Source organism: Rhipicephalus microplus, chromosome X (assembly GCF_043290135.1).
Source record: "Rhipicephalus microplus isolate Deutch F79 chromosome X, USDA_Rmic, whole genome shotgun sequence".
NCBI lineage: Eukaryota > Metazoa > Arthropoda > Arachnida > Ixodida > Ixodidae > Rhipicephalus > Rhipicephalus microplus.
This window is the reverse complement of record NC_134710.1, coordinates 283,842,273-283,903,220: the sequence shown is the minus strand read 5'-3', so window position 1 is coordinate 283,903,220 and position 60,948 is coordinate 283,842,273. Positions and strand designations below refer to the sequence as shown.

At 44.6% G+C, this 60,948-nt stretch overlaps 1 long non-coding RNA gene and 1 other non-coding gene across 2 annotated transcripts; both read right to left on the bottom strand.

Moving 5' to 3' along the window:
* Positions 1-21,571: 21,571 nt before the first annotated feature.
* LOC142777174 (uncharacterized) lies at positions 21,572-26,903 on the bottom strand. The gene is made up of 5 exons (XR_012887959.1): positions 26,796-26,903; positions 26,539-26,732; positions 26,153-26,337; positions 21,898-22,056; positions 21,572-21,826 (listed from the first exon to the last, which is right to left on the bottom strand). It is a non-coding gene; the product is annotated as an uncharacterized LOC142777174 (long non-coding RNA).
* Positions 26,904-51,432: 24,529 nt separating this feature from the next.
* On the bottom strand, positions 51,433-51,505 carry TRNAT-UGU (transfer RNA threonine (anticodon UGU)). Its single transcript has one exon. It is a non-coding gene; the product is annotated as a tRNA-Thr (tRNA).
* Positions 51,506-60,948: the final 9,443 nt, after the last annotated feature.

Here is a 60,948-nt window from a genome sequence, read left to right as displayed (position 1 = left end):
CGGGCCCCTGTCCTTCACCGTGCAATTAGAAACTCTACGTCCCTCTGGAGTGAAGTGGTTTGTGGTTAGGAAAGACTGCAACCAAAACTCGCAGGAACCTTGCGGCACAAGTGGGCGCTCTACCACTTGCCTATCACCGCGCATTTTGTGTAGGAAAAACAAAGACCTTCAGCCCCTCCCCCCACATGCTTCAAAACTCCCCCGCCCCAACACCACTTCTTTAGCGTGCTATTGCCTCCTTCATACGCTACGGCGTTCATACCTCTAATCAGCATTGCTAGGTTAGCTAATCTGGCAACCTCCACCACTCGCCTCAATGTCGTCGCCCCATCTGCACGGCGCGTGTAAACGGCCCACTCCCTTGCACGTTGCCCATTAATCTCAGCGTACTGTGCGTAGGCACGGCAGGAACCGCCATTTCGACGTATACTGTTTCGAATGTGCCATGCATATTACTTAGGCTAACTTGTGCCTTGAGAGACTGCTAGGATTAACTCAAATATCTGAATGTTCGAAATGGAAGCCAAAGGCTATTTTGGGCTTATGCCGATTATATACGTATAGGCCAATACAAAGCTGGGCGCCCTCGCCGCTGAACATCTACCGAATATTTTTTAGCTGCTAAACCATACAATGATAATTCTGAGCTGTTTTGATCTTCTTTGCTTGCTCACCGTGGTGGCGCAGTGGTTACAGTGATCGGCTGATAACCCCAATGTCGCGGTTTCAATCCTATGCAGCGGCGGTGGTGGCAGTCGCACTTCGATGTACTGTGCGATGTCAGCGCACGCCAGAGAACACCACATGGTGGAGATATCCGAAGCCCTCTACTGCGGGCGCCTCATGAATATATATACTATGATTTTGTCAAGTAAAACACCATGTATTATTGCTTGTTTTATATACGGGGCATTTCTTGGCGAACCAAAGCCTGCTACTGCGCACTTACAAAAGCATGTTAATCCTCTCAAACGCAAAAATTACAGCGTAGGCTGCTTTGCACGAAGAAAATTCCCACAAGAAGCGGGACCTGTCAAACTTTTCACGCGTATATTTGATATATAATTCTATTCAGCTTTTTCCGTTGTCCCGAAGATCCCTTTCGAACGGTCATTTGCGTTTGTCCGGCCGATGGAGCTAGACGTTCATATATAGTAGAAGTTCTCAGGAATATTGTGTATAAAAAAAAAACGAGGTCTTATATTTACATTTCTTCATGTAATAGAAAGAATGTCCTTAACGCACGCAATATTGTAACGGGTGCAAGAGAAGAAACACCAAAAACTAGTTTATTATGGGCGAACTTGTGCCCTGAAAATTATGTGCGAAAATTGGAAAAGTCCGCTAGAGCGTTCCAAAGCAAAAACTGTTCATCCGCCAACGCACCTTCTTCTTCTTCGCAGCTCCAACCTACACTGACTCGTGCCCGTGAACAAGAGGCATGAGTCGTGCGGCCACAAGCAGGAGTGCGCACAATACTGACGACGCTGATTCTTCATAATATCGGATAGTGTAATTAGTCTCTGTGGCATTAGTCCCCCTTCGAAATACGCATCGTCCCGATGCGCGATGGAGGGAGGCAAACAGAAAAAGGGAGCTTTTTCATTCCGTCTCATAATAGGGCTTCATACAAACGACGTGTACGACTTCTGCGCTGTTTTGCCGCTTTGAACGGATGTGTCTATCGGCGATGACTTCGTGGTATAGGTCACTAATTTGTTGGAGAACCTTATAGGGGCCAAAGTATCGACAAAGGAGCTTTTGTGATAGGCCGCGGCGTCGGATTGGTGTCCATATCAACACTCGCTCGCCTGGGTTGTACTGAACTTTTCTGCGGCGCAGGTTGTAGTGGCTTGCGTCCATGTTTTTCTGTTGATGTATTAGGTGTCGTGCCAACTGGCGTGCTTCTTCAGCCCTTTGCAGAAAGTCATCAAGTTCATATGGCTCGTAATTGTCGTTGTCTACTGGCAACATGGCGTCGAGAGTCGTAGTGACAGTGCGACCGTAGACCAGCTGAAATGGTGTGACGCGGATGGTCTCCTGCACGGCCGTATTGTAGGTGAAGGTTGCGTATGGCAAGATTTCGTCCCACAATTTATGCTCAATGTCAACGTACATCGACAGCATGTCAGCGATGGTGCGGTTCAGGCGTTCTGTCAACCCGTTGGTTTGGGAATGGTATGCAGTGGTCTTCCTATGACAGGTGTTAGCGATTGTCGTTAAGGACTGCATCAAATCAGCCGTGAACGCTGCTCCTCGATCGGTAATCACGACGAGTGGGACTCCATGGCGAAGAACAAGATTCTGAACGAAAAACTTCGCGACTTCCGTTGCCGTTCCACGCTCAAGGGAGCTGGTTTTAGCATATCGTGTCAAATAGTCAGTAGCAACTATTATCCACCTTTTTCCTGATGCCGACATTGGAAATGGTCCGAGGAAGTCCATTCCAACCTGTTGAAATGGAGTCACAGGTTGCTCTATAGGCTGAAGTAGGCCGGCTGTCTTGAGGGGTGGTGTTTTGCGCCTTTGATACTCGCGACATGCCTTACGTAATGCTTCAAGGACGCTAGCAACTTGGGTCAGTAATGTTTATGATGAATTTTGGCGAATGTTCGACTCGCGCTAAAGTGACCCGCAGATGGTTCATCATGACAGGCTTCTAAGACTTCATGCCTCATGGCTGATGGTACAACGAGTAAGAACTTCTCCTTGTTGTGTTCGAAATTTCTCTTGTAAAGTGCATTATCTCGGAGGCAGAATGAGGATAACCCTCTCCTAAATACGCGAGGAACTTGTTCGTCGTGCCCTTCGAGATACTTTATTGATGGGAGCAGCTCCATGTCGGCCCGTTGATGTTCGGCGATTTCTGAGGTTTTTATCACACAAAGGAGTGGGAAGTCCTCTTCTTCTGAAAGAGTCGGGTCGACTGGTGAACGTGATAAGCAGTCAGCATCATCATGCTTTCTGCCATACATATATGCGACCGTAATGTCATATTCTTGGAGCCTCAGACTCTATCTCACAAGGCGTCCCGATGGGTCTTTTAAGCTCGCCAACCAACAAAGTGAGTGGCAGTCGCTGACGGCACGGAATGGCCTGCCGTAGAGCTTTGGCCTGAACTTTCTGATCGCCCATATGACTGCCAAGCACTCTTTTTCGGTTGCCGAGTAGTTTCTTTACGCTTTTGAGAGGGTACGGCTAGCATATGCTATCAGTTTCTCTTGTCTATTTTGCCATTGCACCAGGACCGCACCTACGTCAAGATTGATGGCATCTGTATGAACTTCCGTATCTGCGGCTTCGTCGAAGTGGACCAGTATAGGTGGGGCTTGCAAACGTTTCTTTAGTTCGTTGAAAGTACTTTCTTGTTGGGTGCACCAAATAAATGGCACGTCCTCTTTCGTGAGTCTTGTTAGAGGTTCGGCAATTTTCGCAAAATTTTTCACAAACCGCCTGTAGTAAGCACATAAACCCAAAAATCGGCGTACCTCCTTCTTGTCTTTTGGCTTGAGAAACAGCCCCACGGCCGCAGTCTTCTCCGGGTCCGGGCCAACACCTTGAGTGATGATTACATGACCGAGGAAACGAAGCTTCTCGAATCCAAACTGGCATTTTTCCGGTTTAATCGCCAAGCCGGCTGCATGGATAGCCTGAAGTACTGAACGTAGTCGCCCTACATGCTGCTCAAACGTTGCTGATGACACCACAACGTCGTCCAAGTAGACTAAGCACGACTGCCATTGGACGTCTGAAAGGACGCTGTCCATCATGCGCTGGAATGTTGCAGGCGCACAACAGAGGCCGAATGGGATATCTTTAAACTCATATAGACCATCCGGGGTTACGAAAGCAGTCTTTTCACGGTCCCTTTCGTCCACTTCAATTTGCCAATAACAGCTTTTTAAATCCAATGAAGAGAAATACCTTGCATGCCGTAGCCGATCCAACGTATCATCAATACGTGGCAAAGGGTAGACATCCCGCTTGGTCACGCTGTTCAGCTTTCTGTAATCAACGCAGAATCTCAGCGTGTTGTCCTTTTTCCTCACAAGGACTACAGGCGCCGCCCACGGACTATTGGATGGCTGTATGACATCGTCCTACAGCATCTCTTTCACTTGGCTCTTTATGATCTCTCACTCCTTCGGTGATACTCTGTACGGATTGCACATGACCTATAGGATTTCTTTTTTTTTTCAGGGGGTGTGGTGTGCAGCAGAACGCCTAACTTTGGCACTTGGTGGTCGCTGTGAATGCGTGTAAATATTTTAGTATACCCTGTAAAGGTAAATTACGAAAACATTTCGTGGTGTAGGGGGTTCAGATTCTCTTCCCCTCTCCACTTTCCTTGTGGCTTTCTGGTTCTGCGTGCGTGTGACACGGTGTTTTTTAATCTCACAGCTTTCTGAGCACAGCTAGCTTCCAATGAATCAGCCCAGTTATTCTAAATACTGTAGACGCCTAACTGACGAAGAAAGACTTCAGAGAGAAAAATGAGTATAAGACACACTCTTTCTGAATTATTTTCGATCTCTCACAAGGGCTTTTATGGAGCTCAAATTCAGTAGATGGGCGTGTCATACTTCAAGGGCCGAGGCATCATGTGCTAGACATGAATGATGGGCAGGTGCGAAGAAATCTGGATCAAGAAATCGCGACGGAGGAGCCGAAGAGCATAGCAGTTCCTGCACGCGGCGCGCGGCTTTTTCAGTACTATTCGACTGCAGCGTCGCTGCTGCGGGCAACGCGGAAGGGATCTGGCGGCGAGGCGCGGTCACACCACTCAACACTTCTAGTACACTCTAGCTCCGATACAGTGTCTAGAAATATACTGCCTAGTGTGCTGAGCGCACGCATTCCGTACGAGAGAAGGTGGCCGCGCCTGTGATGAATGCACTCAGGTGCCACAAGAAGCGCTGCGTGTCGAGAGGGTGCACGAATCCGCGAAATTCCTCTCGTCCTGTTGCTGCGGGAGCCTCGCCACGTTTAAAATCAGTGCGTGACAGCTGCAATCTGATTTACTGTGAAGTTCGATGGCGCCATATGTACACTGCAAAACCCTGAGATGTTGAAAGCTAAGCGGCAATGCAAAGAAAGTACGTGTATTCTGCCGATGTGTCAAAGAAGTTATAGGCCGAACAAGGAAAAGGTGTCTTGTTCCCCGTATTAACGGATCCAGCATGGTTTCCTTAATGAAAAAGTAGGATCAAGAGGGCAGACAGAAGGCTGAATCCGAAGGCTGTCGTGTCAGAAAAGCATTCTGAGAGTGACTCCACCAAAGTATCTTTTCAGATTAGGGTGAACGGTGTCGGGAATGAAATCGCCGTTTAGGCAAAATTTCGAATTTTAATATTTATCTAAAAAATCGAAAATACCCTGTTAATTTCATTCACACAGTTTTTCTCCCATGTAAACATCGAATTCCCTTTCCAACAACGTTTTGAGTATCATATGCGGTGAGCGTCAGATTATGCATTGGCATGTTATCATTCTTTGTTTTCACTCGAATCCCAATGGAATGCAGGCTAAGAGGAGTGAACGAGGTGGTGTTGGGACTCCGGGTCCTGCCGGTCTTGTTTTCGGTAGCTGGCCCCGTCGCAGGATCCATCGTCCAACAATTCAGCGAGAAAGAAGCGCCCGAACAAACGACAGAGATTTATTTACATGTGGAGAAGTGATCAACTGATCCAAGGAGAGAAGAGCGAGAGATACAAAACGTCTTCGGCATTTTATAGCGCCGCGTTGCCGACACTGGGCGCACTGTCCGCATCGTCAGCCAATACGGTGTCCCCGGCACCTCGGCCACGAGGGAGGGGGAAACACCTCTCACAACACATGGAGTGGCACAACCTAACACGATGTCCATATATGGTCACGGCGCCCTAAAATGTCACCAAACATGGTCACGAACGCACAGCAGATTCCGGAGTTCTCCCGGTGAGAGAAGGAGCCTGATTAGGGAGGTGGGGGTGGACGACCCCGTTGGTCAAGAACCGGTTCTCCCCCAAACTCTTCTTGCTTGGTTCCCTAGGGCCGGTCGTAACAGTCGCCACGCCACATCTCGGCTGATTCTCCGGCGGGTGACAGTAGCGGGTGACAGTAGCGCGTAGCTTCTCACTCAAGCAGCGCTTTGAGCTGCGCTACATCATACGTGTCTACTGGCAAACTACAAAGAGAGGAGAAGTATCAAAACCGTGATTTAATCATACGCTCGTTTTGTCGGCAGTCTCTACAATATTTAGAGCACAGTGTTCTTCATATGAGCCTACAGGCGCTCGATTGTTTCACGAGAAACGCGAGTAACGTTGTCACAACATTAATCGGTGACGACTCGGCTTTATCATGTCAGTTTTGCGGAATATAATAATTATTACTTCCCGAAAGGGTTATTACATATAAAACTTTTTAAAAACAACACACAGATATATTAAGAAGTGCCAATTGTATATATAACCCGTCTGTTAATCAGCGTAAATTCGTTGTAACCAGTTCTCATCTTGCATCGACAGCCTAAATTGTGCTGCTTACCAAATATTATATTGGCGTAACGCCATTGCAAGCGAGCAAATTTATGATGATGTTTTGTGTTACACGCGTAGTTGTATTATTTAGTGTCAAAAGTGAAGGCAGGAAGTGGTGCATCTTGTTTTGAGAAATTTACCTTCCTTGTATATGTACACGGTAAACACACACACACACACACACACACACACACACACACACACACACACACACACACACACACACACACACACACACACACACACACACACACACACACACACACACACACACACACACACACACACACACACACACACACACACACACACACACACACACACACACACACACACATATATATATATATATATATATATATATATATATATATATATATATATATATATATATATATATTTATATATATATATATATATATATATAAGGCAAAGAAGTGTATACTTAAGGGCTCGTTTTTCGTGGTTTGACACAATAATAATGAGATCTAACAGACACTAATGCCAATTCATTGTCTGTTATATATATATATATATATATATATATATATATATATATATATATATATATATATATATATATATATATATATATATATATATATATATATATATATATATATATATATATATATTGTAAGACAGTAGCAGCGTTGGAGTCTCGACGGCGTTTATTAGGTCGAATCGCCTGATCAACCCTTCGAACGAAGACGACGTTTCTCGTGATGATGATTATACCGGGTGTTCAAAATTAAGCTTTATGATTTTTTTAAAATTAGGCGCTCGAAGGCACGTGAGAACCACTTGTGCAAATAAGTTAAGCGGCCAGGGGGACAGAAAGTTAGATGATAATTATCGCTGTCAGCAGCCCAATTAACTAAAATTTAATAATTAACTTTTTACTGGCTGCGGTAAGTTGGCATGTTTATATTGAAAAAATGTAGGCAGTGGTGTTTGTACACAGTTTCAGTTGGAAGATTTTTTCTAGCACGCCTGTGTTCCGAGATATCCGGCTCCAAAGTTTAATTGTCTTTCGCACGATTACGCATGCAAGAGGGTGAGGGTCCGCGCAAAGCTCCTCCCTAAAGTGACGCATCTGTTGCGTGTGGTGTTTAGTGTGTGAAGAGGGTGGAAGCGTAGGCATAGGTGATAGCAATTACCCTTGCCCTCTTCGGCCGGCGAAATCAAAATGTGACAGCGCGGTGCGCCATGAGCCTTACGCATGATCCTGATGAACGCGATAACAGGAGACCATTTTTCGCGACGTTTTTTCGTGACTTTAGATCACACTGAGACATCTTCTTGTGAACGCGTTAGCAGGACCGTCCTGCACTAGGGTGCCTCCGGTTAGAGCACAGCGTCTCTGCATTGAAGGTCTACCAAGGAAATCCACGTGGAGTCCTTTCGAGCTAATATGGCTGCTTCTGGCGTGAGGTATTCTACCAAAGTAAAAGTAGACGTGGTGCTTGCAATGGCTGAAATGAATGGCAACGCTTCGTTAGCAATGGAGCTTTACGCGTCTCGCCACCCACACCGTCCCCTTCCAACAAGGCCCACTTTCACAAACCTGTTTCGACGCTTCTGCACAACAGGCTCTGTCCACCTTCCGAGACGGACCAGGAAGGCAATCGTCGATGAAGACTTTGAAATCGACGTTGTCGCGTGCGTAACCTCGATGCCAGAGCTCAGCATCCGACAGATTGCCGATCAGTGCGGTCGCAGCATCGGAACAGTCACAAATGTTTTAAGAAAGCACAAGTTCCATCCATATCACGTTTACCTTCATCAGGACCTAAATGAGGCGGACTTTGAAAGGCGAGTTGACTTCTGCAATTGGGGCCTCATCAAAACTGATCAAGAAAATGACTTTTTGCACAGAATAATTTGGACTGATGAAGCTCGGTTTTGCCGAAATGGAAGTGTTAATCTTCACAACGCCCATTATTGGGCACAAGAAAACCCACACTGGCTGAGGCAGCACAAGCATCAAGTTCGCTGGAGTGTGAATGTGTGGTGCGGCATACTCGGGGACAGGATCATCGGACCTCACTTTTTTGAGGACAACTTGAACGGAAAGATGTACACAGAAGAAATATTAGGTGTTGTCATTGATGATCTTGTCTGCAGTCTTTCCCTGAATGACCTGCGCCAAGTATGGTTTCAGCACGATGGAGCACCACCACATTTTTCTACCAGGGCGAAGAACTGGTTGGACAGACGTTTTCCACAACAGTGGATTGGGCGCGCAGGAGCGATGTTTTGGCCACCAAGATCACCTGACCTTTCTCCGCTCGACTTTTTCCTTTGGGGCTACGTTAAAGATCGAGTTTACGTAACAGAGCCCAGCGATGTTAATGACATGAAGGACAGGATAACATCTGCCTGTGCGAGTATTCCTGCAGAAGTACTGCGCCGAGTCATCGAGTCGACGCGACAGCGGTTCATGCTTTGCGTTGCTGCCGAAGGCAGGCATTTTGAACACTTTTTGGGGCATTGACGTCTTGAGAGGTGAAGAGTTTCGATGAGATTTGTGCATGACCGAAATATGCTTATGTAGCAGCAGGAAATATGCGTTAGCAAGGATAAAACTGTTTCAGTTATTATTGGTGGAGTTGTTGCTCTTGTTTCAATAAAAGTTACAGTACTCGGACATCAGCAGTCACGCTATTCGCGTAGCCCAGGCAACGACCACGCATGCTTCTCTAGTGATTATTACGCACGCGCACTGGCATCCAGATTCTCCGCTCGCACCATTATCTCGGCATGGTATCTGCCACTATCGTTAGATGCTCTGCAGTTGCGTGTTACGACACTGGTTGCAAGCGTTCTTCGATTTTTGATTTCGACGGCCGAAGAGGGCAAGGGTAATTGCTATCACCTATGCCTACGCTTCCACCCTCTTCACACACTAAACACCACACGCAACAGATGCGTCACTTTAGGGAGGAGCTTTGCGCGGACCCTCACCCTCTTGCATGCGTAATCGTGCGAAAGACAATTAAACTTTGGAGCCGGATATCTCGGAACACAGGCGTGCTAGAAAAAATCTTCCAACTGAAACTGTGTACAAACACCACTGCCTACATTTTTTCAATATAAACATGCCAACTTACCGCAGCCAGTAAAAAGTTAATTATTAAATTTTAGTTAATTGGGCTGCTGACAGCGATAATTATCATCTAACTTTCTGTCCCCCTGGCCGCTTAACTTATTTGCACAAGTGGTTCTCACGTGCCTTCGAGCGCCTAATTTTAAAAAAATCATAAAGCTTAATTTTGAACACCCGGTATACAGATGAAGAAGATGAAGGTCAAACGTTGTCAATATTGTGCTTACACTCGCGCGGAAGCGGCCAATATTGTGCTTCCCCTCGCGCGGAAGCGGCCAATTAGGCCGCTGTTTATGACGGTGGTGTACGGCGCACGAATGGTTTTAAGCGCGACACGTGAACAACCTCCGTACCACGAAAACGGCCGTCGGAAGGCATGACAACAGGGGTTACTCGATAGTTAACAGGAGACGTCTGCTCGACTATAGTGTAGGGGCCGATGAAACGTGAGTGAAACTTATCACACAGGCCGGGAACCCGCGTTGGGGTCCACAACAGTATCTTCGTCTCCAGTATTGAAGTGAACTACGCGGTGGACGCCATCGTAGCGAGTCTCCCCATTTGTTGGCTTGCCTCTGTATTGAGGTGGGCGCGTCGGCGACAATCGGCCAGGCGAGAGATCAAGTGCTTCCTCGATGACGATGACGAGTTCACAGGGACGTCAAAAAAGGAGATGTCGAGCGGAGATGTTGGTTGACGGCCATAGACGAGAAAGAATGGGGAATGGCCTGTGGTGCGCTGCGTAGCGGTATTGTACGCAAAAGTCACGAATGGCAGGGTGGTATCCCAGTTGGTGTGGTCGGCGTTGATATACATAGATATTATGTGATATTTATGTTGATATCATAGATATCATACATGGATATCATGTATATATCTATATACATATTAATCAGCACAATATTGACGTTGTCAATGTTGTGCTTACAATATATATATATATATATATATATATGCAATGCCCCTTAGCACAGCTACTATTTTTAGGTGGTGCATTTCTTGTCCGACTACGTTAGACTTGAACTAGTTTCTAGACCTTATATCGTCAAAAAGGTAAAATCTACAGTGCGCATTTGTATAGACACGATATATTCAGCTTCGACAACTGTAAACTATTGGCGCAGGCCCACCCAGGATTTTTTTCAGGGGCGAAGCTCCTTAAAGCGGCTCCCGTTCGTCCCTTGAAGTACTCGTAATCGTAGTGTGTAACTAGTCTTACGTTTTGACCTGCAAGGTGGTGCTGGTGGGAGATTTATCCTGTGCGTTGTTGAACAATAAAATATTCGCAGCGTGTGCGTTAACTAAAAGCCGAATTCCCCTGTCTCTCATTCCACATTAGAATTCCCCTGTCTCTCATTCCACATTAGAATTCCCCTGTCTCTCATTCCACATTAGCTGCCATTGGCATGTACATTGAGCACTATCTGACAAAAAAGTGTTGCTACGTTATACTCGCTGGGCGTAACCTCCTTGGTTTTAGAAAGGTTTAGCGAGCGTTGGGCCGCAGTGCCATGAATACAGTGAACTAGTATATACCATGAACTTGAGGTGGTTAAAGGTGGGAAGTAGACACGAAGCGCAAGCCGTAAGAAAGTGTGAGTGGGCCACCTCTCGTTTAGTCCTTGCAATGTCCGCTGAATTGCGGTGCTTATATATGGAAAATATATGATGAAAGAATGTGAGATGGTGGTACTTGGAGTGTTGAATAGATGGACGAACGGGCACACAGACAGATGTACGGACGGACGCATGGATGGCTGTACGGACGAATGGATGCATGAACGGACGCAGGGGCGGATGCACGGATGGACGTTCGGACGCACGAACAACCGCACACACGGACGGGCGGATGGACACACGGACGGTCACACAGACGGACGCATGGACGGACGGAAGCAAGAACGAATGGACGGACGGATGCTTCGCCCCACTCTCCATCAGTCACCCCATGGATATGCGACTTTTTTTTTTTTAGGGGGTGGGGTGTTCAGCAGAACGCCTAACTTTGGAAACTGGTGGTCGCTGTGAATGCGTGTAAATATTTTAGTATACCCTGAAAAGTTAAATTACGAAAACATTTCGTGGCGTAGAGGGTTCAGATTCTCTTCATCTCCCCTCTTATGGCTCTCTGGTTCTGTGTGCGTGTGACACAGTCGTCGTCGTCGTCATCATCATCATCATCATCATCAGCCTGACTACGTCCACTGCAGGACAAAGGCCTCTCCCATGTTCCGCCAGTTAACGCGATTGTGTGCTTGCTGCTGCCAATTTATACCCGCAAACTTCTTAATATCATCGGCCCACCTAACCTTCTGTCTCCCCCAAACCCACTTGCCTTCTCTGGGAATCCAGTTAGTTACCCTTAATGACCAGCGGTTATCCTCTCTACGCGCTACATGCCCGGCCCATGTCCATTTCCTCTTCTTGATTTCAACTATGATATCCTTAACCCCCGTTTGTTGCCTAATCCACTCTGCTTTCTTCTTGTCTCTTAAGGTTACACCTACCATTTTTCTTCCCATTGCTCGCTGCGTCGTCCTCAATTTAACCTGAACCCTCTTTGTAAGTCTCCAGGTTTCTGTTCTGCAGCTAAGTACCGGCAAGATACAGCTGTTATATACGTTCCTCTTGAGGGATAGTGGCAATCTACCTGTCATAATTTGAGAGTGCTTGCCAAATGTGCTCCACGCCATTCTTATTCTTCTAGTCATTTCAATCTCTTGGTTTGGCTCCGCGGTTATTACCTGCCCTAAGTAGACATAGTCTTTACAACTTGAAGTGCACTGTTACCTATCTCGAAATGCTGCTCTTTTCCGAGGTTGTTGTACATTATTATTGTTATTATTATTATTATTATTATTATAAGTTACTTTGGATGTGTCACATATACGTTGCTCTATGTGTAGCCTGCTTTCCGCAATGTTGTACATGATTTTAATTACCACTGGCTTTCTATTTGCTTTGTGGTATATGCTGCCGTTTTTTTTAGTTTTCTTCGTATCACTCATGCCCTTCTTTTTTTCTTTGTTTATATAGACAGAGACTGCATGTATTTAGGTTATTATTGGTGGGCACGGCAGACCGTCAACAAGCATGTGTATTCATAAGCCTTTCCTTTGCTTCATGCAGGTATGCATTGGTCTAGCCGCATCTACTGTGCAGTCGCATCCAGCTATCTACACGGGATTGTGCCGGCCACATCTGGCTAACTATGAAGGGTGGCCCCTAATCGCATCGGTTTCTTCTGGGACGCTGGTGCAGCCTACGTTGCTTTGTGATGACGCCGCTTTGCTCCAACACGACTCTCTTCCTGAGGCGCCACTTGTTCATCACGTGATGTCGGCACGCTCTTTTATAAGGAATCACCCCTAGGCCTTCAGTTTTTGTGGGCACGGCAGACCATCAACGAGCATGTGAATTCATAAGCCTTTCCTTTGCTTCATGCAGGTCAGTGACTACTATTGTACAATTAAGAGTAATTGTTGTGGTCTTGTGGTCTTGCCGTGCCCCCAACAGTGCATCGCTTTTGTCAAAAATTTGTTTTATGTGTGCTTGCTCGCGCTGTGCGGGGATGTTGAGTTAAATCCCGGCCCCTCCAGCGGCAGTAACTGCTCTGTTGTATCCATGCTCAAGCAATTATTATCAGGGCAAAGTAATTTGACTAAGGAGATAGCGGCGCTTAGGAAACAACAAGATAGCATGAAAAGACTGGTGGCTGATCTTGGAGTCAGGTTTTCTGAGCTAGAAAACAGGGTTTCTCGTGTTGATGACCTCGAACGAACTGTTAAATATCTGGAAGCAAAACTGACTGACCTTGAGAATAGGAGCAGGCAAGTAAACTTCTCGATGAAACGTTCGCTGCAAAGATTGGCATTCATTCTAAATCCATCGGTAGAATACATCGACTTGGGAGGGGCAAACAAAGACTAGTCATAGTATATTTTGAAGACTGTAACGAAAAGCGGCTTGTACTGAAGAATGCTTATAAATGGAAGGCTCCAGTATATCGATCCAGAAGGACTATTCCCGAAATACACCGATAAAGAGAAGACACCTATGGAACAGCGCAAGGACTGAGAAAGAGCAGGGAAAAAAGTTACCTTAATTAATGACAAACTTCGAGTGGAAAATAAGCTTTCCTTTGGGATGAACAGTAAAACTCGAGAATCCAAATTCAAGTTGACCAGGGCACTTCGAGGAATGACTGACGCGCACCCTTAGCACCTAAAGAATTGCGTGGCCTAAACATTAATGCTCGAAGCATTGTTAACAAGTCTGAGAATCTTGAATAAAATATCTTAAGTTACAGTCCTCACGTAGTTGTTTTAACTGAAACGTGGCTGCATGACGATATTGATGACACAGTTGTTTTCCCTCCATCTTATCAGACCTTTCGTCGCGATAGGTCTTCGAAGGGGGGCGGAGTTGCTGTTTTGGTTAAAGAAAACAGATCTGCTGTTCTCTTACGTCAAGCGAATAACTTGGAAACTGTATCATTGAAACTTACTTGCTGGGGTAAATCATTTTTGTTGTTTACGGTGTACCGAGCCCCTAACTCACCAACTCAATTTCTTTCTGGCCTTTGCGAACATATTGCATCCTTTAAAGGTACCAATGTGATGCTTATAGGTGATTTTAATCTCCCAGGCATTGATTGGGAGAACTCGTCCTTCTTTGTCGAATCCAACTTGCACGTGAACTACCTACGCAGTTCATGTTTATCATAACTTGCAGCAAGTTGTCAAAAAAAAAAAACCGACACGTATTCACGATACGTCAGCAACGATTCTCGATCTTATTTTTGTAAGTCGATCAATTGAAAAATTTTCTGCCTCTGTTTAATCTGGCATTTCGGACCATAAACTCGTGTATTTCACGTGCTTATTGAAACCGTGTGACGTCAATAAAAATCACAATCACTATTAAAGATTATTCTAGAACCAATGATGGAAGTGTTTTAGATTATCTCAAAGTATGTCTTGACAGTTTCCAAGGCCATGATATTACTGCACTTTGGAACCGTTTTAAAGAAATTATCAATCATTGCCTCAACAATTTTATCCCGAGCAAACTTAAACGTAAATCTCAAGCTACTCCCTGGATGACAAGAGATATCTTGCAACTTAAAAGAAGAGTTAAGCGCTTAAGACGGCGGTGTGCTTCACGTGAAGTTTTTCAACAAATGCAAGATAAGTTAAATCTAAAAGTGAGCCATGCTAAGCGTTGGTGCTTCCAGCATACGCCACCAGAGTTTATTCACTCCGCGCCACAATAATTTTGGGGCTTTCTAAGAAAAGAGAACCAGGAAATTAGCCACATTGTATACGAGGGAATCATTATTAACGAAAGGCACAACATTGCGCAATATTTTAATGAATACTTCCACAGTGTTTTTTCGAGTATTAATGCTGCTACACTTCATAACCGTAGGCCATACTTCCCTGCTCCCGATGTTGTATCAATGCCAGGTGTCGTTTTTATGCTACTTAACTTGAAAACTAAATCATCCTCAGGTGCAGATGATATACCTAATGTTTATCTGAAAAGATATGCAGAAGCGTTAGCACCTTTCATAGCTCGTATATTTCAAATGTCCCTGTCTTCAGCTACACTGCCTAATGATTGGCTTTTGGCACGTGTTGTACCCGTACTAAAAAAAGGTGACCCCATACTAGTAAAAAATTATCGCCCTATATGACTAACTTCGCCATGTTGCAAACTACTTGGACATATCATAGCTAAGGAAATTAAGTATTTAGAGGATAACTGCATACTATCGTCCTGTCAACATGGCTTTCGCAAAGGTTTCTCTACTATCACACAGTAAACAACAGTTGTTCATGATTTTGCTAGTGTTCTTGATGGGTCAGGCCAGGTTGATGTAATATTTCTAGATTTCAAGAAAGCGTTCGATCTTGTATTACATAGCAAGCTGATTACTAAACTAGAATCGATTTATCTTCCTGCCTATTTAGTTCATTGGGTGGCTACCTATCTGACCAACCGCAGTCAGGTCGTTTCTGTTAATGGCCACTCATCTGAGAAGCTACCAGTCTCATCTGGTGTGCCTCAGGGCAGTGTCCTTGGCCCCTTATTATTCTTGATATTCATTAATGACATAACCAACGAAATTCATTCCCCTATTCAAATTAAGTTATTTGCGGATTATTGTGTACTTTATATTAAAATTAAAAGCCATGAAGATCAAGTATCGCTCAACAATAATTTTTAAAATATTCTTTTTTGGTGTGATCGGTCGAGCATGCAGTTAAATTTCAGTAAAACAGTGTATATGTCAATAACTAGAAAGAAATTAAAAAAAACCTGCTTTTGGGTACAAGCTGGGTTTCGAAATGCTTGCAGAAGTGAAGGAGTACAAGGAACTGGGAATCGCAATAACTAATAACCTTAATTGCAATATGCACATTACCTACATATGCAACTCTTCGTTCAGAAAACTTCGTTTTCTCAGACATAAACTAATGGATGCACCCTCTAGTACAAGGTTAACGGCTTATACATCACTAATTCGGCCTAAACTGGAATACGCCAGCATTGTCTGGGATCCGTATACAAAAATTAATATCGATAGACTGAAAATAATTCAGCGTAAAGCTGTCAGGTTCATTTATTCTAAATATCGTAATAGTGACTCTTCCTCTAGTTTAATAATGCAGAATAGTATTCAAACACTACTCCTGCGCAGAAAAATACAGACTAAAATTCCTGTTTGCACTGCAAAATAAACTCTTTGCCATAAACCTAAGTCCTTATTTGTTGTCGCTTACTGATCGAACAACACAGCATCGTCATGCTGACTCTCTAGCACCCTATCGGACATGCACTAATATTTTCAAATATTCCTTGTTCCCAAGAACTATCACCGACTGGAACAATCTACCATTTCCACCCTTACATAACGACGATTTCTTAGAACATGTTACTATTTGAACTTCTGACCATGATGTACCACTTTTTATAGCTTCATTATATGTTACACTTCTGTTCCTTGATCCTTAGTTTAAAAAGCGAATGTCACTTGCCTTATCTCATGCCTCTTTGTGTATATATGTCTGACGTGCTTTTACCACATGGTCTTATTTCAGTGTGTGAGAACTTTTTGTTTGACGTTTCTACTTTTGTTGCTTCACCTTGACGTACCACTTTTAAAGAAACTATGTAGTTTTTGCCTTATTTTTTGCTGCAGTTTCTTTTGTACACATGCCAGTGTTATTTTTTTGCTGAGTATGCAATTTCTCAGCATTTATTTGCTTTGTTTGTGTCCTTTTGCCCTTCCTGCTTGGGTCCCTGTTTGGGCCTGCAGTATTTTATAAATGAATAAAAAAATAAAGTTAGTATTGTTCTGCGAAGGCTCGTGGAATACCGTACGACTTTTTGTGGGCAGGTCAGTTGATTGATTGATTGTTGCAGCTTCATGACGAAGAAGCGGTGGTGACTTCGTACAACAGGAGCGCGAGCAGTGTACTGTTTCATGAGGCCACGCAGGATTACGTCGCCTACACAGGACACTATGTGTTTGGTGTGGTTTTCCGCGGTGAACGGTAAGCGCTTTTTACCTCATAGCACCTATGGCAGGAATGCTGCATAGAAAAAAAAAAGGCAACTTCCCACAAGTCGTGCCAAGCCTGCAGCAAGAGCGGAGTTGGGCGGCCTTTGTTTCACTTTATTTTTCTCCCTGGCTCTCTGTTCGCATCTTTCATTCTTTGCAGTTCAGTGTTTTGGGAGACCGGCTTGTCATCCAACTGTAGATCTCGTGTGGGTCAGCATCATGCGCTCGACAAAAGCCTGAAAAAAGGCCAACAACATTCAATACCAAGTTTAAATAAGCTTACTGCATTATAATTAACGGCAGTAGCCAAAGACGTAGTCGCAGTAACTAACATAAAATGGCTAAAAATGGTCCGGACGCATGCGGCCGACCCCAACGCCACGTGAGCGAGGGCGCACCACCTCGTCAAAGCTGGTGATTCCATCTCGCAACAGCGCCTTCGTTTAAACATCTAAAGGGGCAACCAACCTCGCTGCAGACGACGCGAACTTAAACTGCCGTAACAAGCAGGAAGTCGATAAGGCGCAGCAAAAATTGGCGCACATGTCACCCACCGAGTTCGCGAATCTCCTTAATGAGATTCCACGCAAGCCGGAGAAACCACACATACTTACATCAAACATTGACGTCATGGACAGTTTAGTAAATGGAGCTGTCGGATCTCTACGAAAGAAAATCGCTATGCCCGCGGTGTATAGGCACTTTATGAGGTCGCACAGTAGTAGAGCTTCATTTAATGCAGGATTGGAATCACACCAATCAAAACAGAAATTTTGAACGCGAAAATGTTTGATGCCGGGGTCTACCATGGCTTCTTTGACATAATTCCGTCGCGGATATGACATTGTAAAATATATACTAACAGATTGCAAAAAAAAAAAGGAAACGACAGGAACAGATTCTCCCGTGGGACGTCGAACTAGCGCTTTTCAAACCACAGAGCGCGGCGATAACCACTAGAGGCCAAGGAGCGTACGTTGCCAGGAATGATAACGGCAAGTCCCTATCATATGCACAAGACACCATCTGGCGGCATTCAGAGCTCCGAAACTTTAGCGCGTTTTCGTTATCAGTAGCGAGATGGTGCGACGGGCTCGAGTTGGATAAGGTCCCTTGATAAAACAAGCTTTATCTAGGGACCTTACCCCCGTATTCACAAACGCTCCTCGACTAGGCTTTCACCATTCACTTCACAGAGTTGAGCACAGCGCCACAGCTCGGCTCAAAATGACGCTGTGCTACTGAAGAATCGCAGCAGATTATTGCTGATATGCAGTGAATTGCTGTGCCTAGAGACGGCGCTCCCATCGGCTTTCTCAAGTGAAGGTGAAGCGTTGAATGAAGGAACGTTCTAGAATACGGAGGTTAGAGTTGATCGCGCTCTAAAGATCGTCGCCTCTTTGCAGGGTGATCTCATGCGCTGGATGCGCTGGCGCTTATCAAACTCGTATTTCGCGAAGGGAAGCTACCACGGCTGTGTTTATGAATGGAGCACGCTGCTAACACACGACGAAGTAAGATTTGCGACAGTCGTTCGCGCTTGTCCTGTGTTTACTTATACGCTCGCTTCGTGCGTTTTTCTATCTGTTTGAACAGTGTGCCTTAAGTGTCGAGCCGTGGCAGTTGTTAGTCCGCGCTCATCTTGTATATACTAATTTCGGGCGTGCTTTGTGCTTGAGGTGTGCGCTGCAACTTTCTAGCTGCTTGCCGTTCTTCACGTCCCTTTGCAATTTGTCTCTGTTCCTGAAACAGGGCCAATAAACATTCAACTACCTCTGCGAAGACATGTTTCACTTTCATGTTCTACCGATTCGTAAAAGGGGATCAGGAGGAGGATTAAACGTTTATTTTCGAAACAGTGTAGCGGTGTATATAGGATCAGCCACATGCTTTTTATTAGTCAGAGTCCTTTTCCCTGGCGGCTCACCGCGGTTTCGAATTCGGCAACCGCTCACGCAATGTCAGCATGGCGGCGTATGGTGGCCGGCACTTCGGATTTCACAGCTCCTAGCGGTTGTTTCGCGGAAGTTGTTTGGAGAAGAAAACTTTGTTGGGCCTCATAGAGTTTTGAGCAATCAATGCTTCCTAGTAACATGAAAGACAAGGAGGGTGCTCGAGCTTCGCATTCAGTGTCAGACACGATTGTGTAATCAGGCCCTGTTCGCGGTGATTCCTGTTGCTAGCCTACTCCTTTACTTGGTGGGCACCTAAACCACACCGCAAGGAAAAGACCATCTGTGAGCATGGGCGTCGGCAGTAACGTACAAATGGGGCTCTTGCCCCAATTGTCCAGCATCTCCAGTACTTGCCCTCACCCAATCTGCACCAGTGCTCTCCTTGTGAGGCTGTATACTGGCTCTTTCAAACTATCCTAGATTGCATCCTGCCATTACAGATGTGAAGTGCCCACCACGACACAATCCTTCCTTTAGAGTGATGGCGAGGCAAGCACTACTCTTTGCTTTTTCCGACTCATTGCGATAGTGATGTTGTACATATCGCGCATGCTTGCATTAAAAATAAAGCGACATATGGTGCACAGTGGAGGTCCACTAAAAAAAAAGCTTACGGCGCAGGACCTTAATTTATAGAACGCTGTGCTGGGGTACGTGCGTCTGATCAACATGAAGTCTGCAGCGAGGAGTCCCTTGACCTATGTTGTGAAACACAAATAAAAAAGTCTTGCAAAGCGACAGTCTGTTATATTAGCACATGACAATTGTCATCAACGTTATACGAGTACAACCACCGAGGCATTGAAAATACCACTATTACCCGCTCTGCATGAGCAACCAACCAGATTTAACGTAGATTCATGATCACTGCTATTCCGAGCTGTCAAAGATTCACTACCTGGCGAGCTCAGCAATCGCAGCATACATTAAAGTTGCGCTTATTTCAATGCACTGCTACCAAGAAACAAGAAGCACCATATCCACCACGGCACCAAGAACCACCACGAACCAGTGAGCATTAGCCCAATGGTTCTTCGCCGTTTCAACGGATTCCTTTGGAGTTCGCCTTACACCAGACACCTACTGTTCACCTCTCTGAGACATTATGATAAGGAAACTGCTACTTGAGAAAAGCGCACGGTAAAGTTTCTAGTGAAGAAAGCATTAGCGACAAAGCCTCGAGCATATAAAACCTCCAAGCAAGTCAATCACCATGACTATCAGCGTGATTATACTAAAGGGCCCTGCAAATGCCACCAGTGTACGAGCTGCAAGTGCAACTAACCCTTCAACACTTCCCTTCGGTGTGTACTTTTCGACCATCAAACTTGAAATTCGCTTACATCAACAACGTCAGATAGTATTCATTTCATCTGAACGTGGTACTTCGATGTGTCGACCACCTATTTGCTATTTTCAGAAATTTTCGTTCTGCACACGTAAACCACCACCTTCTTAAGACTCTCAATGGCAGGGGGACTAGGTTTTGGCTAGTTATGAAACTAAACTGGCCACTGAATATCAAACGAGTAACGGTGAACATTCAAATAGACGTCTAGGCTTCAGCCGTAAGCTGCCGCAAGTGTTACATCCTCTCGACACCCTTGGCAGTCTTACGCTCTGCTTTATAAATCCTTCAGCAACACATCACATCCGATACGAACGACAGCTCCTGACCTATCCCATTCCAGATGATGCAGCACAAGAGTGTTAGCTAATACAATATACTTGCTGAAACTATTCCCTGCAGAGTTGCATCTTACAGCCTTTCATTTGCCAGCAGGGAAGCATTTTATGTGTTTCGGCTCACACCGGAGCGTGGCTCTTGAACGCCAGAAGACACCGGAGTGAAATAGCGCAGAACTACGAAACTTACTACACATTTCAGCATTTCAGTCTTGTCGCAACCTTGCCATCGCCTGCAATTAGCGGCATAGGCATTTTTTATGGGAGGGGGAGCGAAGTCCACGCAAGCGTTATGTTCACAAGCGCGTTTGTATGTTTGCGTGTACACACATATATATACGCAAAATAAAAAAAATTGAAGTAACCTTTCTGCCAATGCCAGTGCCTGCAGTACCAAGGCATCTTCGGCTCCACATCAACACCAGCTTTGAAGTCACTGTAACAGTTTTGCTCGGTACAACTCAGAAAAAGTTCATCTGAATCCTCAAGTTCCTTCCGATGAAATCGGACTACATGAATAGAACATAGTCCTTCAGAAACAAAGCGATACAGCAGCACAGAGTAATCACACTTAAGTTTTATTGGAGACCAGGTGGTATAACTCAAGCAGTGGTACACTATACTTTTTTATTTACCTATCTTGCCCTAGAAAGTGATGCAGTGTACACAACTTTGTTCACGCAGTGCATGAGGCTGACGCAAGTGAAAGTACAGTTTTAGACAACAGAAATAGTGGCAGCACATTTATTCCAACGTGTAGGGATAGTGACAAGGCAGTCCTGCACAAGTCTGCGCAGTGAGGAGTACATGCAGCTGAGACGGGCGAGTGCTGAAAGCATTCCTGGCAAACGAGACCTTGATAAGTAACGTTGGAGCCAGCTCTGCATGAACACTGGTCCTGAACGTCGTTTCCTTTCTGTCGCACGTAGTAAGTAGTCTTTACGGAACTAATACATGAGGTATCCGGGTATCTGAATACGCGAACCTGGAAAGATGTGCAGTTGTTACTCATCCGATAAGAATTGTTGCACTAAGAGGAGAGCTTTCAGTACCTACAGGAAATGGTGGGACTCCGGAAGTGAAGAGGAGTTCATCCAGTACGATGCGTCAGCCACCGGTATTGTGGGAAGACCGAGACCGAAGCGACAAAATATCCTCTGGTCCAGGTGTTCCTGGTAGCACTCACACTGGGAGCACTCACATGGACCATTTAGGCTACGATAGTGAAGAATTCAGTAGGGGAGAAGGTGACTGCATTTACTAGGCTGACAACTATACTTATATCACTTGAAATAGTCTGAAAAAGAATATACTCAACTGTGAACAGCTGGTACAAAACATACTAGCATCGCAAACTAGATGGATTAAGACCCACCTGTCTGCTTTGGAGAGGACCGTCTAGGTTCGTAGACACGAGTCCACGTAGTCCGTTGAAATTGGGATCTGTAGGGGCGAGAAAGTGACATTACTCTTGAAATCCTGATGAAAGTTTAAGAGTGAACAAGCCAGAACAATGTCATGGCAGTTAACAAGACTATTATAAAGCCACAAGCCATGGTAGCCTGACTGGCCGAAACAACGAATAGTAAACCGAAACACGAGTGTACTCAACCGGATAAGAAACTTGAAAAAATGCATATTAAAATTGAAAACCATAGGTGTGACTACAGAACATAGTGAGCTAGAGATTAAGACATTGTAGTAAGCCCTGTATTGAGATAGCTTGACTGAACTCATCGCAGACGACGGAAAGCTTGCGAAGCTATAAAGCCCTGCAAGACGAATCAAGTGAAAGAAACTGGGGGACTGCAAAGTCAGACAGTGCTCTCCAATGACTGCGTATTTCAGAACGGACAGGAAAGGGCTTTTGGTTGGTAGCGTGTCTATAAGCTAGAGGAGCACGACAAGTTTTTGAATTTCTTCAGTTAAGCACCCCGAGAGAACTGGCAAGTCTTATCAGTGTGGTGGCGACGCCAGAACTGAAGCATGACTGCATGACAGTGGTGCCATAAGCTTAAAAACAATTGCTATATGGATTGTGTGTAACACTGACCATAATAGCAAAAGATTGAAAAGCACTCGTGAAGTTTTAAACGATAGCTATAAAACCACTTATCAGTGTGGTCCCTGAATGAAGGTAAAGAGGGCTGTAGAAAACAGTATAGATCACACCCCGAAAGCATTTTCTGTAATTTGATTAGGAATTATTGTATGTATGGAAAATTGATAAGCAGCAAGAACAAAGAACCATTTTTTATAGATCACAATTCATTCGAAATGTCGCCATAGATTACCATATGCATGGAAGCTATGAGAAATACGCCTTGCCTGTGCGGAAGGCGCAGTAAAGTTGCAGTGAAAGCTAGAAGAGCCGCCTTTCAGAGTCTTTTCGAAACACTCAAGTCAAGATCCTTGACGATGTGGCGCATACCCACGCTGGAGGATTGGCCAAGAACCGGATAGTTTTCATGAATTTCTTCCTTAATAATAGATTAAAATTAATCCATTTACCAGAAATAAAAGATGCAACAAGACGAATTTGATGGTTGAATTGTAAATAATCTGTAGTGTAATGCAATAAAGCGTCGTATTTGATTTATTATGATTTTGGAAATTTCAAAATTTATATACAATAATTTCAACACTTAGATCGCTTTGAACTTTTGACGAACTCCTGCAATGCGTCAACCATCTTTCCGTCGTTGTGGCCTAGACACAAAGCCCCGAAAGAAAGCACATTTTCAGCATTTAAATCTATTCCGAGAAGGTGGCAAACGGCACCTAAAGTGTTTTTGCGTAAGGCAGAGAATCTATTACAATAAATGAGATAATGTTCAGTTGACTCATTTACACCACAAACAGGACAATGACGGGAGGCTGCCAGACCAGCTCTGAGTAAATATAAATTCAGCTGTGGAATTTGACAGCGCAGTCTAGTGATTGCGACTTCCGTTCCTCGCGTTTGACATATCTTACTATTCCAATGGTATAACAAGTGCTTGAATTCTGGTGTGGCTGTTAGTGAAGGTGTAGAAAATCCCTCTAACAGTAGTATGCTTCTTAATCTAGCGCCTATCAAGAATTTCGATGCCGCTAGTACATCAATAACAGGCCCATTTAAAGATGACTTGGCGAACGCATCTGCCATTTCATTCATATAAATGCCCTTACGCCCAGGAACCCAGACCAGTTTGTTCAGGTTGAGATGCGAAAGAACTAATGGTTTGAAAGCATTCTGAGCATGCGAATTCTCATCTGCATTAAGAGAGGCACATACTGATAGTGAATCTGTTAAAATTATTGCGGTTCTTACTGAAGCAGTTATTTTACGGAGAACTAACATTATCGGGAAAAATTCTGCTTCAAATATGGGCACAATATCGGGAAGGCGAAACGAAAAAACCAGTCTAGGGCAAGAGAAAAAATACCAATTCCACATTTTTCTTCCCTTTGTGACGCATCAGTTGCTATGACTGCTTGTATTGGCGTATGTTCCAGGTAATCTCTTAATATAGCCTCTAACAAAACTGAGGGGCATCAATTTTGAATTTTTCGGAAATATATAATCAAACTGTAATTTAATAGCATTATTAATGGTACTGATTAAAACAACAGCATCAAATTGAACATTTAAATCATCTAGAAAGCGCTGTATAACCAGAATTTGGGGTATACGAGATCTCGGCCAGTATTGTCCAAAAAAACAAGTCAGGACGGTCAATAAAAACTGTTTCTAAGCGCCTTACCGGCGATTCACAGAGCCTAAGAAATGACTGCATAGCTAACAATTTAAAACGGGTCGCAAGTGAGGGAAGCCTAGCTGCAAGATACAAGATCTTGATTGAAACAAACTTGGGGAGACCTAAGGATAGTCTCAAGGCTTGTCTCTCTATGACTACCAGAGGATGCATCTTGTAGGCAGGTGCCCCCGCGTAGAACACACCCAAACTCAAGCACCGGGCGAATGCACAAACAATACACTGAGATAAGAGTGTTTCTCCGCGCATACCTAAGCGACTATTACTAATTTTGCTTAATATTCCCATCGCACGACCTCCCTTTGCTGCAATGTTTTCAATGTGTGTCTTCCAAGACATTGATTGGTCATAGGTCACCTCCAGATATTTCACATTAACTACTTGAGGGATAGGATCCAGGTGATAGGAGAGCGAAATGTGAAAAGGCTCTTTGAGTGGACATGTTAACAGAACATTTCTTGACATTTTAATACAGATGTACGCTATCAAGCCACATTTCTAGGGCCGATAGGTATGTCTAAAATTTTAAATAGCCTATGAATGTCCTCTGCTGCTGAAAATAATGTGATGTCGTCCGCATATACATAAGTGTGGGCGTCCTGGTGCCGAGGTACAGAGCTCAAGATATTGAACAACACCGGGGAAAGGACAGCCCCTTGCGGGACACCTCTTGTTTGCACATATTTAGAAGACGAGATGCCGTTTTTGTAGCAATAAAACGTTCTATTGCACAAAAATTCTGCTATCCATGACTGTATATAGTTTGGAAAGTTTAGGTTGTGCAGCTGGTTGATTAACACTATATGCTCAACGCTGTCGTACGCTTTTGCTATATTGAGAGTGACGAACACTGATTGGCTAACTACTATAAGCACGCTTGCTTGATACCCACTAGGGCATTAATAATAAATTTTTTGGGGTAGTAGGCCGGCATTCGCTATGCCATTCTTCGTCATTCTTCCGAGAAGCGTGGTATCCGCTAAACACTTGCAAGAAATTTTGTGCCGATCGTCCATGCAGTGGCTGACGAGAATGAGCAATTATGGTTGAAGTGGGTATGCAACACAGTTATTACGGGAACAAGAACAAGCTTTTGTGATGGTTTGGAGCATTGAACAGCCCACTATTTACGCTATGCGCGTTGTGGGACGACTGGTTCTTTCGCTGTTTTGAAATGCTTTATGGGCCGTTTTAACACGATTGCTTTCTCGACATCAAGCCTGCCTAAGGCAAGTGTGACAAGTCGCAAGCACTGGTGTAGCTTAATGTTAGAATACCCAGCCGACCCGGGTTCGAGCCCCACTGTGGCATTGATGCAAGTTTTTTTTTCTATTTCATGCGATGTGGTAACGTACACAGGCGGCGGAAAACTGCGCGGGACCCGAAAAGTGATTTCATAACAGCTTTCGTTGTAAAAGAGTGGCAGGTATAGGCAATTGAAACAAGGGCACCACTGTGCCGCTGTTCTGATGAACATCGCACCGTTTGGTTTGTGACGAGCAACACATTTAGTATGCGAGTGAATATAGTTGTAATGCAACTGCGCGACTCACTATCGGCAAGGGGCCCCAGCTGCCAATGACGACGTCACGGATACGGCGAAAAACTTTACTGGAGACTGATGTTGCAGGACGGCACGCGTGCAATCTGCCTGCCGCAAGCTGCACTTGTCGCCCCGTCGATTTCAGACAGGATTCTTTGCATCATCTTGTCGAAAGTCAAGGGACACGCGCACAATCTGCGAAGACACGAGGAAAGTTACAACACTATAGTAAAGAGAAATGGTCCCACAAACGCTTCAGAATAAACAACGCAAGCACTGCAAAATAAACACCGCAAAACACCATGAACACTACACAGTATAAAAGAAAGGAGTTTCAAAACCACTAAAAGAACCTTTGAAACGCAGTTAAAGAATTGGAGAGAAACCCAAACTTACATGAGACGTATGCCGGGGCTTGCACGAAGACGGCTTGTGCTCACAGAACGTTTCGAATAGATGACAACCACTCAGGCTGTCTCGTGCAAAATGGTGAAACCAAAAGGAACCCTTCAGCAGCACAGTGTCCGAAGTCTTGTTATTTGAGCAGGAATTATGCCAAGCACTGTGATGACCAAGGAAAAGGTGCGAACCTGAAAAGACGTAATAGCATTGAGAAGAACGTTCAAAGAACATTCTCCACGAACTAAACTTACAAGTGATGAGGCAGGGATTGGAGCTAAGATCTATAGTTAACAGGATGCCACAGGCATGACGTGGCAAAGGGCTGGAACGTGGTTTGCTGCAGCTCCACCAGCCCAGAAAATCGGGGAGAGAAGGAAAGATACAGCTGTTTAGCAAGTACAGGGTAAAAAAATTGCGAGGCACTTGGAGTGAATAGTTCCCATAACGTGTATACTCACCATTATGAGCAGTTGCGCCGCAACCACGTACGGTCAGGTGTCCAGGACAGCCAGGCTACATCTGCGAGCTCAGCTGAGAACACTGCCATTATCGGTTCATTGCGAGTTGAGTAAGAACGCGACAAGAACTGACGAGATACGGGAGACTGGGACAAGTGCAAAATGAAAACACGGAAATTCACCACGTACCATGGCCACAGCAGGGCTTATCGATGGGCTGTGGACCAAAGCCACGTTGTTTCGATGGTAACTCCTGACAAAAGCTAAACCGAATGCCGTTTTCCACGAAGCGACTGCCTCGCCCATTTAATTTACCACGCGGCCCGACGCAACGCAACGCAACACCGAGACAAAACAGTGGCAACGGGACTCTGCGGCATTCGGTGCGGGCCCATCTCCCCGATGAAAACTGAAGAGTGCTGACGCTATGCGACGATGGAGACCCCGAGTGCACGACTGAAGCTTGGATGCCACTCTCGTTTCCGCCACGGGGAAGAACCCACCGCGCTGTGACCGCCTTTGGCCACTCTCTTCATTCAGCGGCGAAATTGACCGCAATAGAATTAACCTAGCAGTTATTGCGGTGTCGCTAGATAAGAATCCCACAAGCAATACCGAATGCAAACGTGCACGCATTTAGACACCGCAATCAAAAGCTTGGCGTGCCACCCTGATAGCTGTGGCCCACTTGTAGGGGTTAAAGATGCCGAAGCTTTCAGTGAAGAAATTTCTCCTGGTCCATGCGTTCCAAACGACAGGGAGCACTCTCACGGAGCATAAAGGCTACGAGCGTGAATACTTCTGTAGGGGTGAAAGTGAACGCGATAATGAGCTTGGAAACTTTAGCGGATTTCGCTGAATTAGAGCTGAACGAGAAACTATACACAACTACGGGACATGTAGGCTTAAAGTAGCCGTAATATAGCTTACTTTGGTGCGTGAAGACAACCGACAAGAGCCACGTGCTCGAACTCGGGCTGGAAGACGTTCCAACAGCGTGTAAGCAGACGGCGCAGCGTGACTCCCACTTTTCTAGCGGGATGTGGCGCTGTCGTCAGTGGCCACCAGCGTCGCCTGGCGGTAATATTCGAGACGTGTTGTCCACTAGCGCCAGTGGCGGGAATCCGGTGTACGTAACCTTATCACGGTGGCCGTTCCGGTACGCATGCTCTTGCCAACGATGCGAACCGTATCTTTTCTTAAAAAATGGCGAGAAGAGCAGGCCGGCGCTACGAGAGGGACATGCCGCACGCGCTTTCGTGGCGCTCGTAACCTACAGTTCTCGAATCCAGAGGCCATGGCTCCGGCTTTGGCTGGCCTTTCAAGCGAGTGTGATAAGCCTGAATCATGCCACGTGTTGCGTGTTCGTGCCACTGATAAGTGCAATGCAGCCGCCGCAAGTACGCACGGGTGGCTCGATTGCGAAGAACAATTCGACACCATCGTGGTTCACCACGAGGCGTGTTAGCAGCATCGGCGCGGAAAATTGTAAAAGAATAAGCAAGAGCGAAAATGTTTTTTTTGTAAGGAAAGGTTTAGTGAGCAGTGCGTAATAATCGTCCGGCCCGAGAATGTTCAGTGTCTACCGCGTGTGGACGTTCTTTTCGGGCCATAAATATGTTAGCGCTTCTGAATAGTGTACTACATCGAAGCGCCCCACAAGCGTGACTGCATTTGTTTACAGCTATCTTTAACGCATGTGCAGCGTACATTCTCGTTGTGAAGTGAAGTGAAATGAACTTTATTTTGTCCCGGAGAACTGGTCAGACACCCCCCTAAGAGGGGTCCGCCGCAGTTGCTGACTGCATCCACGCCGTGACTGGAAGACCGTGGCGCTCCGCTCATTCGCAGGCATCCTGGACTGCCGAGCATTGGACTGGTTCGAAAGTTGCGGGCATTCGTCCGCGGTCACAAAAATATATTGGCCGATTCCCGAGATATGGTGACAATATCGTGCTATGCCGTAACTACTACTACTACTACTACTACTACTACTACTACTACTACTACTACTACTACTACTAATAATAATAATAATAATAATAATATTATCTGGCGTTTTACGTACCAAAACCGCGATTGAAGGGCTGAAGAAATTTACACTTTCTCGTGTTCTTTCACGTGCACTGACATCGCACAGTACACAGGCCTCCACTATTCTGCCTCCACTATACCCGCGACCTCCAGGCATGGAGGAAGGTAATAGTTCTTTCCTTCCTCCATGCTTCCTTCCTCCATGCCTCCAGGGCAACAACCGAGCGCTGCAAGCGCTACACTTTACTGCGGTAAGCCCATGCCATAGGAAAAAAATTCTATTAATCAAAGTCACGTCGAACCAAACCACGGCAATGAATCGACTTTTTTATCAATGAGTTTGTAAAATATGCAGCTTTAAAATACTATAGTCTACATGCGTGGCTACCTTTTTAATTTTGGTTGTTAAAAGGCTGAAGCATACGAGAAGTACGCTATCATCCGCCACTTCAAGAGATGATGAAGTGATCTTCCACATTTTAACACCGAAATATAAACATCAAATGATGAAGATGCGTGCGCGATTGATCTTTGGCTGTATTAATTTTATTAAAAAAAGAAAGGTTGCTCTTGGAACGCGGGTCGTTAAACAACTCGTACAACATTATGGTGCTTTCACTAAAGTGATTAATTACAATAGTATGCAGCACCCTGAGATAGGGTCAAGACATTCCGACAATTGAGATGATTCAGACGATCTTGCTACCGTTTGACCACAATTCTGCACAAATAGCGTAAAGAACTTGCCTAAACCCCTTCTGAAGGAAATATTGTCAGTTACAGTTCATAAGTAAATGTAAGCTCTAGCCACAGTCGCGACTGTCGTACCCAGAGAATATTTACATAGATGCCCCACTTCAGTGCCTTTGCTTGTTGCGGTGACGTCAAACACTTTTCACGATTTACATGTGGGCTATTTTACCCCGCGGACACGTGTTGATATCGGTGATTTACGACAGAAAACTTGAACTTCCTGGCAACTTCACAGGAATAAATTCAGGCGTCAATTTTCTAAAAAAAAACAATATATTTTTAACACGACAGCGTTACAGAGCTCGTTTCGCAGAAATTCTCGCATCAGCGTCGTTTATTGCGAGCCAAAAATGAGCGTTGTCCGTGACGGAAAAATTGAGAGACATCTAAATAAAATAAAAACTCGGCAGATCCCACGTGAGGCGAATAGCTTCGAGCCCTATACATCGGCTGATCCGCAGCAGCCGCTGTCCGAAAAAAAGGGGAAAGGGTGGCTCTTCCGCTTGCTGTCTACACTCCCGCCTCGATATCGTTGCTGAAAAACACAGCTTTTAGCGTGTCAGTGGCTCCTAGCGGTGATATGAGCTCACATCGACGCGCACAGCCACAACCAATCACCCATAAGGCTATCCAGCTACAAATACATCGGCTGTGACGTAGCCTGCCATGATGCACATACCATGCCTTTAAAACATCTATAGGTTGTACTCACTGACCATCTTTATACGCATCTTTCACTTTCACTTATTGTTTTTGACACATTTTCTTCTCGTGTTAACATTGCTATAGTGGCCGATTTCCCGCTATGAGCAGCCGTTTCACAGATCATGAGGGAGTGCCGCCAGCAGGAGTGCCCACTCGAGCCTTTTCACGGCCGAGCAAGGAAGAGTCTGACCAACCGCAGGATGACGTACCCATGCTCACTTCTACTCATTAGTCAACACATTTTATGGTTTAATAGCCACCTCAGGTGGACCATGAAGACCCAAGTTTGGCATCAAATTGTTAGGGGTGAAGCTCCTTAAGTCGTGGGTTTGTCCCTTCTAGCTTGTCGTGGTTCGTGATGGCCACGTTCGATGACTCACTCAGCAGGTGCAGACAGACAGACAGACACTGCTGATCCACAGGTCGCGGGATCGAATCCCGGCTGCTGCGGATACATTTCCGATGGAGGCGGAAATGTAGGCCCGTGTGCTCAGATTTGGGTGCCCGTTAAAGAACCGCAGGTGGTCGAAATTTCCGCAGCCCTCCACTATGGCGTCTTTCATAATCATATGGTGGTTTTGGGACGTTAAACCACCCATACCAATCAATCAGATAGACAGACAGATGGATGGATGGACAGAAGCAAGGACGGACGGATGGACGAAAGCAACAACGGACGGACAGAAGCCCGGACGGACGCTTCGCCTCACTCATCATCATTCACTCCGTGGATATGCCGTGATTCTTTTTCAAAGACAGAATCTATTGATTTGTGCGATTCTTCCCATCAGCTCTACATCGAGTCCGGCTGAGGACGTTCATTGCGTTACCATGAAAATTGGTAAAGTCTGTCTACAGTGTTGCCTTTCTGCATTTGTTTTTCACAAAGGTATGTACATTCATGTGGTTTTGATGTACTGTATATGTATTCCCTTTGTGGAAGTAAGAGTGTGTAGCCTAGTGGTAAAGACACTCGCTTTCGGAGCATGAGGGGTGCGGGTTGAAATCCCAGCGTAGGGAAGAAAAATTTTTGTTGCTTTTTTACGCTGATGACGTTATCGGTTCTGACCATCTGCTCGTGATGCTGAAAGCAGTGCCATAACTCGGCTGCAAGGCCCTTCGGGAGTGTCCGCTTTTTCCGTAAGTTTGTTTCTAACAGTCTGTTGAAGAGCGTCCTCCTTTACCCTCAAGTTTCGGCAGCGCCATCCAAGTATCACGTTATCTCGGTATTGAGGCTATTTACCACGCACTCGTGAGTTCGAGCTCATATCGCTCACGATAGTACTTGGGAATAAATCTTCTGCGAAGCATGCGGAGATAGATAGATAGATCGATAGATAGATATATATATAGATAGATAGATAGATACGCTAAAATACCTGGAGTACGCAGAAAAAATTATTCGCATTAATAAATAAAATCGTAGGTTGGAGTAAGAATCGACCACAGCCCTTTTGCTTGGCAAGCAAGAGGGCTACTGCAGAGTCAGACTATTACTTCAACCTGCTGCAAAAAAACTACATCAATGCCATGTAATGGTAGGAGTCTATTTAATGCCCGTAATGTTGCGTGACAGAAGCTTGTAATGGTTCCAGGGGCCAAACGTGGGAATTGTTCAACAAGTGGATGCCCCAAAGGTGCAGCCATCACAAAGCGCTCCGGCAATATCATAATCAGCAGCAGCAAAATCATGAACAAAGTGAGCAACTGTGTAGAGAGAATAAAACGAGGGAAAGGCAGGAACTTTAAGAAGAAATTGGGGCATCCGGTTTGCTACCCTTCACTAAGGGAAGGGGGATAGGCAAGAAAGACGGGAAAAAAGCGAAGATCAAAATAGACGCGCGAAAAAAAAGAAGAGAACGTGGGTGCTATAGCCTATTCAATAGATGACTACCACGCAAATAGACCACTACTAGAAACGCCTGAAGGACGACGACTCGCACAGGTCCTCGCAATTCATCGCATGAGCCTGCTGACGGAACCTGATCAACCCACTCGCCTAGGTAATAGTGTCAGCAGGGACACATGCCCCGACCTCACGATAGTCAAGGGGGTTAGTCACCATTCCTGGTGCAACCTCATGGTGAGTCTAGGCAGTGATCACCATATACTAACTACAGAGCACCAAGTAGCAGCCACGCGTGCCCCAGAGCGCATTATCAAATTGGGATGCATTTAGGCGTGATCGTACAACTACCCATCAGGACTCTCCCTCCCTAGAGGCTTGGATATTTCAACTTCAGACCGATTTTCAAACAGCTAGCAAACTCATCGCTGCGACGACAGAAACGCCGGATGTGGACTGGCATCTGCTGAATCTCTGGGATGCCCACAGAGGCTTGACACGGCGGTGGCGGCGGCAGCAACATAACCGAAAACTTCGTCTCCGAATCGCCCAACTAGCTGCTGAGGCACATGACTATACGAACATCCTCACTAGCAACAATTGGCATAACCTCTGCGATCGGCTCAACGGCTCACTAAGTACACCTCGAACGTGGCGTATACTCCGTGCTCTCTGAAATCCCAGGCAGACAAAATCACACACTGCTAACGCAATCTGCACCAGTCTCCACAAATCAGGGCTCGACGATACCACTCTGCTGCACACCTTAAAACAACACTATGTATCCACGGGCCCCCGTCCCGCCTACCGTGACTATCCACACGTACACGATACGCCTCTAGATGAGGACATTACAGAATCAGAAGTTAGGGCAGCTTTGCAAAGCATTAGGCGTAACACAGCACCCGGAACAGATGGGATGACGTACACACTTCTGCGTAATTTAGATGACCAGTCGATTGAATATTTAACCGCTTTTTACAACGAAGATTGGAACAACGGCACATTACCACAGGAGTGGCGACACGCAGAAATCATACTTATTCCAAAGCCTGGCAAGCCGCTATCGCTCCAGAATCTTCGCCCTATATCCTTAACTTCATGTGTAGCTAAACTCTTTGAACGCGTTGTCCTCTATCTACTACAACCTTTTCTCGAAGACAATCATTTTTTTTCTGGTACACTATTCGGCTACCATTCTGGTCTCTACACAGGACGTATTATTACAGCTTGAAGAGGACATGTTGGATAGCCCCACTTCAAACCAGGTCCAAGCTATTCTGGCCCTGGATCTGTAGGTTGCTCTTGGCAACGTCTCCCACGACCTTATTCTTGACAATCTCGCTTCATCTCAGTGTGGCTCATGTATCTACGATTACGTCAGGTCCTTTCTTTCTAACCGCACGGCCACTATTGGGATTGGAAACCTCCGGTCGGACGTCATTCGTCTAGCAGGTAGAGGAACACCACAGGGCTCGGTTCCCTCGCCCACTTTGTTCAACGTGGCTTTGACTAAACTCCCTTCCCTATTACAACAGGTTCCCGACATTCAGCATGCGATATATGCAGACGACATTACAATTTGGGCAACCAAAGGATCAGACGGAACCATTCAAGACGCCCTACAGGAAGCTGTGTTTGTGGTACAAGACTATGCTACTGCCGGCAGCCTTACGTTCTCAGTGGATAAGTCGGAGTTGTTATTGGTATACCAGAGGCGCCACAAAACTGCTGATTCTCCTGACATTTCGCTGTTTCTTGATACCGTGCTATCCCTCTGGTACCATGAGTTCGCATTTTAGGCCTCTACCTTCAGTCCGACGGCAAGGCCTCGCACACTACACAACTTCTGGATCAGCAGATAACTCAAATTACACACATGATCCAACGCATCACCAATCGCAGGAGAGGCCTCTGTGAGAAGGATGTCCTTCGCTTAGTACAAGCACTCATAGTTTGTCGGTTCACCTATCATCTTCCCTTTCAGAATCTCACGCTAGCTCAAATAAAAAAGATGGACATCCTTCTACGGAAAGCTGTGAAGGCGGCTCTCAGCTTGCCTCCACACGCATCTACACAACGCCTCCTTCAACTAGGAGTCAACAACACCGTAACCGAACTCATCGAGGCCCAGCACTACAGTCAGCTCCAAAGGCTGAGACAGACCCGTCAGGGCTGCGCCATCCTGTCTGGTCTTGGCTACCCAATTCCAATAAAAACCCGCACAAGTAACGCGACATAAACTTGCTTCTACTGTCCGCGCACTCATCAAAGTGCCTCCGATTCCACGCTATATGAATCCCTCTCGCCCCGCCGGTCGTCAACCTGCCCGAGTTTAGGCTTTGACAAGCGTCTTTGGTGATGGTACCACAGACTTACAAGTACTTTACACTGATGCGGCACGCTACCCAGATAAATCAGCCATGTGTTTAGCCGTGACAGATGACACAGACGCCCTTGTGGCGTCTGCCACATTTCGCACTACAGACAGTGGTCTGGCAGAGGAGGAAGTTCTTGCTCTGGCAATTGTTCACGCTACGACACTGTCACATGACTCCCCTGTCACCATTGTAACAGATTCACAAGCTGCTTGCCGTGCTTTCGCTCAAAGACTTGTGGCTGCACATACACACAATATCCTCTCTTCTGTCTCACCATCCGCATTACGTCCTGTGCGTATCGTCTAGACTCCTGGACACGCCTCTCTCCATGGTAATGAACGCGTTCATGCGGTTGCCCAAGAGCTGACGGGCTGGGCTCCATTGGAAGAGCTGTCCAATCCAGACGACGCATCGACTGAACCACTAAACTACAACGCTACGCTGGAGTACTACCGACAGAGCCATTATACGTATCCTCCCCCTCATCCTTCACTTAACAGAGCAGATGCTGTCGCTTGGCGGCAGCTACAGACCAATTCATTTCCTTGCCTTTATATGCTAAATCGCTTTCATCCGACTCTCTACTCCTCCTACTGCCCCTTCTGTGGAACCGTACAGACAGTGTACCACTCCACGTGGGAATGCTCTACCCCGCAGGGCGTTGCTCCCATTCCCAGCCCCACCCCTTCTTCTTGGGAGTCTGCACTGCTCAGCTTACGCCGGCAGGAAGAGCAGCAGCTGGTCCAGCGGGCTCGCAGGGTCGTGCAAGGCAATGGAGCCCTGGACTGAGGGCCCCACCCAAGGAAGGCTCAGTGTGCATTTGTTATTAATAAAAGTTTATTCTCTCTCTCTCTCCCTCTACATTGACGTGACTAAAAGCGTACGCCGAGTGATTTCTGCAACTAGTGGCATAATGCACAACAAGAAACTCACGGAATTGAGAAACATATGGGTGGACGTGGACATCTTATCATGTACAATTCAAAACAATATACATAGTAACCCTAGTTTTTAGAAAAATTAAAAAAAATTGTGCAATGTCTCCCACCTCAAACAGACGACATAGCGAAATACTGTTTAATAAAGTTTTCAATCGGCACGAAGATTATCCTGCACATCACATGTCCTATTATATACCACATATGTTACCCAAAATTTACGAGAAATGTTACGTGCAAACTAATTGCTTGTTGCATTGCCAGTCACATATCCACGAACCACATCTGCAAGGGAAAGGTGCCACCGAACCGCAAGGAGTATAGGCAGCGGGAAAGAACGGAATCACTCTACCACGGTATGGAAGTGATTTTCAGCAATGTATCTCAATCAGTTGAACTTGCGCCCTTAACGAAAAGTGGCACATTGTGATTTTACCCAAACCGCCTTTTTTAGTAGAGCCCCCACGATGGTCCAGGGATTATGGTACTCTAGTGCTGACCAGCAGGTCGCGGAATCAAATCCCTATTGTATTTTCTATGTAGGCACAAATTCTTGAGGCCCGTGCACTTTAATTAAGGATAACGTTAAAGACCCAAGGCGGTAAAATTTCAGAAGTGCCCCACTACGGCGTCTCTCACATGCATATTGCGGTTCTCATGAACATCTCATAATCACCTTGCCGCCCACAGAAAATCACAGCGTCTATGATAAAGATCAGTTTTTTTCTGTTTAATTATTTTGCGCTTGCGGTCAACACTCCATCTTTCCAGCAAATTACTCGCCGTTGAGTGCTTCTACAAAGTTTGTCGCTTATAGAGTAGCGGTCTTGTGGTGGTCACACTCGTTGTGACTTCTGAAATTTTCGAGTGCGTTCTTCCGACTTGTGAACAAAGAGGGGAGAAAGCTTGAACCAAGAATTTAACAAGTCCCCCCCCCCCCCCCAGCATTGGGACGTTAAACTCCACAAATCAATCAACGAGTCCCCCCTCCCTCCCTTGCCTGAAATTTCTTTTCTAAAAAGCACACATATCTTGCTTTCTCCCGATATTTGGAATACACCAGCAGCCGGGAAAGAATTTACTGCCAGCGAGGTTGGAACTTCAGTTTACGCTTACTAACTAAGGGAAAGATGTAGTTATCACCTGGTTTTTATTTAGTAATTAGCACACGTCGTCTAGTTTTGTCGTGCTGCGCCTCCTGGTGTTTTGACCAGTTAAACACGTAAAGAACAATGTCGTTGAAGAGAATCGCAGTTTCCATGGGAGAGTAAAACGCGGTTATACTCCTGCCCTGGATTACTTTCAGATGCGTCGGCATACCGCGAGTGATTCACCTAAAAACCACACGTATATGCAGTAAAACGTACTGCATTTGGTTGTTGAGACGGAGATGATTAACAAAAAGAACAGTGTTTCCAGCGCGCCCCAGTGAATTTCAGTGCACTGGAACGCACTTGGAACTTTTAATATTCATGCTTTTAGCCTTGGATCTGCGTAGTGAAATAATCGAATACTATCTAATTCAATCGGTCATGATTGAAACTCAACGAAAACGGCTAATAAAAGCTCCCTATATTAATATTCATGTTTTTCGCTACAACCATCACACACGGGTGATGGTGCCGTAAGCCTAACGTACGGTATGGTTACAGTGAAGTATGGTGACTTTTGTCGTGGAACGTGAAGAATAATGACCAAAAATATGTCCAATGGGGTGAAAATAAACACTGAATTGTTTTGTGTACACTTCAGGTGCGCTATGTTTCGTAGTCAGAAATGACTAACCACTTAGCGAGTCAGTGCGAATGACTTTTATATAATCGGTTGCGCTAATCTTCCTTTTTATAATGTAAAAAAAACGTGTCAGATAGACGTTCTGATCTCACGAAGCACAAAACAAGCACAGTAAACACGTTAGCTACAGTCCGGCTGGTTTTGGGAAGCGCAGACACAAATCTACGCATCTAAACAAGGATATGCAAACGTATTATCAGCACATTAGTTGTGACATAAAGAAGTAAACACCTAGTTGCAGTTTTTCGGTGTGGTGTAGTGGTTAGCGTGTCGAGTGTGTTAGCGTGTCGAGTGTGTTCGAGTCTCACGCAATCATGATTTGTTTTTCATTTAACTTTTTTTTCTTTTGTCATAGTGGTCGTATTTAGCTATCTTTACGATCTGCGCATAGGAAAATCCGTCAAAAACAATTAAAATGCTAATTTCCGCCTACGTTCTGCTATTTTTCTTTTTTGTGAGGTGTACTGCTACTCCCTTCGGTTGTGTCATGCTACTCTGCTTCGGGCAGCGTTGTGTTACTTTGTTGAGGAGGAGTGCTCTGACTGGTTAAGGGGGAATTACTGAGCTCTGGCTCAACAAGAGGTGATTTACTCAGAAAAAGAGAAGGAAATTTGGAGCAAGAAAGTACTCTCCCAAAGAGAGTGCCCGGCACTCTCTTAGTTTTTAAGAGTGTAGATAGATGCGTGTATAAAATTGTGTATATTTGGCATATCGCATGGCATATCAACGCTGCGAAGCGAAATATTTTGTACGGTTTTGAATCTGTTGACGTTAAGGGAAATGACAACTGCACGCTTGCAAACAACGGAAGACCCCTTGCTGCAACGCTATCGTTTTCGTTTCAGGCAGCAAAGCGACGAAAGCTACGAAGAAAAAAAAACTGACAAAATTACGCGTTTTCGCGCGTATTTAAGATTTTTAGCGCATATACGCATCTATCAAGCTATTTCTATATCTGTGAGTAGATATAGTCTGGTCCCAGGTGCATTTTTGATTGAGACCAAGCAAACATTTCTCAACAATAATTACCTTGTCATCGCTGCACAATAAAATCTCTGTGATTAGAGCAATTCATTCTTATCACTCAGTGCAAATGTAATGTAAACCATGGTGGCGAGAAAGTCTGCATAATAAATAACACGGTCGAAATCATGTTGCCAACGTTCAGCATAGTTAAAAAAAGAAATTGCATATTGCGTCTCGCAAGCATGCATGGATTCGCACAGTAAACTAAACAAATGTTGACTAAAAGCTCTCACTGCGTCAACGCCTCTTGAAATAATAAAAATAATTCCCCTAGGCACGCATTCGCTCTCTGTCCACGTTGTAAGCGGAGTCATCCTCGACTCGTGAAACGACCTTCGCCGCGACGACGACTACGCTATCTACGCCTAACACAGGTTAATAATTCACAATGTCTGCTCTGATCGGGCGGGTCGTCGCAACGTTGCGTTTTTAAAGACCAGTCCATTCAGTGGAGCGACGAAAGGCCGTCGCTCTAAACGACCACTATACCGGTCGTTTACTGTATTTTAAGGCTATTACTTTACTTTTGCTTACTCTGTTCATATAGATCCTTTCATTGTGTGTTTAAAGAAATTTATTCTCATGAAGAGTGAACATTAATTACAATCCATCGCAATGGAACACAACATCCACATACAGACCGAAAGTTGTTGCAAAAAGATATCTTTACATATGTACACGGAATACAACACACACAGATACACCATAATTGTTACAAAAAGATATCTTTACATATGTACAATACATGGTAAACGAAGAACACACGAATAAATGTAAACATCTATATGTTAAGTGTTTAGATAGTATTTACAAGGTATTCGTGCGAGTACTAAACAAAGATTAACCTTCCAAAACTAGGCAGGCCTCAAAACAAGATTTACACGTCTCTCGCAGACGAACACAAAAGTGCAGGACCAGTGTCAAAGGAACTCCTCCTCACCCAGAAAGAAGAGTTCTTCCGACAGAACAGATAGTACTTCTTTGTACAGTCACTCTCAAATCGGGAAGAGAGCGCGATGGCGACGACTTGCTGCAACAGCCTCACAGCGATTGCGCCAAACGACAGTAGGCACCAGCAACAATAAGAAGGCAGGTGAAGCGGCCTCGAGAACAATGTCCAGAAGAAACAAAGCGGTTTACTCTGAGGCCATGAAATACAGCATGAATGGCCCTCCAGAAAACACGAGCAACGACGCATTGTCTTAAAACATGGCGATTTGTTTCCAGTAGGGAACAGATCGGGCATGTTGCTGACTGGACCATTCTCCACCTTTCGATGCGGTCAAGGGTAAGAAGAACGTCCCACCCCAGCCGCCACATGAAGTCCTGGAGGTGGCCAGGCAGAAATTACGCCGTCAGCATGCTCCAAGACACATGACTAGAGCGGTTGCGGCGTGCTGGAGGAACTAACGGGAGCTACAAAGTGGCTGTTGTGTCAATGATAGGATTGTCTAACACATCTACGCCAGGGAAAGTCGACTAGATATGAGAAAAAAAAAACGCGACAGCTGTTGCATAAAACGAAAGAAAAGTTACCGATTGTAGTCCCTGATTAAGGTGCACATTAGGCATTAAATACTAACGGTGGGTACCTATAAAATAATATACCAGAGTTTGCGCGGGGATTCCTCTCCTTGTACGAGGCGCAACAGGAAGCGCAGGGCTAGTAGCCAGCAGCGTATTGATACCGAAGGGAAAACAAAATCTCCCTGGAAACGCTGCTGTCCTAACGCCGCACGAGCAATCAATTCAGTGCCACAGGACCAAAAGAAGGACCACAAGGCACACTGCAATGAACTCACGATGCGTAAACGTGGCTGCTCCGCGTAAGAAAGGTCCCAAATGTGACCGCAGAACACAGTATGCGCAAGGTACCTTCGCTCAAAAAGCGGGAAGTCAAAATTTCATGCGTTCTCAATTTTTTGTTTTACTTCATCGAGGGCATTTTACCAAACGGAGTTACAAACGTCGTAGTGGTTGTATAGAATTCCTGAAATGCAAAGAGACGCATCCGGCTGAAAAAAGAGATGTGGAACTAAGTCTGGAGTTTGGACAGCCGATGAACAAATACCGGGATTTAGAGAGGTTTAGCGTGGTACCTGAAATGTCACCATACTGAAAGAATAAACGCAGGATATGTCAAATACTATCTTCATCTGAAAGGTACAGGGTTATGTCGTTAGCAAAAGCTGTGACTTTCACGGCACTGCTGCCCGGAAGCGCAAAACCCTGGACACGCGAGTCCGCTTCTAGAGCATACAAAAATGGCTCAAGGCTGAAGATAAATAGAACAGGAGACAAGGGGCATCCCTGACGCACCCCACGTGTGATAGAAAAGGCAGCACTCTGCAAACCATCTAGAACTAGTGTGCTTTTTATACCAGAGTAGGTATGTCTAACTAATTTCACAAAAGAACCAGGAAAACCAAAGGCTGTGACCACTTTAAAGATATACGTGTGCTCTAGTCGGTCAAATGCTTCTTCTTGGTCCAAAGACACAAGGAGACCACGCCCAGATCACGACAGAGTATAGGCTATGATATCCCGGGTGGTGAAGGACAAGCTGTGTATTTCTCGTCCAAGCATAGATGAAGCCTAGTGATGACCCACCAGGGTGTTCAGCAGAGCCCACAAACGTTGAAGGATCACCGTCGCGAATATCTTACAGTCAACGTTAAGAAGCGTGATAGGTCCCAATCTTGAGAACTAACAGAGGAAGCTTCAGCTTTTGGGATTAGTACAATATGGCCATCTCGAAACTTGATGGAAAGACACCATCCTCGAAACATCGCCGGATAACCGCGGTCAAGGCAGTACCATGCTCATTCCAAAATGACAAGTAAAATTAAACTGGAAAACCATCTGGCCCAGGGGCTGAGCCTCGTTTCATAGATTGTAGTGCTGCCTTTACTTCTTCGATTGATGGAGAGATGTGCAGAGAATCAGCAGCTTGTTGAGGAACGCGAGGCAAACCTCTAAGCATAGGTGGTATTATATCACACTTTGTCCACAAGGCCAGACATGACATCTCTTCGAAATGAGCCAGAAGAAAGAGATCGATCACACGTAGGAAGCGTCTGTGTAGGTGGTATCTGCGTGGTCATAAAAAATTGGCAGATCCCACGTACAGTGGGAATCGATGATATGCGAAGCACGAATGATGAAGGTTGATATGTGCGAAGCACGAATGAAGAAGGTTGATATGTCACTTTAAAATCACCAGAACGTTACAAAGTGGAGGTAAATTAAGCACTACACGACTTCCGTGTCATGATTATCATGTCTGGATGTGTCGTTTACCTTCGTCATCTATTAATGTCACATGATGCCAAATTTAGCATATGTGAACCTAGTGAAACGGCCGCGAGCACTCTATGAACATGGTATGTTGTCATGTTCTTACATACACGCGTGTCATGAAACCACATCTCAGCATCTATCTATCTATCTATCTATCTATCTATCTATCTATCTATCTATCTATCTATCTATCTATCTATCTATCTATCTATCTATCTATCTATCTATCTATCTATCTATCTATCTGTCTATCTGTCTATCTGTCTGTCTGTCTGTCTGTCTGTCTGTCTGTCTGTCTGTCTGTCTGTCTGTCTGTCTGTCTGTCTATCTATCTATCTATCTATCTATCTATCTATCTATCTATCTATCTATCTATCTATCTATCTATCTATCTATCTATCTATCTATCTATCTATCTATCTATCTATCTATCTATCTATCTATCTATCTATCTATCTATGTATCTATCTGTCTGTCTGTCTGTCTGTCTGTCTGTCTGTCTGTCTGTCTGTCTGTCTGTCTGTCTGTCTGTCTGTCTGTCTGTCTGTCTGTCTGTCTCGGTGTGCGGGTTCAAATGCAATTTAATTTATTTTTATATTTGGCAGAGGAGAAATAATACACTTGCGCGCATAGCAGCATGCAACACGTTCGCCCAGAAGGTCATAAAACTGCAATATGCCGCAATGTACAGGTGGACTTCGACTGTTTCAGATGACGTAGACTGTAGGACATGATGTTAAAAAAGGCTTGCAAGGAACGGCTCCAAAGTATCCAGAACTTTCAGTGCGCTTCTAGCAGATGGGGTTCTCAATAAGGTGAGGAGCGAGCACAGTGTGCATATAAATGACATGAACTCAGTGGTGACACCTATAGGTCTTCGTCGCGCAAATCACTAGAAGAATATTGCGTCTTCTCCTCTCGTCAGAAGGGGACAAAATCGAAGGTAACGATGCCGGCTTTGCCGTTTCTACTAATTTTATCCTTGTTTGAAAAAAAAAGTCCACAGTTTTCCTGTTATTAATAATAAGGGAGGGTGTTTTTCACCTCCATTCGTTATGTCTCAGAAAAGTTAATCACGGGTTAAAAGACCTTGTGCAAGTGGTGAAACTAAACACTAAAAAAATTCCCATTAATATGAAATATCTTTATCCAGTGGCCACGGGTGCAATAAAATAGGGAATGCCTCTTACGTCAGTGACATGCGTGTCATGGCGTCATATCCAGTATCGTATCCTGGCGTCATGGTGTCATATCCAGTGACACGTGCATCGTGACACGCGTGTCAGTGGGTGATATATATATATATATATATATATATATATATATATATGTATATATATATATATATATATATATATATATATATATATATATATATATATATATATATATATATATATATACGTGTGTGTGTTTTTGAAAAGGCAAATTGCATGTGTTTTTTAGCATAGCAGTAGGTTTACGTGGTAGGCCACCTTTTACACAGAAAAAACTATTCACAATTTTGTATACTACTTGGTGATATGTACGTGTACGTCTTGTTTTAAGAAAGCAATGCATAATTTACACCACTAGAAATAGATACACAAATTCATCTGACGTAATTAAAGTTTCATGCGTAGGCTGAAAAAAAATATGTATCTATAATTTCGTGGCGACGAGCCGTGGCAGCTTAGCACCTACACTGTTGCGCTGCTGGGTTCGAGAAGAAGGTGTCGAGTCTTGGCTACGGCGGCCACATTTTGGTGTAAATGAAACGTGAACAAACCCATGTGCTTAGTAGGTGCCCGTTAAAAAAACCCATTGATAGTCATTATTTTTGTTTTTGTACATAGTGTAAATAAACGTTTCTGAACAGTCTATCATAATTAAGTTTTATATTAAAATGCCCTCCTACGCATTCTGCAGTATTGGTGCGCAGAACCACATAAGTTTTATCAGAAAGTAGTGTCACTGCATAATACAAAGCTAATACGATTTGCCACAAAAGCCTCCAGTGTGGCCTTCACAGAATCTAGTGGTGGAAATTGGTATCACTGTAAGCCAAAACACCGCGTGAGGCAAAAACAGTGGATGAATTCTGAAGACAGTTGACATCCGCGATTTGCCATGCTTACACCCACAAAATGGACACCAAAGACAAGATCATAATCTCAACTTTGAGTTAACACAAGAATCTTAAGTAGCAGTTCATAAACAAGAAAAAAGGACAGCTAAACTAAACGTCCATACGTTCACTGAACAGAAGAAAGAGACATTTGATTTCTGTGATTAAGCAGATTAGGTGTGGCATGGGATGTGGCTCACACATTCAAGCGAAGCCAGTAGACCTTGGCTCTACTGAGCAAAGAAGAAACAAAAAGAATGAAAGAAAACAATGTTTTGTTTTTATGACGAAGATAATTTTATATGTATGCTGTGGTGCATACACGCATGCAACGCACTCAGGTCTGGGATGTAGCATTTCAAGTACAAATACAGAGCAAAATTTGTTAACTGCGATTCCTGTCTGCAGAGCACGGAAAGAAGACATCCGAAATCGGCAATCACCGCAGGTCTTTGCAAAAGTGTGTCCAGTCTCGAAATGCTTTACGAAGGTCGGAAATGTCATAATCAGGTGGTGGACCAAAGTATGTATATTTATTGGGTCGTAAGCGTGTTAAAAAGTGACATAAAGCATGGCCACGTCGCACACCTCACCTTCAGCAGAGTGAAAGTTGATTAATATGTGGGTTTTAACGTCCCAAAACCACCATATGATTATGAGAGGTGCCGTAGTGGAGGGCTCCGGAAATTTTGACCACCTAGTGATCTTTAACGTGCACCCAAATCTGAGCACACGGGCCTACAGCATTTCCGCCTCAATAGGAAACGCAGCCACAGCCGGGATTCGACCCCGCGACCTGTGGGTCAGCAGCTGAGTACCGTAGCACTAAAGACCACCGCGGCGAAGCAGCAGAGTGAAAGTTGATTGATATGTGGGGTTTAACGTCCCAAAATGCAGAGTGAAAGTTAGCCTGTTCGAAATTCCCCGGACCCTCTTAAATAATATCTCCCTAAATCGAGAACCGACTGCTCACAAGGCAAACACAAAACAAAACCAGAAACATTCAGGTACAGCGTTCATCCAGTACAGTGACTTCAGGTGCGTTAATAGAGCGCGAATGAAGCTGCGTCTTTCTCAACACCTATACAGAGTGCGCAGCAGGGTGTGCCGCAGATTTCTTCCCGTAAGTGGATCACTGTAAGACAAAACTTCTTTTATCAGCTTCGAACATGGAGGCCCTTCGCCGCTGCAATGAATTGCTTTTGAGCTCAACGTTTGCTAAGAGGCAATCGATTTTTACATCCCCTCCAACAGCCTCCCTTTTCGAAGAACACCGAAAAAAAAAAAAAAACTTGAACGCGAGGATTCATTCAGCTCCAACTATGACTTAGTTGTTCGCTTCAGGGGCATTTCGTTTGAGATGCGCTTCAATAATTCGTGAGCCAAGGAACAAAGCCTCAAGAACTACGGTTTCATATCACACACGGAGACAGTATATCAGCATTTACTCTATTACTGACGCTTTTTCAACAACCATGATAAGGAGAACTCAATTCCACGACGCAGTTAACTGGCAAAAGAAACAGATAAGGAGGTGGTACCAAAAATTTTGAAATCATTGGTCCACTACTACGGCTCATGATCGCAAAGGCGTCGCACTGCTTTAAAGATAACACAAACGCTCACATTTCTACACAGCGCACCGCATTCAGTCATCTTATACCTCATCTATATCAAAAGAAAAGTCGGCCATATTAGCCTCATACTTTGCTCACACCAAGACTAACACAATTACATAGTAGATGGTACGTGCAAAGAGAATACTTTGCTCACGCCAAGACTAACACAATTACATAGTAGATGGTACAATCAAAGAGAATGTATTGGGGCCAGGCACACACAGTACCATGCTGAAAAATCAAGACTAGACAAAACATGCCCGGCGAAAACCACTGCCGCCTAAATAACACTGTCAACGAGGTGATATTCGACATATGACCCTGACAACAGGCCTAACGCATATGATTCGGAGGCACTTGTCTCATCTCGGCTGCAGTGGTTGAAGAATGTTTCGGAATTGAGGCGCACGATGCAACGCGATTATGCGGAACAAAGAAAAATTGAACGTTCGTAGATCATTTTACAGAATAAATAATTGCACTACATACTAAGTGGTACATTTCTAACACTGAAACCTCAAGTGCTTAGCGTATTAAACGGATTACTTGCTTTTGAGCTGGGCCTGCTCGTGCGAGGACAAGGCAAAAAAATCACTAATAATGCATAACGAAATTGCGTAAACAACTTAGTGCATTTAAAGAAAGGTATTAGGTTTCAAATGCAATACAATGAAGGTATAGCCTGAAAATTTTTGTCACAATTAGACATTACTCCGAAATATTTCATCCCATTTAAAATTTAAATTACGTGATTAGCAAATTAGTGTTTGGAATTTCAGCGGTAATCGACTGGGCACCCGCTACTGAGTGGCTTCTAGGAATAGTGCTTGCTCTGCCTCTACCGAAACAGCCATTAGTACCACAAGGCCGAATTCACAAGCTCTACTGCTCTAAAGTGTTATTAACTACTTTCCAGCTCCTCTGGCTAAAATCATGTACAGTATTACGAGTAACTGATGTTTGCTCTTACGAACATTTTTATAGCGTAATAATTATTTCAGGTACAGTTTCATTTTAATTTCTTACTTAAACGCCCTGTTTTAGGGGTGTTACAAAAGGGGTAGAAAATATGATGCATGCGGAATAATTCAAACTCAAAACAATTGAAACTTTAATGAAAATTTTGAAAGTGTTTTTACAGTGCACAAATGAAAACATGAGTTAGGTAAAGGCACGCGTTAAAAAGCTTATCAATTTGATAACAATAGAAAAAACACGTAGTAAGTAAACGAAGTAACTATATACCAAAAATATTGCACTAAAAACAGTAGAACCTTGTTCCACTTACTTTTTTGTGAAAGTATATACCATTGATAACCCTGACGCTGCACATGATATTAACCAAGGCCGCTTCCCGATTTCAAACAGGAGTCACAATTTCTTTTTTTCAATCGAGACACACGATTATTGGCTCCATAGCTTCCGACATAGTTGTATCCTCGGCTTTGTCTGTGTATGTGCACTTGTGTGGCATTACCGCATCATGAAGATCACGATACGTTTAGGAATGGCTGGAACTGCCAAGAATCCGCCTCGATAGTTTAGCGGTCTGAGTGCTAGGCTGCTGAACCAAAGGTCTTGAGTTCAATCTCAGGTTGAGTTCAACCCCGTGCCTTACATTCGGCGTCTCTCAATCATATTATAGTTTTGGGACATAAAATTTTAGATATTAATATTACTGAAGACACAAACCCTTTCAACAAGCTACCGGATGCGTGAAGCCTGTGAATATTTCGAAGTTTGAAATTGACTCGACCTGCAGTGTATCTGCATCAGTTTCTAAATATCAGGTTTAACTCTGGTATGCAGTGCTTTTTTTTTTCTAAGGGGAAGTAATAAAGCGTAAAATTGTTAGTCACTCTAATACGTACGCTTAACTGTTAAATTAATTAAATGGTGGAAGTATACCATACGAGGAATTTCGTGCGATTCGATTAAAAATAAATCCGAGAGAGAAAAAATCCAAAACGTAAAGACATGCAAAGTCTGGGCACGAACAACACTGCGAAAAGCTAATTCATACCACTTTAATTAATTCAACAGTCTTTCGCTGCACCTGGAATTTCATGATCAATGATTGCACCTGATCGACAGGACGCTGGTGCAGAAAACCTCGCGCGTATGTCTTACAACCATGACACTGTCGCACGTACAATCACCGTTCGCTTATTTACGCTTTCATCAAAATATGAGTAATGTTGAGTAGAACGTTGGAAACTTGTTTTGTTTTCATTAGAAAAAAAAACAATGTTCAAAACAAGCACTGTAAGTGCTGCAAGAAAAAGAAATGCTTTATTAGAAATTTGAGTGCCGAAGGACTGGAATAAATGACTTTCTAGTATCAGCAGCGTACAGATTTCCTTTTGTTTTGTTATTGCCGGTGTAAGCTGCTCAGCATCGATTCTGCAGCCCGTAAAGAAACGAAAAAATTTTAAAAAAAGAGAGATCTAATAGCTAGAAGAAAGCGAAGTTCGAGGGGGAAGACGACCAAGAGAAGACAGAAAGTAACAGAGAGCAGAAAACTTTGAGATGAGGCAGCCATTACAAAAATGAGAAGCATCATGTTGAATGCTCCTTTCAGGCTATGGAGGCCTACGTAGTCGATGCTCGAATCTGACAGCATTTTACGCGATTGCTCGAAATCTAGCGGGAAAACTATCTCCGCATTTGCGTGGGCTCGTGAAGTTTTTTGCCACACAGACCACAAGCATATCTCATTTGACGCGTAGTGGTTAGTGATATGATCATTTAGGCTCGCATGCTTAGAAAACTTTTCCACCAAGAAGTTGCGACCCTAGTACCCATAAGCGTTACGTAAAAGACATTACTTGTTCGCCACACTTTTGTTATATATAGTCTAGTGGCAGCTGCATCGGCTTCGCAGAGAATAAGACAAGACGCTCGCTCTGGCATGAGGCAGATACTGCTGCCATTGGTCTGCGCGCGCTGACACTTCAGTCAGTTATTAAAAATCGGCAGATCCCACGTACCTGGGAATCAATTTTATGTGAAGCAAGTGGGGAGAGTATGACCGCGTTGCAGATTTCTTATTGAGCGACACGTCATAAAATGAGGGTAAAGATATGTAGAAATGTTACACGCACAGACATATGTTGAAGAGTCGCAGATGCTTATATAAGCGGTTGTTTGTACTTCCGTAACGATGCCAACTGGAACATGCGTATTAGGAACACCAGAAGCTGATATGAAGCGATCATGTTCGCGAGGATGCTGGCCCTTGACACTGCTTCATAAATCAACTTTAGCACATGGCAACTAACCACAATTGACGTTAACCCGAGGTGACAGCTGTATCAAAGGAGTACATATGTAATGTTTATACAATTGGGCAGGCAGCACTGCAACCATTATTGACGTTTCACGAAGATTAGCGTCTATTTGCAAAGTAGTTCTGAGACCTGGCGTAGCTCTGTGGTAAAATGATTCATTGCCACGCAGAATTCTTGGGTTCGATTTCAGCTGGGACCCTGACATTTATTCTTTACATTCATCGGGTTGACGCTACCGATGTCCGGTATTTCTTAACGCTCACGCGTTAAAATTTTCCATGTGTGTTCTCGTCGTTTCTGGGTAGATACTAGAGAGAATTAAACATTTATTTGGGACCAAGGGAAGAGTGTCGGTGAGTGGGTTCCTTAGTAAGGCATCCCATTGGCACGGGCCGCTGTCCTCGCTCGTCTCACGAGGGCCTCTTGTGTCTTCCGATCCGAGCTGGACAGAGCTGCCTCCCACCCTACAGTGTTTTGCTGTGCTCTGGATTGTAGAGGTGGATTGTGTGGGCATTCCCCTATGTGGTACAGGGTGGCTGTTTTATTGACGCAGAACCTGCACTATGGCGCGTATGTGTCGCGATCTATCTTTGGACAGTATGTATGGATTGGGGTAAGACAAAGTCTGCAGGTGACGCCACGCTACCTGAGATTCTTTACCGAGCTTTGGCCCCGGAGACGGAAGTTTCCGTCTTTCAAGTCTTTGATGTTCTAGAATATCTATGTATGTTAGGAACGGGTTCATACGCATAGCCGAGGGTGGGTGTGATACTAAGTGTCAATCTTCTGTGGCACATACCCGCATACCAGTGGCACATATCAGCCCGTGTGTATGTGGCAGTCTGGCGGGAAGTGTTTGACGTACGCGACGAGATCGTGACATTATTCATGGGTTGACCATGCAGCACGTCATATTCGTCGGCGATCGCTGGGCTAATTTCAAGGACCGAAGTATCGGCCCCCCGAACCGCACCACGAAAGCGTGGACAATTTAGAAGTGGTCCTTTTTGGCGCGCCAGCGGACGCTGGCTGTGACCCAAAGAACAAGTCAGAGCCGAGAGTTGATAAACAAAACAGAATTATATTCTCAATAATGGCAGATCAAAAACAATACACAAGTATGCACACTCCACAATAGTTGAATACAATATGTCACCAACCAAACAACGTACTACACAGTACAATCAGCCACACTCGAAACAACAGACACAGACAACAATACGCACTACAATGCAGTTGCATGTATTGAAGAACCAAGACACTTGAAGACTAAAGAGATAGAAAACCTATTCAGTCCGCAGTCTTTGGAACAAAAGTCTGAATGATACTCTTCCGAGAATCACTCACTCAAAGTCCAGCGTTGTTGTCGTTCCGCTGCCCCCGGAGTTTCTCTTCCAGGAAACCTCTGTCGTTCCGCTGCCCCGAAGTTTCTCTTCCAGGAAACCTCACTTCTTCAATAGGCCACTCTCCAAGCTTAAAACTTCTTCGCCGGAAACACGTCGGCTTCACACACGCAGCTGTTGCCACGCGTCTTCGCTCGATAGCGGTAAACACACACTCTTGCCTGTAGCTCGAGTCGTCACCCCTCAGGTGGAAATCATCTTCGTCTCCTGCTTTGTCTCTACGAATAAAACCTTCGCCGACTACACGGCGGAATCCCTACGCGCTCTGGCGCTAACTTCCGTCTTCTCCTGATCTCTCGTCTCGGCTGCTCGATTAAATACCTTCCGCGCGAGATTCCAGAAAGTTCTCATCATTTCGTCGGCGCGATGCGTAGCGAAGGCTGGGGGAAAGGTCGAGACGATACGAGGGCCGTCCGCGACGGATGACTCAAGCCGGCATCATCACGCACCTTTCCATCTAGAAATTTCGAGGGCTTGCTCGGCCGACGATGAGAGGAGGTTCGTCGGCGAACCCACGCTTCCGAAGGAGAGAGTCGCGCGCCCGAGGAGTCTTTGGATGTTTGTTTTCTCTTTTTTTTTATCATTGACCTCGCGGTGTCACTCCGTCATTTCGTCGCGAGAAGTTGGCAGCGCGCCCTTTTTTAAGCGCTCGTTTTGTGACACCCTCCCAAGCTAATTCTGGTTCACGCCAAGTTAAGGGGGTGACCTGCTGAGGCTGGGACTTCGCCGGTCAGTGAACTCACACATCGTGGTGTTCCTACGTTTGGCCCCAGCCAAACGCACGAGTTTGCGACTGGGGGCGCTTTCGTTTGCCATGTCGACGCTTGAAGATTAAGCGTCATCCCGTCCCTCGTGCGAAAACCTTCCGTCGATGGGACGCGCGTTTTGAGCACTTGGGCCTGAGCTCTCTCTCACTTTCCAAGGGCTACAGTAGGAACGTGATACACGGAGCCAATGACTCATACCAATTCGTTATATCGCTCACTAGTACGAGGTGAACAACTGGGATCCTTATCTCCTATCTACTCTCTCTCGCTGTCGTTCTTTCTCTGCAGAAATCACGTAATCATAAAAAGCGAACATGAACAAAGGAAGAGCGACTGCACGCACATGCTATATATATATATATATATATAACAGACAGTAATGCCAAGGAATGTACAGGGGAAGTTAGTAGAACCAATGGAATGTAAATAAGAAGAAAGAAGAAAGAAAAGTGGATGAAAAAATTACCAGCTGTGAGCAGGAATCGAACCTACGACCTTCGAATAACACGTTCGATGCTCTAACCACTGAGCTATCACAGCGGCCGTCCCTCCATCCACTTTTTGGGGTTTATATGTGAATTTAGAAGTAGGAGTGAGCTTCTGAATCAGCTGCCTGCTCATAATAAGTTCACGTGCTACGTGACGCCAAACATGCGAATAAGAGTGTTTTCACACTCGTTGTTTGGCTTATAGATGGCGCTGACTGTCACTCCTACTTCTAAATTCACATATAAACCCCAAAAAGTTGATAGACGGACGGCCGCTGTGATAGCTCAGTGGTTAGAGCATCGAACGCGTTATTCGAAGGTCGTAGGTTCGATTCCTGCTCACAGCTGGTAATTTTTTCATCGACTTTTGTTTCTTCTTTCTTCTTATTTACATTCCATTGGTTCTACTAACTTCCCCTGTACATTCCTTGGCATTACTGTCTGTTATATCTCATTAATATTGTGCTAAAACACGGAAATACGAGCCCTTAGGTATACACTTCTCTCCCTTATTTCATTGAACGAGGGTCTCGTACTGGCAGACTTGGTGTGATTAGGTTGTATAAGAGGAACATTTAATCAGCTGCCCGCTCATAATAAGTTCACGTGCTACGTGACGCCAAACATGCGAATAAGAGTGTTTTCACACTCGTTGTTTGGCTTATAGATGGCGCTGACTGTCACTCCTACTTCTAAATTCACATATAAACCCCAAAAAGTGGATGGAGGGACGGCCGCGGTGATAGCTCAGTGGTTAGAGCATTGAACGCGTTATTCGAAGGTCGTAGGTTCGATTCCTGCTCACAGCTGGTAATTTTTTCATCCACTTTTCTTTCTTCTTTCTTCTTATTTACATTCCATTGGTTCTACTAACTTCCCCTGTACATTCCTTGGCATTACTGTCTGTTATATCTCATTAATATTGTGTTAAAACACAGAAATACGAGCCCTTAGGTATACACTTCTCTCCCTTATTTCATTGAACGAGGGTCTCGTACTGGCATACTTGGTGTGTTTATTTTTTTATTTTTTTTATTTTATTTATACTGTCAATCCTCACTTGAAGGTCATTACAGAGAGGGAAGCATAGGATATGGAAAGTAAATACAGACATTGATATTTTCAGCAACTTTGAACAATAACACAATAGCTTATTCATTGCTCGGCAAAGTAAACATCAAGAGCACATTCAAATTTTTTAACGTCAGAATTTTCAACAATATGTCGCGGCAATTTGTTCCACGCTTCTATAACGTCAGGGAAAAAAGATTTGCGAAAGACGTCCGTGCAAGCACCGAAGGGGCGAACCGCCGCGTCATGATTGATCCGGCTGCTGAGCTTATGCGGGGGGTGTTCGTAAATTGTTCTATATATTTTTATTTGACCATGCAATATCTGAAAAAAATACCTTTAGGCGCTGCTTTTGTCGTCTAATTTCTAGAGATTCCAAACCACTTAGTTTTAACATCTCGGTAACCGAATCAGTCCTTTTATACTTCGAACATATAAATCGCGTGGAAAGTCTCTGAATTCGTTCCAGTTTACCTATTAAATCCTTTTGGTGGGGGCTCCAGGCAGCACAAGCATATTTTAAAACAGGGCGCACAAATGTTTTATATGCAAGCAGCTTGACGTCTTTCGTAGCATTCGGTAATTTAGCACGCAAGAAACGCAGTTTTCTCTAAGAGGCACAGCATACATTCTCGACATGTGCACGCCATTTCAAATCATTCGTAATATGCACTCCCAAATATTTAAATGCACACACCTGCTGTAAATTAGTAGGTCCAATGCTGTACGTAAATGGTAAAACGTGTTTCTTGGTAGTTATATGCGTATATGTTGTCTTAGAATAATTTATTTTCATCTCCCATTTATCGCACCATGTTTGAAAATCATCAAGACAATCATTAATTACAATTTGGTCATTCGCACACGTCACTGGGGCATATATTAAACAATCATCAGCAAACAATTTAATTTTTACAGGAGGGTTAACAATGTCAACAGCATCATTTATATACAGCAAGAACAGCAATGGGCCCAACACGGAGCCTTGGGGCACACCGGAATAAACATCAAGTGATTCAGACTCAAACCCATCAATTCGTACCAACTGCTTGCGGTTAGTTAAGTATGCCTCAATCCACTTCAGGATATTTTCGTTTACGCCTGTTCGTTTGAGCTTGAAGAGCAATTTATGGTGGGATACCTTATCGAAGGCTTTTTCAAAGTCTATGATTATCACGTCGACTTGTTCTTTGTTATCTACGGCAGCGGCAAAATCGTGGAGAGTTTCAATCAGTTGGGATAACGTGAAAAGCCCTTGCCTAAACCCGAGCTGTTGCCTACATATCAGCCCATTTGTCTCCAAGAAAATAGCCATCTGTTTGGCAATGACGTGTTCAAAAACCTTACAGCAAACACCCGTCAGAAACACTGGCCTGTAGTTGGTAAAAAGCATCCTGTCGCCACTTTTAAATACCGGTTTCACAATAGCGCTCAGCCAGTCTTTGGGAAGCGAATGTGTCAAGAGTGATTTTTCGAAGATAATGACTAAGTAAAACGACATCCACTCCGCATACCGCCTCAAAAACACAGTTGGTATTCCATCCGGTCCATTAGCCTTCTTTTCGTTCAAATTAAGTAGCTGCTGAAACACGCCCGCTTGATCAAATGAAACTGGATCCATGGCGCATGTGCAAGTATCGGCCATTTCCTTATCTTCATCCGTGAATGCCATCTTTGTAAATACAGATTAGAAAAAGCCATTGCAACCATTAGCTATATCTTGTTTCTGGGTTACAACATCAGAGCCAACCACGATATGTTCAATCGCCTCTTTCCGATCGCTCAAGTATAGCCAAAATTTTCTAGGCGAAGTGCGCAAGAACCCAGAAAGCGTTTCATTGAAGAACCTTTTTTTGGACTTGGAGATTTGGATTTTCAACGCTGCTCGTAGTTGGTAAATCTGCTCAGAGTGGCCTTGTCTTTTGCGTAATCTCTTTATTTTGCGTTTAGTGTGGATAACATCTCTAGTGATCCAGGGGTTAGTCTTCCTTGTTTTTTTCAATCGAATGGAAACAAACCTTTCTATACAGCTGTTATTTATTGATTTCAATTTCTGCCACAAACAATCAACTGGCTCGCTATCAGAGGCTTGCTTGAAATCATCAAAAGCAGTTTCCAAAAATTCTAATATTGACATGTCATCTGCCCGGCCGTAGTCACTAACAGGGACCCGAACGAAGGGTCGTTTTCTAGGTTTTGTACCACATAGAATCTCAACCGAAATCAGTCTGTGGTCAGATATGCCGTCTTCGACCGTAACACTGAAGTCCTCCATAGTGCCCGAAAGGAATACCAGGTCCAGCAGTGACTGAGAACCTGATGTTACTCTAGTGTCTTGTTGAACAATTTGGGTTAGGTTATGGCTGATCATTATTTCAAATAACTTTTCGCTGCTAGTAGCATCCTTATTACCGGCCGATAAAGAAATCCAGTCTATATTTGGTAGGTTAAAGTCTCCGGCCACGACTAATTTTGTTGTCTTGTTTACATTTGAGTTCAAAAACGTCTGAAGGTCTTCCAGGAACTCGGGGGAAGTGGCAGGTGGTCTGTATACGGCTCCGATAAGGTAATTGGTGTTCGCGTACGTAAATTTACACCATACAGATTCCCATAAATTGCAAATAATTGGAACTGCTGAGATACATTTTTTTATGACAATTGCAACGCCCCCACCACGGGAATTTCTGTCCCAGCGAAACACTCTGTACCCAGGAGGAACAACCGCATCATTCGGAATATCGTTGTTTAGCCAAGTCTCTGTTACGATCACCACAGGGAGAGATCTCGACAGCAATAAATGTTCGAGTTCAGTTACCTTATTAGTTTATTAGTTACCTTATTAGTTACCTGATTAGTTACCTTATTAGTTTTATTTAGGTTGTGTAAGAGGGACAATTAATCAGCTGCCCGCTCATAATAAGTTCACGTGCTACGTGACGCCAAACATGCGAATAAGAGCGTTTTCACACTCGTTGTTTGGCTTATAGATGGCGCTGACGGTCACTCCTACTTCTAAATTCACATATAAACCCCAAAAAGTGGATGGAGGGACGGCCGCTGTGATAGCTTAGTTGGTAGAGCATCGAACGCGTTATTCGAAGGTCGTAGGTTCGATTCCTGCTCACAGCTGGTAATTTTTCATCCACTTTTTTTTCTTCTTTCTTCTTATTTACATTCCATTGGTTCTACTAACTTCCCCTGTACATTCCTTGGCATTACTGTCTGTTATATCTCGTTAATATTGTGTTAAAACACGGAAATACGAGCCCTTAGGTAAACATTTCTCTCCCTTATATATATATATATATATATATATATATATATATATATATATATATATATATATATATATATATAGTCCCTCACGAATTTTTGTACTCTTTTACAATATACAACACTAACCAGGCCCATTTCGCTAACTTTAACTGTTTACTTACTTATTTATTACGTAATCGTAAGCCCTATAGTAAAGGCCGACGTAGAGGATGACCTCAACGTTTTGTTGACGAGTTGACGGGATAGCAAACTTTTCAAATCGCAATTATTCGAGAACGTCAAACGCACGTGACGTCTCGCGGCATAATCTGCCGCACTGCACTGGTTTCGCATTTCACTCATAGAGTGCGTCTCTCAGCTAAAATTGCTTGAGAAGGTCGCCAACAAAGACTAAGCCTTAGGCTTCCGCATGCGACCAAGACCTAATGACCAACGACCGCGCATCCTTGAAATGGTTTGTACGGAACGTGCAGGAGTGCCCATTAGCTGTGGTTGGCTCTGTCGCGCGAACATCCTGTACAATGTCACCGACTATATTGGGAGCCCGCGACCGAATGGCGGGTGTTACAACACCTACTCATGTGAGATTTCTCTCGGAGATACGTATAACGTGTGTACAACGCACGTTTTCGATTGTGGGCCACGCGATGCTTTTATGTATAGGCCTAAACCCTAATTAAACGATAACTGTAAAAACAGAGCTCAACACGTTTCAAAATATATCGTCTAGGCACTTCGGCGTAGATTCGGGGGTAAGTTTTATTTAAAAAGTTGTAAGCTAGAAAAGAAGCATTTGACTTAATCATTCAGTCGCGTAATTTTCTAATGGGCAGCTAAAACGTATTCTTACGGTGCAACGATTATACAAGCGATGATACACATCACTTTTAGATTAGAAGATCTGCACAGTATCAAGGCTGAAACGACCTTTTTGTTGTTGTTATTGGTACAAAGGTTCATGCAGCTTTTATTGTAGTTGCAGGGGCACGTTGAAAGTCTCTTCAGGTAGGTGACTGTAACGTAGAGTGTTAAAGTAAGGCCTCATTACAGCAGAAGATTTGCTGCACTATGTCTCCCGAGTTCATTCATCACGTCGCAATTACGTTCAGTTGCTGAAGCGCAAGTGTGGCAGGCGTGACGTCGTTCCACGTGATAGGCTCCGAATACGCAGCTGAACGTGCTTTTTCGCTCACGATAACTTTTCAGTCTAGCAACCGAGCCATCGCTCATTTATCTCCAGCTATTTTACAAGCCTCCTTTGTAAATCCAGATGTCAAACATCCACAAAAAGTTTATTTCAAGCGCAGAACCACACACGCGAATGTTATTGCTGGTGCCATAAGTAGTTTTCAAATCTCATGCACCAGATCATATTTATTTCAAACCCAGGCTACTTAAGCTTCATAACGGATACGTTTCGCATTGCCTCTGCGCTGAAATTGTGTTCATGAACACTTAACTAGGCAATTTATTCCTTTATGTTCAGTGTACTTATAATGCTCAGATATGATTATAATCACGAGCATTGGATTGGACAAACTTTTATTTGGTCCTCTAAAACACAGATCACTGTGTTGCGGGCAGCTCCCACGTGGGGACTGAAATGCTGAGCTCCTCAGCCGTCTCGCGGGCTAGGTGGACAGCCCAGAGCTGATCTGCCAAGGACGAGCTGCGGATTGCCGCCTCCCATCTGAAAAAAGTGATGTTCGATAAATGAGCGAATTTAGTACACTTCCAAAGCATATGTTCTAATGAAGCTATTTCCCCACAATGTGGGCAAAGATTACTTGGGTATTGGTCAGGGTACATGATGTGTAACATTTTCAAAGTAGGGTAAATCCGCGTTTGCAAAAGCCCTAATGTAAGTGCTTGGGGCCGAGTTAGATTTTTAAGAGTTGGAGGGAAAGTTCTTCTAGACAGGTAGCAATGTTTAGTGAGCTCGTTATATGTTGTAAGAATTTCCCGGTTATCCCCTTCACCGGTAGAACGCATCCCCGGGGAGGCGTGGTTGGAGAGGTCTCACACTGCCTCATGCGCTGCTTCATTGAAATTGGGAGGGAAGTCGTTGATTTGTCCAAGGTGAGCTGGGAACCAACTCAGAAGATGATGCGTTATGTTCTTGTCATGTAGTATTCTCAGCGTTTGTTCGGAGACCGTCCCCTTTGCGAAGGCCCGCAGTGCTGCCATAGAATCACTGTAGACGACTTCAACGTTATCCATCTTGAGTGCTAAGGCGATGGCCACCTGTTCCGCAATGATTGGGTCTTCCGCCCTGACCGTCGCTCAGTTGACGACACGGCCAGCCCCATTGACCACCACTGCCACAAAAGCTTTCCCATTGGCGCAGGAAGCCGCGTCAACAAATGTGACCCCTCGTTCCTCGTTTGGGACTTGACGAAGTATAGTACTGGCCCTCGCTACTCTTATTTTGATGTTGTGTTCTGGATGCATGTTTCGTAGTATAAGAGATACCGTGATATTCCCCCTGATGTTGTCGGAAATATCATTGTAATTGCGTTTAATTGTCATTAGGTGCTGGCCCAGCTCCTGAAGGATCATTCTCGCCAACCTCGTTGTAGATAACCTTGCAAACTATGCTCTCTCTTGGGCTTCTGCTATTTATTCGAGCGTGTTCTGAAGGCCAAGTTCAAGTAGACGCTCGGTGCCGGTATGTATGGGTAGCCCCAGGACCTTCTTAATAACTTTCCTGAGGAGCACATTCAGTGTCTCGGACTCTGCTCTAGACCAGTTGTGCATTGCTGCCTCGTACGTGAAGTGGCTTAGAACAAACGCATGCATCAACCTGATGAGGTTGTCTTCCTTGATCCCATTTCTTTTGTTGGCCACTCTGCGTATGAGGTGCACCGCACTGTCTGTTTTCCAAGTTAACTTGGCTATAGATTTGCTGTTAGTGCCGGTAGAATCTATCAGCATGCCCAGGACTTTGATGGAGTCGACCCTCAGGATGGCATCCCCTTGATTTGTATGGAGGTGAATGTCTATCTGGTTAAACGGCTTCCATCCTCTGGGCTTCGGTCCCCGGCGTGTAGTCCAATACAGTAAATGTTCTGACTTACTCGAGGAGCACTTTAGCCCAGAAGGACGAAGGTACTCTTCTACAGTGTGAATCGCCTCTTGCAGGGTGCTCTCAATCTACCCCTCACTTCCCCCTGTGCACCAGATGGTAATGTCGTCTGTGTAGATGCTGTGCTTCAATTCTTCGATGCTCGATTATTTATTTAACAGTCCAATAATGGCAATGTTGAACAGCATTGGTGAAATCACTGCCCTTTGCGGCCTGTCCCTTGCTTCTAGTTCGATTGCTGCGGTCTTGATATCTGCAATCTTCATCACGGCTTTTCGATTTGTAAGAAAGGACCATACGTAGTCATAGAAGGCTTTCCCCAGACCAAGCTTGGAAATTGCTTCGAGTATGAATGAGTGGCAGATGTTGTCAAACGCTTTTTCTAGATCTAGTCACAGAATGGCTCTCACGTCTCTGGTTTCGTTATCGAGGACCTGGTGTTTGATGAGCTTCATTGCGTCTTGTGTGGATAGCCCTGCCCTGAATCCAACCATATTGTGTGTATACATGTCGTTATCTCTCAAGTACTTAATTATCCTGTGCAGTATGGCGTGTTCTGTAACCTTGCCGATACATGATGTCAAAGATATTGGCCTCATGTTGTCCAAGTTAGGGGGCTTTCCTGACTTAGGAATAAAAATTGTGCTGGCCAGCTTCTACTGCTCTGGCACCCTGCCTTCTCTCCATGCTGCATCGATCATATCCTTCAGGGTGTCAATTGAATCGTCATCAAGGTTACGAAGGGCCTTGTTTGGTATACCGTCCGGGGCAAGGGCTGACCTGCCGTTGAGATCATGCAAAGCTCCTCTAATCTCCTCGATGTTCAAGTCACCTTCAAGACCTGGATAGGGCGGGCCCTGGTACTGTCTACTTGATGGTTCCAATCCTCTTTTGATTGGGAGGTACTTATGCACGAGCCGCTGCACAACTTGCTGTTCTGTAGAGCGTCCTATCTCTTTATACAAAGTTCGAGCGATAACATGCTTTTGATTTGTTTGGGTGGTGTTTTCGTTGAGGAGATGTTTTAATATATTCCATGTCTTGCCATTGCGCATCTGACCATCGACGGAGTTGCAGATTTCGTCCCATTGCTGCCTGAATAGTGCGCGACAATGTTTCTCGTCTGATCTGTTTACCGCAGCTATCTTCTTCCTCAGTCTTCGGTTCAGGCGCTGACCCTTCCAACGGTTCAGTAGTGCTTGCTCTGCCTCAAGAAGATGAGTGAGCCGGCTATCCATTCTTTCAACCGGGAAATCTGTGGTAATGGTGGAGGATACAAATTTGATGTCCTCTATGATCTGTTAGACCCACTGCTCCAAGCCTGGTCTGTGGTCATCTTGTTCCCTTTCCATCCTGAACTTCTTGAACTTATCCCAGTTTGTTAAGTGGAATTCTCTCTGTTTTTTACGCTCCACAGAGAAGGTAGTGGCAAGAGTGCAGTGGTCACTCCCTAGGTCTTCAGCAAGGTTCATCCACTGGGCCTTCTTGATGTTCCTTACAAATGTAAGGTCCAGGGTGGAAACCCTGCAGCAAGATGTACCAAGCCTTGTTGGTAGGCTGGGGTTCGTGATTAGGGTGAGATCAAGTTCACTGGCACTTTGGCAAAGTCGATTCCTTTTCCCAGTGTTGTACTTGTAACCGCATGTATGATGAGGGGTGTTGAAATCCCCTACAATGACGAGTGGACATTCCCCGGCGATAGTAACAGCTTTCTTTAGAACCGTCTTGAGCCCCTGCTTTTGTTCCTTTGGACTGATATATATGTTATGAATAAAAATGTTCTGACGGTTGCTGGTACCTGGCACGATCTGTACCATGACGTGTACCAACCGGCCCGCTTCTATCTTGAGATTGTGTGTTACGTGCGTTAGTTTGTTGGATACGAAGGTGCAGACTCCCCTCTCTTCAGTATCCCCTATTACAGGCCGGAATCCAGGCACTGTGCTTGGGGTGAAAGGGTTTCTTGCAGTAATATAATTTGAGGCTTTCCTTGGCTGTTCCTAATATACTGCTGTAGGGTTACCTTCTTTTTAAGGTAACCTCTACAGTTCCATTGCCAGATA